Raw genomic sequence first — 70064 nt, forward strand, 5'->3', positions numbered from 1 at the left:
CACACGGCTGCTAGCAGGCGGGTTTCAGTTCTGGGTCCCAGGTTAAAAAAAGAATATTGAAGAGACCGCCTTCTGCAGAACACAAACGACAGTAGCACCTTCCCCAGCAGGCTTAGCAGCCGGACCGCCGCCACGTGCTGAATGTTGGCCGTGCGCCTGGTCCTGGACCAAAGCAGGACCTATGGTCTTATTTGATCTTTAAAGCAACTCCTTTGCAGATGAAAAATCTGAGTTGAGCAAGATTAAGTAATGAGATGGCTATATCTTAATCTGTATAAATTTTCCTGGGTAGGGGAGGGAAGAGATTCCCCGGGGAACCTTCTGCTTTCCCTGCTGACGGGGCCCCCTGGACCACAGCAGCCCTGGCTGCTGGAACTGGAGAAGCAGGCTGGGAGAGCTGCACTATATGTGGGGCATCTGTATGAATCTTTCTCATCAAGAGCGACGACTCAATTCACTTGAGAATAACACCGGTTTCCATCTAAAGGTTTCAGTGATGCGCCAGGTACAGCTCGTGAGAGGTAGGAAGTTGAATGCTCTCGAATCAGGAATGTGAGCTCCCAGGTGGCCCTCAGCTGCATCCACTTCGCCCTTACCCTTGACTGCAAACTGGTGGTTTTGATGGCTTGAGATGCCAAACTTCGTTCGGACCCCTGGCCCCTATGGATGGCTTTGTGGCTCGTTAGGGAATTGGGTCCTTTCTTACAGTTTGCCAGGAGCATGATAGCAATAGATGAGCTCCCCCCAGGGCAGTCCCCTGGTCTAGCTGGTAGTGGGACCCTGCAGTGAGTATGGGGTGCTTGAATTAAAGCCTTCTGCTGGTCATATGGACTGTTTGCAGCTGAGGTGAGAAGGCTGAGTATCCTAGACAAGCTTATCCCACCTATTATTACATAGTCCTATGCACTTACGAATACGCAGAAAAAGCTAACATATAGGAAAAATGCAAATATCTACTCATACATAGAAAATATATTTAAAAACCCCCCACAAACTATCTATATAAAACACTGCTTTTAATAGAACAACACCAGTTCATCCAGGAGTCAGGGGTGCAAGGTTAACAAGCATCAAATGTAACCGGTATGTGGCTTGAGCACGAGGGCTTGTCAGCCCCCAGCCATATCCTGGGGCCCGGACCCAACGGGGACTTAAAAATCTCAAGGTCAGAGTTGGTTCGGGGTCACATGCTCGTGAGGTCTCTGAAGACGACATGGGCTGCATTACGTCCAGCGGCTCCCATGACGCCCCCTCCTGGAAGCCAGTCACCAGGGAACCTAAGCTGTGCTCACAACCCTGCCCAGGGAGCCCGCAGGGCCAGAGCTAACAGAGAAGCTGAGCGTCGGTGCCCACGGGCCGCTGCTCAGACTGTGGGCATCAGAAGCCCTAGGACGACTATTAAGACAGATTCCGGGCTCGCCTCCAGGCTTCTTCCCCCAGAGCTCTGGGCAGGGGGCCCAGCGAGCAGTCCAAGCAAGGGCCCCCCTCAGTCTGGAAGTCAATGTGCTGGGTGGTGAAACTGACTCAGGGTGCGAGGGGGACGCTGTGGGGGTACAGACCTCTCTGGGACGTGTCCATAAGGAATGGCAGCCTTGGCGAGGTCTGTTAAGCTTGGCATAGAGGCCGGGAAGAATTTTTAAATTGGGAAACGCAACGTTACCAACGTTACCAGCCCGTATTGGTCTAAACTCTGGAGGGGGGATTCAGGGACATGGGTCTCTCTCAGCCCAAAGTCGGCATTTGGAGAGCCGCCTCTGCGACCTATTCTCAGGCCTCGTGAGGAGGAGGTGTGAGCTACCCCGAGGGTGGAGGGTGCAGCCAGCTGGCAGAGGCCCCGGCTGCTCCTCGTTTCCTGAGCGCTAAGAAGCCTGGGTATGGGGGATGACTTGTTCTCGTTCTCGTGGGACTTCCCTGCTCTCCCTCCTCTCCGCCTGCCTGCCGCACTGCCGATCCCAGCCACACAGGGAAGGGGGTCCCGGGGCACTCACCCGGGTGGGCACCACTTCCGCAGAGATACAGGCCTCGGAGGGGACCGCGGTAGCTGGAGTGCGGGGGCTCAGGGCGGGCGAAGTAGAGCTGGTCCAGGGTCATGGCACAGTGGAAGATGTTCTGCGGGAGGCGGGGCCGCAGTGGTTAACATAGGAGTGTTAGGAGTTTTACAGCCTTTGCGAGTTTCTCCCCCTCCTCCCCTCCCAGGAAGGTTCTTCTCCTTCCAGCATATTTTCTTGGATTCTTATGAAGCAGAAAGTGGAGGGGAAGAGAGAGAACAGGTGCATGTCCTTGGGCTGCGGATGGAGTTTTCCAGAGGCACTTTTCAGGAGGAAAGAAAGGTGAGGAGCATCTTCAGAGTGGGAAGGAACTGAAAGGGGAAAGAAGAGGGAGATTTTAAGGGTTTTGCTGAGGTCAATAAATCCTCCTCATTGTGTTTGAAAAATGGAGGATTTGACTTATTTTGGTAGCCTTGGCCAAGAGCCTGGGCCCCCGGGGGTTCATGTCCCAGCAGAGTCACTGTAGATGGCAGACAAGGGGCAGGGGACTCGAGCTCAGTTCTGCTCCCCTGGCCTGGGTCCAAGCAGCCAGGACGTGGGGAGCAAGGGCCAGGGGGAAGGTCAGACTCAAGGGACAGGTCTGGACAAGAAGACTGACACCTGCTGGATGTCACCACAGGGATGTCCTTCCGGCTAACCCTCCCAGCATGTCTCAAGCTGACCTCATCCTCCCCTGCTGAGTCTGCTCTCTCCCACCTTCCCCACCTTGGAGGGCGGCATCACCTTCCCTGCCTGGGCCTCCAGGTGGACCCTTCCCGTCACCTCTGCCCTGACCTCTGCATGCACAAGGTACCGAGACTCCTCAGTTCTGCCTGCCCCATGCCTCCCATATCCCTCTGCTCCATTCAGTCCCCACTGCCTGGTCTCCTGAGCTCTATTCCTGGACCAGCGCTGTCCAATAAAAACATACCATGAGGGGCGCCTGGGTGGCTCAGCCGTTAAGCGTCTGCCTTCGGCTCAGGTCGTGATCTCAGGGTCCTGGGATCGAGCCCCACATCGGGCTCCCTGCTCGGTGGGAAGCCTGCTTCTCCCTCTCCCACTCCCCCTGCTTGTGTTCCCTCTCTCGCTGTGTCTCTCTCTGTCAAATAAATAAATAAAAATCTTTAAAAAAAAAAAAACATACCATGAACCACATATGCAATTTTTATTTTCTAGGAGCCACATTAAAATTTAAAAAGAAACAGGTGAAATGAACGTCAATAATATATTTTATTTAACCTAATAGATCCAAAACATTATCATTTCAACATGTGATCAGTATAAAAATTATTAATGAGATGTGTTCCATTTTTTTTTTATCCTAAGCCTCTGAAGGTTGGTGGGCAGGTGGCATGTGCAGCCCACCTCCGTTTGGCCTCACCCCACAGGAGCCACCAAGAGCCACATGAAGCTGGTGGCTGCCATATGGACCTGGCCTCCTAGCTGGTCCCTCTGTCCCCAGTGTCAGCGAGGTTTTGACAAATCAGAGAGGCAAGTCCAAGGACGTGCTGCCTTAAGAGGGGAGCTCCCTCTGAAGAAAGCCAGATGGGAGAGGTGGCCATGGATGTCCAGACAGCGGGGGCCATGGACCTGGTGACTTGCTTATCAGGCACTGTCTCTCCTGTCTGATCTCCTCACTCTTCCCCACTCCCTAGGTCAGACTACTTCTCTGTCCCCTTCCACTGTGGTCTCTGCGCCATCCTCCCTTCCCGATACAGGCTGGGTGTGGAGGGACGAGAGAAAGCTGAGTGGGCATGCCAGGGGGTGGGGGTGCAGGGAGAAGAATGTGACGAGGGACCCCCCGGTCTTGTACTCACCCCTCCAGGAAGCCTGAAGATTCTCTCCAAATCAGGTAGTGTGAGGACGTCCCTGCCCATCACGGAGCCCTTGGAGCCAGGAGCGTAGGCCTTGATGCAATCGAACACTGGGTACCAAACAGCAGAGAAACGAGATGGTGTGAGGAGGAAGAAGATGAGGCGCTAGGATTGTACAACTTGGCCAATTTATGAAAATTCATTAAACTACACACTTAAAATGGGCTTATTTTATCATATGCAAATCATATCTCAATAAGCAAAAAATAAGAACAGTCCATGGGCAAGTAAATAATTCATTACAAAGGCCTGTGGGTCTACCCCACTTTCCCACCTGCTCACCCCAACCCTAACCACGAAGTTACTTGTCTCCCATGAATATGCAAAGCTTTCTTCATTTCCTCGCTTTGCTCAAGTTGTCTCTTTGCTTGGAATGCCCACTGCTGCCTGGCCAACTCCTATTCATCCTTTTAAACCCAGCTCAAATGTCCCTTCCTTTGGAAAGCTCTCCTTGTCTCTCTGGCAAATAGCTTCCACCTTTGATTCACATAGTACGTTGTATTGTAAGATTGGTTTCCCCCAAACCATGACTGGACTGTGAGCAACTTAAGGAGAGGAACTGTGTCTTTTAGGCTTTCTTTGCCCAGCGCCTGGCCCCAGCAGGCATTCACTGTGTTGACTCAGGTTCCGTTCGGTACCGGTCGGTACTTCTCTTCCTCTGGGACAGGACTTACCAGGTGTTAATCCTGAATGGGGCAATCAGGAGGGGAGGGGTCCCAGCTGTCACTGCGGAGACAGGACGGGCTGCCCTCTTTACCTTTGTCTGCATATGCGTTTCTCTCCTGCTCATCCCTCACCCTGCCTCCAGCCAGTGTGTAGGGCGGGTACTGAGTGAAGAGGGAGACGCCATGGCAGCCGGGGGGGAGCCAGGGTGGGGTCCAGCGAGGAAGGGATGCAGAGTTCAATCAGAGGCCTGCCGCAGTGGGGAGGAGAGAGGGTCAGGTGTGAAGAGAAGCAGCCGCCCCAAGGGAAGGGGCTGGGAGTGGCTCCGAGGTGACAGGGACTGGAGGAAGGCAGGCCTGGGGCAAGATGAGGGGGTGTCTGCAAGGCTGTGGCGGTTGCTGGCCCGCACGGGCTCCGTGGCCCCTGGGACGGCCCAGACCACCCCGAGGAGCTCCCAGCCTCGGATGCACAGCCCCCACTCTCAGGTCCCACGTAGCCTCCCTCGACCTGCGTGCCTGTCCCCACCTGCCTCCACCACCCCCTGCGCTGTGACGGGCCCAGCAGACAGCACACACGGGGGAAGGGGCCAGGCCCAGGGCAGCAGCCGTCAGGCGGCCAATTTCAGCCCAGGTTACCCCGTCTGCACACCTTGCCCTGAGCAGCCTGTGCAAACCAGAGCTGCTGGGGCTGCAGCCACCCGCCAGAGCCCCGACGGTCTCCCGCCCCTCCCCTGCTTACAATGCCGTGTCTACTCGGAGCACACTGCCCTCCAATCTCCAAATATGACCACCTTCGAGGCCGCGTGAAACGCCCTCTCTCCCCGCATCCCTCACTTGCGATGTGTCCTCGGAACCTGGATGTCCACTAGGCATCTCCAGAGTCACTTGTCCAAACCCGAATGCCTAAAGCCTGCTCCTCCCCCCACACACCAGGTTCCCCTTTTTTATAAAGACAAACACCTTCTTCCAGTGGCACTTCTTTTGCTCACACCCTACTTCCTGTCAGCAGCAAATGCGGGCAGCTTCACCTTCAAATACCCAGTTATCTGGCCACTTCTCGTCACTTCCGCCATCCCCACCTTGGTCCAGGCCACCGTCTTCTGTCCCTTGGATTCTGCAGTAGTCACCAATTGCAACAGATGCCTTTTTTCCTCCCAACAGTAGCCAGAGTGGTCTTTCCAAAATGGAAGTCAGGCTTGGCACAAACTTTCCAGAAGTAAAAGCCAGGAGTGGCTGACAGGGCCCAGCTGCAGCTCTGGGACCCTCCCCACCTCCCCTTGCTCCCAGGTTCTCTTTCTCCAGCCTCTCTGGCTACATCCCTGTGCCTCCAACACAGTAGTCCACTCCTGCCCCAGGGCCTTTGCACGTGACTTGCCCTCTGCCTGGATGTTCTTCCTCAGATATTTATAAGACCTTTATTCTCATTTCCTATGGGTCTCAGCTCAAACACCATGCTGTCAGAGATGCCTTTCTTTCCTGACCTCCTTATGAAGACTAGTGAACCATCTGCTCCTCTGACCTATTTTTCTCCATACTATCAGTGCATGTTTGTTGATTGTCTTGCCTTCCACCATAGAAGGTCAGTGAACTGAGGGCAGAAGCCATGTTGACTTTGCTTGCTGCTCTGTGCCCAGGTCCCTGGACTAAGCCTGGCACAGAGTAGAAGCTCCTCCAAAATATTTATGAATGAATAAATGGACATTGCCTTCTAGCCTTCTCCCAGGGCGCACATCCTCTTTACACCATGCTATAAGAATTTGTGTGCCTGCCCTGTGATAAGCTTTGTGTCTGTTTCAGGCCCCTGCCTGACCCCAACTCCCCTAACCCACACTCAATAGAGAGTCCCCCACAGAACAGGTTTTCAACAAGCTTTGGGGGACAATTGACAGTATGGAAAGATACTTGCTCCTGAAACATCCCTGCCTGTCTCCGAAGGATGGAGATTCAGCTGGGCTGGGAGGTCGGAAATGCTTTTAGAAGTTTTGCATGAAGGTGGCTTATCAGAGACAAGAGAATATGGAGCAGGGAGATCGGGTGAGTGTGTGCCCTCTGATGGGCTGCTGAGTCAGAGAGACCTCTTCTCTCCCAGAAAGCATTTTCTCCAGCTCTTCCGAAATGCCAGTGCTGTTCTCTCTGCAATCCTTTGCCCCTTCTGCTAATCTGTGACACTTGGCTGCACCGCATCCTACTCTTTACTCTTCACCTGCCCTGGCCCACAGACTTATCGCCTGGGATGAACTTCCTCTCCTTAGAACGTAAGTATGGATGGATTTAGGTAGATCCTAAGACACTGTGACTGTTAAGTACCAGGAGGAAGAGGCAATCCCCTCTGTGTCTAGATAGTCACCCACCCTTTCCCCAGCCCGTGTGTGTAGGAGTGTCCCAGGGGACACAAAGCCCAGGGCCGTCCACGGCATCTTCGAAGGCCTGGTGGAGGAGGAGTGTGTCTTCACAGTTCAGGTGGATGGAGCACTGGTGATGGGGCAGTGGCTGGCCGCCGGGAGCACTGGGGGCCACCAGGAAGTCAGGCAGCCTGTCGACAGCCACTGAGGGACCAAAGAGGAGGGCGAGGGCCCAAAGGCCTTGGTCCTCGGCTTCCAGGATCCTCCTTCTCTGCCCATCACCCTGCTCACCCAAGTGGTGGATTGGAAAGAAAAAGTATGGGGGGGGGCAGGGTGGAGGCGAGGGAGTAGAGATGATGATATAAGTCAGTTTTTCCAAAACTGGGAGATTTCTCACTCAGATAATGGCAAAGAGACAGCTTTGCAATCTGTGTGCCTCTTACCGTTGATCTTGGTAACAGGTGACTTGGTGTCCAGCTGGGAGATCCTCTCCATGAACTCCTTAGGAAGCCATTCCTGGAAGAAGGTTCCATGAAAAGGCCTGGGGATGGCCGAGGCCCCAAGGGGGCTGCCTTCTTCCTTTGCTCAGGATGGTCCCTCAACCTCCACTGCCAGGAATCCTTTCTATCCTTCAGAGCTCAGCCAAAGCACATCTTCTGTGAAGGCCTCCTGGATCCCCCCTGCCCCCAGCTCATCACTAACCACTTCTTCCTTCGAACTCTGCTGGAGCAAATGTAAGTGGTCCACACCAACTCCAACTTTGGATGTGGCCAGTGGGCTGAAGGCCCCTTTCCTCCTCCAGTCTGTAAGCTCTTGAAAGTCTTGATTATCTCAGAATTATCTCGACAAGATGCTTTTGAACTGATGTTTGTTGAATTTTCTTAGTGGAATCACCCAGAAAAAGTGGTGCCTTGTCCCCCCAAATAGTCCCAAGAATTGTTGGAAGATCCATACTCATATACATATTATCATATGTTTTGGTGACAGGGAAGGTGCGATCAGTTGCCACAATTGCCCCCAATCCTCACCCCTCCCTGTATCCACACACCTTTGTAACCTCTTCCCACTGTGACTCTGGGCTTGGGACAAGGTGAACGCTAGCAAGTAGGATGCAAACAGAATCCTGAAAAACACCTGCATGAGTGAGTTTGCTCACTTTTGCCCTCTGCCAGATTGGAGAACATGCCTCACTTATCATCTGGAGGATGAAAGACACATAGAGCAGAGCTGGTCAACCTGGTCATTCCAGCAGAAACGGTCTTGGACCAGCCACAGCCAGCCCGCCTGGGCACATGAGCGAGGCCAGCCAAGATAGCAGGGCCCACTAGTTGACCCACAGCTGATGGAAGGTGCCTGAGCAAGCCCAGACCAGCTGAACTCAGCCAAGTTCAACTGAATTCTCCAGTTCTGAGTACTAAGTCAGTACTTCTTATTAAATGCCCAGAGGCTGTGTGGTTGTTTCACGCGGCCCTGATACGGCCATAGATAACGGACACAGACGGTGGAACCAGAGTTGGTTAGAGCAGCGAATCAGGTGGTAGGAAAACTCTGGATTAAAAGTCAGACCTGGGCTCTAACTCTGGTTCTGCCAATTGCCAGCTGCATGGCCTAAGTCACCTCATTCCCCTGGACTTTTCTCCCCACGTGTGAGGCTTCTTCCCTGTTTGCTACGTGCCTGTTAGGTAAGGGAGAGAAGGACTGGCTTCCCCTAGTGCAGAGAGAGCGGGCACTTGCATCTCTCGTCCTCATGCAGTCCTGGCGCCCTTGACCAACACCCCCGCCCCCCCACCTTGGCAGACACCTTGCCTCCAGCCCCCAGGCCTCACCTGTGGCGTCAGCTTCAGGAAGCTGGCTGTGGGGATGTGTGGGACAGCACCACTCTGCTCCTCAGCTCCGAGCCATCTTGCGGCACGACTCCTTGGATGCGCCCTTCACTGCTCACCAGCACTTTAGCCACTGTCTAGAGCCCACCAGAGCAAGACCCCGGAAACGCCCAAGGAAGGAAAATACAGGTTGGATCTTGGGGGATCTCCACTGTCTGTGCTGCTCCTGGGTGCTCACAGCTTCCACATCTGAATCCACCCTGCTGGGCTCTGCGGCAATGTGGTGAAGCCTCAGCCCACCCACTCCAACGCAAAGGCTCGGCTTGAATGGGGGCTAGGGGCCAGAGCATTCAAAGGGGGGTGGTCAGAAGAACTGGGACCTGGATGACAGCTGCTCAGCCATTAACAGGCTGCACAAACTTAGCCCCTTGATTCCAAAGCCCCACTTTGTGCATTGGTAAAATGAGGAACCCTCTGAATTTGACATTTGGTTCCATACTGGGATCCCCGCAAATAATCGGGGTGGGGGGAAATTCACCTTTTCAGTGAAGATGCTTGCTCCGTGTGCGGTGGCTGAGCTTGAGATGGCATCAGAGAGGGCACCCATGCCACCCTGGACATAGCCCCAGGCCACCTGCATCCCCTCCAGGCCCCCCATCACGTGATGGAGAAGCACATACCTGAGGACAGACCATTGGGGTCAGTGGTTGGAGGTGCGGTTTAACTCCCCAGAGCTCTAGGTGCAAACAGTCTTTTCTTTCTGGTACCTTTAGCCTCTCCCTGTCCCCGTGCTGCCTTTCCCATCAGCCTTTAAATGGCCTCTAGGCTCCTGTAAGGGCTTTTGCCTCACACCCTACAGTCTCTCCCCATGCAAACATGTCTGCGGGCAGAGCTTTAGCACCAACCACGCGGCGGCGATGCCCAAACCCGCAGCCCTAACTCTCTCCTGAGTGTCAGCTACCCCAGAGATCCCCACTTGTGTGGGGTTTTTTGGCTGGCAGCTGAAACCCATCTCTTTCCCCATTCCCCAACCTGTTTTTCCTTCATTCTCCCCATCCTAGTGATGGCAGCTTCCGTTTCCCACAGAAAGCTGAGGGCCAGTCGTGCAAGTCGCACCCATGCCTCACCACCTCCATGCCATCAGGCGCCATCAACCCTGCCTCCCAAAGAACTTTCCAGTTCCCCCTCCCTGAGGCCTCTTTCCTGGGCCAGGCCTCTCCTCCCTTCCTTCAACTCCTGCAGTGGTGTCCTCCTAGTTGGACCACCTTCTCCCACTCTTTCTTCCCTGAAGACCTGGAGCCCCATCACAAACTTAGCCAAGTCCTGCCACTTCTCTCCTTGGATGCCTTTGCTGGCTCAGCATCGCTCTCAGGGGCATGGCCAGTTTCCGGACACGCCTCCAGGGCTCCAGCCTCATCCCTCACCAAGCTCCCCCTCTCAGCCTGCACTCCTGCCAAAGCAAACCTCCACATGGTCCTGGCTCAGCCCCCAGCGTTTGCACGGGCTGATCCGGCAGCCTAGAAGCCCCTTCCTCCCTTGTGTCTGTTTAGCTAATTCCTCCTGTCCTGAGAGTCTCAGATTAAACATCTCTTCTTCATGGAGGCCTCCTCTGACCCTGGACAGCGTTGCTTCCCTGCCCCACCCCCACCCCAATCCTCACAGAACTCCACTATTGTCATTTGCTCTGTGTCTACCCCTCCTAGGAGGGTCTCAGTGCCCTTCATGCCCTGGCCCTGCACCTGGCACAGTAAGGGCTCCATCAATATTCACTGGAGGAATTAATGAAGAAACAAATTACTTAAAGGCGCACTTCACACACTGGGCAGTAGCTACGCCTCCCAGAGAGCCACAGAAAAAAGGACAGGAGGCCCCAGTGGAAGATCCAAACTAGCTGGTGGATCATAGAGTTGGCCAAGGTAGGGCAACCATTGCCAACCCCCCTTTTCCATGGCCCTGGGGAATTCGGAGCTGGCTTAGTGTGTGCTGAAAAACCCCTTCCAAGGGTGGTTCTCATCCTTTGAGAGGAAAGCCACATTGACACCTTCTAGCTGCATCTTCTGATGCACTGGAAATGGCCCAACACTTGGCAGCATCCTCTATCCCAAGACACAAGCGCACGCACACGCACACCCTCCATTCCTGCTCCTACGAGGGGCTCATTAAGTCACACCACAGGTACAGACTTCACTGGGTCTTGCTGCCCCCTCTTGGCTCGGCTGCCAACATGCCCCCCTCACAAAGGGAAAGGCAGTGCCCCCCCCCCACCGCCATGAAGGCATCTGTGCGTGTGTGTCCTGGGACCCCAGGGAAAGGATCTGTGGGGGACAGAGGGGCAATGGAACTTTGTGGGAGGAGAAGAGATAGAAAGAGGGGAGAGAGAGAAGAGGGGTAGAAGGGAGAGAGAAAAAAAGGAGGAAGAGGCGGAGGAGGAGAAAGAGAGCTGTTCATGTTGAGCTATCACAGTGGGAGAGAGGCTTTTCTCGCTGGAGCATTAGGGAGAAGTGGCTAAGAAGGAAGATTTTGGAGGGTCAGCTGGGAATCAGCTCTGCCACCACTAGCTGTGTGACTTGGGGCAAGACCTGTCCCTACTCTGAACCATGGCTCTCAGGTGTGGCTTTGAGGGTTCGATGAGTGCCTGGCTTCGTGCCTAGCTCACTGGGAGAGCTTGGTGGGAGACAGCTATTAGCACTTTTGTTGGGAGATTCACTCCGCTCCTGCTGCACCCTACCCCCCTACCCCGCACTCACCCACTCCCCGGAGTGTGGGGACTTGTCATGGCTCCAATCACAGCATCCGTGGCCAGAGTGGCTTTTAGAGGCTCGGACTCAAACCACTGATCCAGCACCTGGGACAGCAAAATGGCAGGGAGAAGGGCATAGGGGCCCCGGGGAGAGAGTCCCCTTCACTGTGGGGTCCAGCCTGAGGCTGGGGAGCCCCTCACCTTTGTAATTGGAGCTGTGAGGACTCATACTGGGGCAGCTGGGCTTCCAGCACATGACCTGAAAGAGAAGACCCATAAAACATAAATTGAGACAGGAAAGAAGGAGTCATTCCAATCTGCGGTATCTCTGTTCTTATTTCTTTATCTGTAAAATGGGAGTCATATTTCATATCCCCAAGAGCTCCTATAAGTTCTCTGGGAAGCTACAATAGTAGTTGCTATAAGTAGCCACAATAAGCTACTATTTCATATCCCCCAGAGCTATATAAGGAATAAATGACACATGTAAAGTGTTTGCAAGTTCATAGGCACTGAATACGTTTTAGGGGTTGGAATTATTTTTGGAAAAATGTTAACTTGTACCTTAGTCCCTTACTTTGAACTCTGTAAGGCCCATCCCCTGGGAGGTAGCCAGCTAGGCGGGTCCACAGCTCTGAAGCTGATTCACACTATCTCAGAGAGTAACTGGGCAGTAAGGCCCCGAGGGCATGGATCGTGATCTCTAGCAACTTTAGCCCCAGTGCCTGGCTTAGTGTCTGGCACATAGCACTTGCTTAATAAATTTTAACGCATGAAGCTTCTTGGACTGGTCCCCTGAGAGGCCATGTCTACTTCTGGCATTTGTGATAGATTCTACTGGTTCTGATCCTTCACTCCTCCCCATAGCCACACACTTCTTCCAAGCAACTCTGCAGTGCCTCCCACTATAGCTGGGATGACCTGCCCTGCTCCTTGAGTCTGGGCTCACCCACGTGATTTGCTTTGGCCAATGGGATGTTTACAGATGGGAGGCAAACAGATGCTTGAAACTGGCCCACACATCGCGCTATGCTTCTGCCATTGACGTAAGATGGCCATGCCTGGGCCAGCCTGCTGCTTCCAGGAAGAGGGTGGGAAGCACCTGGAGCACAGCTAGCCTGGCTGATGTGCCCCAGCCATAAACGCACCTGTGGACCAGACCAGACTGGACTGTGCAGACACGTGAGAAATAGAGGTTTATTTTTACATGCTACTTGAGTTTTGTAGCTGTTACACAGCAATTTTGTAGCCATAGCTAACTCATTCAGCACTTTTCTAGAATGCAGAAGCTAACCTGGTCTTCATATCCTGGAGGAATGGCAGAAAATAGCAGCATGCTTGGTGAAATGTCCCTTCTCATACCCATGGCAGACATCACTAATTCATCACAGAATTTTTTCTTGCTGAGCCCAAATCTAGCATCCTTCCGGTATGGGGGCATCTCTTCAAACTCTCTTGGCCCCTCTCTCTTATTCTAGCCAAGACTATGGTGACAAGCTCCATGCAGGCTTCAATCAGCTTCACACGGTAAAACCCGGCAGCATCTCACCTCAGATCTGTAGGATGTGCCTCATCATTTCTTCCCCGGGGTGTCCCTGGCACCATGACAGGACACCCACAGGAACCCACTGGGCACCCATGAATGCACTGCCCAGAAGTTAATGCTCCAGGTGGGAGTTAAACCCCACGGGGCACTCTTTGACCAGTGGGGGACAGAACCTGATGGATAAATGTTTCCCCTTTTTTCTCTTGGGAACGGTCCTGACGTGCACTTCCTAAGGCCCCCAGGGTGGTCCTCCTAGGACCCAGCACCTGTCACCTGTGGTAGTAGCCAGCACAGTAGCACACCTGGGACTGACCCTTCCTCTTTCCAGTTTCACTCCCCCTTTCCTTGGGGTCACCCATCAAAATGAACTACGTGCATACAAGGCTTCACCTCAGGCTCTATTTCTAGGGCCGCCAGGCTAATATCTGCTCAGCAGAGTGCTCTGGGCAGCCCCTATTCATGGACGGCAGTTGGCGGGCTTATGAAGGCTCAAGCTCATGGCCAATCATCAAGAAAATGGGCTCAACATCCTGAACGTCACTCATCATGCCTGATGCCTGCACTTTGGACTTACCTGCCTGCAGCAGGGGCTTGAGCGTGGAGAGCGACTGGAGCCTTTGCAGCAGGGAACCCCTCTGGAAGGCCTCATGTCCACGGGGACTGCGTCCAGCAGAGGGTCTATGGCTAATGCCAACCGATTCATGAACGCTTCATATTTGGGAAAGGCCTGGAACAGAGAGCTCTGAGTCAAGGCCCCATTTCTTAGCATCCCACGAGGACATTGCCCCCACGCTCTGACCTCCATCCCATCCCTACATGGCCTGCGGCTCCTAGCCAAGCCTCCGTGGCTCCTCAGGCCTCACGCCCAGCCTTGGCTCAGCTCGGCCATGGAAAATTACTCCCAGTTCCAGGCCTGTGAGCTGACGTCAGCACTAGGGGAGGCCAGAGAGATCTTAAGCAGATGAGCCACCAGGGTGGTGGCAGGGACAAGGGGTTATGCTGGCTGAGACCAGCTGTCAGCCACAGAAAACTGGCAAATATCCTAGCATGTGGTCTCTGTGATAAACCAGAAAGCCACTTAAAGTTTCTTCTCTTGGTCCTGTCTTTCCACATATTACTGGTGGAAGTAAGATCTCTTCCCCTGTATTGCAGCATGATGACTGTTCTTTCCTGGTCGTCTGCAAATCTATGTCCTCTTGACATACACAGAAACAGAAGCCTACATCCCTTCACTCAACAAGCCCCAATAACAGAATCCATTTCTTTTCTCTTTTCTCCTTTATTTTTTTCTCTTTCTTTCTTTCTTTCTTTCTCTTTTTCTTTTTCTCTCTCTCTTTCTTTCTTCTTTCTTTCTTTTTCTTTTCTTTCTTTCTTTCTCTTTCCCTTCCTTCCTTCCTTCCTTCCTTCCTTCCTTCCTTCCTTCCTTCCTTCCTTCTCTTTCAGAATCCATTTCAATAGTGTGGTTAGAACACACCCTTCCTTCGCTGGGTGGGCGACAGGAGCATGGATGGATGCCTGTGCCACGGGCAGCCCTATCTTGATCCCCAGCTCCCAGCTTTCAATTTTTGGTTCATCTATACTAATGAATATATCCATAGAATTTTAATAAGGTTGCATAAAAAAAAGTTCTGCACTGAAGTATGTTTGAGAAGTCTTGATAAAAATGACCTTAAACAGCCTACAGTAGGCCCTCCATGTGGCAACGTGAGAAGACAAGACCAGAAAAGGGTTTCCTTACTTTCCACAATGGGATGTGGCCCCTGCCTCCTCCTATGGTCACTAGCATGCCAGCCACTGTCCACCAGGCCCAGCAACGTGGCCTTGTCCTGAATCCTCTCCAGTGCACCTGGGCAGTTCAGGGTTTTGAGGAGAGGGTGGAGGCCCTGGCCCCCAACCCACTGCACAGAAAAGAGGCCGTTTCAAGAAGCAAGCTCCCCAGGTGATTCTGATCATCAGCCGGCTTTAGAAGCCACTGATTGAGGAGAGATACTGTGGGGCCGTGGTTCTCTGGGTTTTACCCAACACTAGATTACAAAAAGCAATGGGATAGGAGTTCATGCTGTGCCTTCAGCTTGTATTTAGGCTTGGTACAAAAATATGTCCCTTCAAAGAATCTATATCTGCAAAACCAGTCACATCAGGTCCGTAACATTATTCAATGGCTCATATACATGAAGCTACCCAACAAATTCCTTATAATGCAATCCCAAGAAAAAAAATGTGCATTCTCCATCAGATGTATGTCTTCCTTCCACCAGACCTGCATGCTCTCATGGACAATTTCTTGCCTTGGGCTGCCAGGGGATTGATGCCAAGTCAAATGAATATTTATTACAATTCTCTTATCCTAAATACTTGATCCAGTTCATTCTATCCTTAATTGTCTTTGATCCTCCCTTCATCGTTCTTTTTGGCTTCACGGGCTTTAACATTGATAACCACCTGGAGTTCTTTCCAAAAGCAAGAAAGATGGAAAACACATATAGTATAAGTACATACCAGTGGATTCCCTTTTGAAATTCAGCTGGCTGAGACCACCTGAACAGTGGCCTCATACTGAACACACACAGGTTTGAGGGTGTCCAGTGTCCACTGGTCTTTTTTTTAAAGATTTTATTTATTTCAGAAAGAGAGAGAGAGAGCGAGTGAGAGAGAAAGCACAAACTGGGGTAGGGGCAGAGGGAGAGGGAGAAGCAGACTCCCCGCTAAGCTGGGAGCCTGATGTGGAGCTCGATCCCAGGACCCTGGGATCATGACCTGGGCTGAAGGCAGCCGCTTAACCCACTGAGCCACCCAGGTGCCTCCAGTGTCCACTGGTCTTAATCAGTGTTCTCCATCCCCTTCTCTTCGAAGTGCCTGAGATCAGAGGCTACCTCAGACTGGAGCCCTCCTAGGGCAGGTGGAATGGCCTGTCCAAGGCCTCATGGTCTTTGGACAACATGTTCTAGGATGACTCTAACCAGGCCCAATTCCTTTCAAGAGCCACCTACATGCTGGCGAGGGAGAAGGAGATCTGTTGCCGGTCCCTTTCCCTACCTGGGCATCTTTCCGTGAGAACTGGGCAATCTGCTTCTGGTTTTCCTCAATGTCTGTGGCCAGAAGAAGGGAACTGGGCACCTTGCTCCCCATACCCTCTTCCAGCATTGGGGTAAAGGAGTAGGGGTTTCAAAGACGAAGCTTCAGCCCGTATTTCTGCAGAACATAGATAGCATAGCAACATTTTAAGGGGTCTGTGTCCTCTGCCCTTGACCCTTCTCTGATTGTGTTTGCAACCATTTAGGTACCTGCATACAGTTCCTCAAGGCAGGCGGTGCTGCTTCTTATTTTTTAATGTAAGTGTATAAAAAGCGCTCTTGCCCAGGCATCCTTTGGCAGGCCACATCACACCACACCACACCACACCACACCATGCCACGCCATGCCACGTCATACCACACCATCTACACCCCACCCTGCCACACCATACCATACCACACTACACCATGCCACACCATGCTACCCTGATCACCTCACAACAACTGTAAGTATATCATCCTCATTGTACGAATACAACAGAGGCTCAGTGCAGGGAAGTAAGTTGTCAAAGGTCACCTTAGGAGGTGGATCTAGGTTTCAAAACCACATCTCTGTGACTCCAAAGCTCTGACCCTCAGCACTAGTCTATAACTACCCCCACTTCAGAAATAAATAATTAAAATGTAGAAGGACACAATAACGTAATGGTTATGTGAAAATCCATACTTAGAAGATAGATAAATTATTCACATCAAAAAATTTTATTTACTTTGCAGACTCATTTACTCCAGGGTCACTTTAAATGGAAGTTCCCTCGATGTATTTAAAATATGATTTGATTTACAAATATTTGACTGGCAAACAGAACTTTCCAAGAGCACAGCTACTTCTTCGATGGAGGTACAGATAAAACAAAAGGGGCCTGTGCTAGCCCCACAGATAAGACCTACTCTTCCCACTAGAGACATCTTTCCCGAAACCACTCCACTGAGGTATGACTGACATACTGAAAGCTGTACACATTGAACGTGTTTAGCCTGATGAATCTGGCATCTAGAGCTTCTTTCCCAGCTCCCTCCCCTCTGTGACAGCTCTGCTCCCGTTATCACCTGAGCAGCAAGGCCTCCCTTACACACCCAGCACTTGTGCCCCCTCAGCCTGCTTTCTTTGTCTCTGAAACACTCACTGCCACCTGGCTAATTGCATACTTAGTTTCCCCGTCTCCCCTGGGGTAGACCGTGAGCTCTGTGGGCTCAGGGGCATAGTCCCTTTGCTCAGCACCTGGATGTACTGCAATCAATACGCATTCTGTTGACTGAACAAATGAACGCCATGTTGCAGACAGGGGACGTGTCCAGAGACAGAAACGAGATCTGTGAGGAGAAGTTCTGGAAAACACAAGGAAACCAAAAAAGCCTCTCCAACAATTACAGCTGAAGTTTCCCCAAGCCAGAGATATTCCAGATGGCGGGATTGCCATGGGTGGAGCATACTGTGGAGGTGAATCCGAACAGTGGTAGGGGTTTGGGCTGGGAGGCTTCCAGGGTTCTTTCTCACACCAAGATGGGGAAAGCTGGAGGAAGTTCCAGCCTGGTTTCCTTCAGGTTAGTAAACTCTTCCTCACCCAGGAAGTATCCTAAGTTTCTCCTCTTCCTTCCCCCTCATCCTGTCCATTACCAAGTCTCACTGGCCCAGTCTCTCCAGAAGTTGTATGCTTCTCTCCATCTCCACTGCCCCTCATCCCAAGCTGCCATCTTGTGAACCACTGCAGCCACTGCCTTGCCCGTCTCCCTGAGACCACAGCTGCTTCCGCCACATTCCACGCCACCCAACATGTGGACTGACCTTTCCTGAAGTTACAAACCCCACCCCTCCACTTCCTCTGCCCATGGCACTCCAGGATAAAATGCAGTCCTTCCTTCACAGCCTACAAGGCCCTATCTCAGTTGGCCCCCCAGCCCCTCTCATATACCATCTGCTGCCCCTCTGCCCATCCCTCATCTGCTTTCTTCCACCTTGGGCCCGACCATCTTTACTTCCCTCTGCTCAGGTGACCACAAGGCTGCTAACTTCTTAACATCTGCATGTCAGCTCAAATGTCACCTCCTCAGGAAAGCTGTCCTGGTTGGGCAGTCCAGGCTGGACCTCTGGTCCCTCACTATCATATTGCCTTGTTTTCTTTCTTTGGGGGTAACACTTCCTCTACCTGAAGTCCTCTTACTAAGAGCAGAAGCCTTGCCTCCCTCCCTCACCATGGTATCCCCAAGGGCTTCTCCCAGTGCGGGACACAGGGCAGGGCCTCAGAAGCATTTACTGAATGAATGAATCAATAACCCACCCCAAATAAGGGACCTAAGAGTTGCTTCAAGTATAACTAACTGAATATGAGTAATTTTTTGTCTGATTCCAGGACTTTCTCATAAATTGGACCTTTGTCATCCTTGGTGGTTTTAATTATGTGGTGTCAGAATAGAAAGAGGGATGTTAAATCACCATTAGATTTGTTTACACCATGCAGTTCTCCTCTTATAAAAACAGAACCCTTCTTCTGATTCCCCCATGAGAGTTCTCAGCATGCACAGCCACGCTGGGTGGAAATTGCTAGGAAGGGACAAGGTGTATACGAGGGACCAGAGGTAAGAGAGATTCAAAAGGTGTGGCGCCCGGCCCCACCACCGTCCTGCAGAGTCAGCAGTCAGATCAAGGTCCCTCAGGGTCCCATCAGTTTCCAAGGTTGTTCTGATAGACCTGAAAGTTTGAGAGCCCTGCCCTAGGTTTCCGGGAATAAAGCAGGAGCACAGTGATCTGGCTGAGACCCAGAAGATGATTAGTGAGGGAGGGAAGGGGTTGCCACTTGAATGGGGTCAAGGCTGGCTCAGGGAGAGCTGGACGAGGCAGCTGCTTGCTGACGTGGGAGACAAGACCCCATCAGGGCAGAACTCTGCCCTCTCAGCCTGGAGTCCACTACTTAATGTGGGGCCACTTTTAAAGCAAACCTGTGATCTAGTGGACAGAACCAGGAGGTGATCCAGTCTGATGCTCTCGTTGACAGCTGTGGAAACTAAGACCCAGAAGACAGACCCCATGGAGGCCCCATGTGGGTGGGGGAAACCATCCTCTGGCTCAAGGATGGGAAGAGGGGCAGTGGCACCAAAGGAAAGACTCACACTTTGGGTGAGAGCTTGGTCTCACTGGGGACAGGCCCCTAGTGGCCAGACCTGACAGGCAGTAGCCAGCTACAGGGCCCCGGGGAGGCCTTTCTGGAGCTTGAGTTTCTCAACTGCTGCATGGGAGTAATAATGCTGACAGTTGTGCGGCACTGACCATGGCCCAGACAAACCTATTAACCACAATAGCCTTATGAGGTGGGTACTATTACCATCCTCATCTTGCAGATGAGGAAGATGAGGCGCCATGAGGCAGCTAATAAAACCATCAAGCAGGGATTCAAAACCAGCCTGTTAGGTCCCAGAGCTGTAAGCTCAGCCCCGTCCTCTGCGCAGGCCGGGCTGCAAGGGGAGCTCCTGTCTGTGACCTGGTCCACGGCAAACCGCAACGTGCTGGGACGCGCGAGGCTGAGCAGGACTGCTCTGGGATGCCTGTGCTAGCACACGGGAGCCCAAGAACGGGGAGGAGGAGGCAGGGGGACCTGGTTCAAGTTCTCTGTCACTTCCTAGTGTGTGAGCCTAACTTCACAGAACCTTGGTTCCCTCGTCATCGAACGGGCCGCTAACATTCTTGTCTCACAGGTGAAGACCAATATCTAGAGTGTTAGAACTTGTAGCCCAAGTTGTAGCACTGGTAAAATAACTGCTCTTTACCGTTGTTTGGAGATAGAACATTCCCAGAGTTCAGCTGTCTTCCTATAGATGCTGTCCAGCTTGTCAGTGTCTTGTTAGAGAAGGTGCTCCATACCCCACAGGGGGTTAGTTCTGTGTGTCACGAAGCAGGACTGTTTTCTCCCTTGATTTGAGCACCATGCTCCTATTAATGCAACCCAAGGTCAGAGATCAAAGCATATACTCAATTCAGTGGGGGGTTTCCTAGTTAAAGGAGCCCTATGACAGAAACCATTTTCAAAGGAGTAACTTTTTTTTTTAAGATTTTATTTATTTATTTGAGAGAGAGAGAGACAGTGAGTGAGAGAGAGAGCACACATGAGCAGGAGCAGAGGGAGAGGGAGAAGCAGACTCTCCTGCTGAGCAGGGAGCCCGACGTCGGGCTCGAACCCAGGACCCTGGGATCATGACCTGAGCCGAAGGCAGACACTTAACTGACTGAGCCACCCAGGCGCCCCTCAAATGAGTAACTTATTTTTATAAAATGAATAGTCATGTGAAATTTTCTGTTCTGTGATCCTGAGTTTTGTAAGTTAGATTTTTCAAAAGGAGGGTCTACCCACAGCCCCCACCCCTAGCCACGTCTGCCACCATGTATAATTGGTGCATTTGCAAGCTGTCTTCAGCTATAGTCTGGCATGGACTGAAGACTGGAGACCCTTGCCCAGGCCTTGGCTAGACTTCATCAAGTCCTGCCTATGGGTGGCTCACTCGTGCTCTCTCTCAGTCTCTCTCTCTTTCTCTCTCAGGAGGCAACAGTGATTGGATGTCTTATTAACTTCAAACTTTCAATTTAGAGCAAAGTTGGTGCTAAAATGCTCACAGTTTCTCATACGGATGACACACAGGACCCTTTTCTCTGAGTGGAGGTGACAGAGGCACCAAGCGGGGAGAAACTGAGTGGGCTCCAGGAATGTGGTCACCAAGCTTCCGAAAGAGGCAGTGGGGGTGACAGGAATCTGAAAGGACAGGGGCAGAGTTGGGCCAGCCTGTGGACTGAGGTTAAGCTGACTAGAAGTTAACAAGGGGCACTGAGCGTTCTCGGGACTCCCTAAAGCAGCCCAGGAGTCAGAGGAGGTGAAAGTCCCTGGGCGCCAAATTTCTGCTCAAGCTGCCTACAGTGGTAGTAGGATCTAAAGTTTAATGAGGGCAGAAATCAGGCTTTTGTCAGAGGCCCAAGGCTTCAAGGCAGGTCCCTAGCGAGGGCCAGGCGAGACGCCAGGAAGTGATGGGGCCGGGCAGAGCTGGAACCCCAGTCACATGCAAGGCACCAGCCAGGGCTGCATGTAGGAACATGGGCCTCATGTTGACAAGGCTTGTCTTCCAAAGACGCCCAATTTTTATGTGAAATTTTCCATTTTTAAGACACTGGGTAGGCCAGACAAAACCCAACTGTGGGAATGCACTGAGGAGAGCATGTGGGGTAGACAAACCCTTGGATGGAAGAGAGAACCCAGGTGCAGGGAACCATGTGGGCGCAAAATAGGGAGACTTCACCCCAGGTTAGGAAGCTGGAACTGCCCCCTCCCCCACCTTTGGGCCATGGGGGAGCTCTACCTTCAGCTCCAGGTCGGTGTAAATCTGTGGCCTCAGCAGGCTGAGGAGGTAGGACGCTCGGGAGAACTTAAACCCTGAAACGGAATCTGGTGAAGAGGGTCACCGGCGGTCACCGACAGTCATGCCCCGCCACCCCATCACCTCTCAGGGCTTACGTGGGATGATCTCCTCTGGGACAGCTGCACCCCCACCACAGGGCGTCTCTCGAGGACTGCTGTGTTCACCCCCAGTCTCTGCAGGCACGCTGCCTGGGGGGCACACAGGGCCCTCCTTTCATCCCGGGGGCCGACCTGCCAGCTCAGGGGCCTCGCTACAGGGCCGCCCCCTGGCTCATGCTGTTCCTGCCTCTGGAATGCCATTCCCTTGCTTCCTCCGTAAATTCCCACTTGCCCAGATGTCTCGTAAGATGCAACATGACTGCTCCTGCCCCTCCACGTCCCAGGGGCGACCTTCCCTCCTGCATGGCCTGGTGGCTGTGTCAAGTCCTACTGCACCGTGCCCAGCCCTGCCTGGGGTGCCCAGCTCCTCCGGGGGGACGAGCCTCATGCCTCCCCACAAGCACCGAGAGGCAGGGGCGCCTGGGGTGCTCTGTCAGTGAAGCGGCTGCCTTTGGCTCAGGTCACGGTCCTGGGGTCCTGGGATCGAGTCCTGCGTCGGGCTCCCTGCTCAGCGGGAAGCCCACTTCTCCCTCTGTGGGCCGCTCCCCCTGCTTGTGCTCATTCTCTCTTTCTGTCAAATAAATAAAATCTTTGACAAGTAAATAAAGTTCACTTGCCAGACACTGTTTAATCCAGCCCACAACCCTAGAGGTGGCCACTATGACTCTCCCCATTTCACAGATGAGGAAACGGAGGCCCAAGGTTAATGGCTTGCCTCAGGCTCACGGAGCTCCTGAGTAGAGGTGTTGGGAATTGAACCTAGATGGTCTGGACCGAGATCTATACTCCTGACCCATCCCAGCGAGGAAGAAAACAGCAGCCCTGGCACTGGGGCGCGGCCTGGCCCTCAGAGGTACGCTGTGCTGTTCTCGCATTAGGCACGAGCAGCCTCACAGAATGGTCTGAGACCACTGCAAATGGGATAGAGCAAGACCACTTCACAGTTTTGCCTGAGTACAAACATGGGCTCTGAGTCACCCACAAAATACCCTCCACCTCCTCTCGCAGCCAAAATAAGTGGCCACTACTTCCTTACCAGTCACCCTCTCCTGTTCCTGGCCCCCCTCCCCAATAGATAAGATTTATCAAGATGCCCAGTTACAGGGGGTGTTCCTGCTTTCTGACGGTATCCAATCTAGAGCAAACCCTACTTCCTTAGACTGTCCCCCCAGTCATCCAACCAGAGCTCAAATCCTAGAACAGGTTCTTCCAACCCCCTCCTTCCTGAGCCACCTCACGTCCCCCTGCTCCCCGGTCCCCCACAGCCGGTCACCCCCTGACTCCGCAAACTGCAGGTCTGTGCCCGGGGGGGCCTGGGTCTTGGGCCGAAGGTGCGGACACCAGCCTCCCCTGGGCTGAGTCCCCGTCTGCGAGGCTTTGTGTGGCAGGTCCTCGAAGCACATCATCTGTTCGCTCCGCAGCAGCTCTGTGAGTGGGTGTTTTTATTCTCATCTTACCATGGCTCAGAGAGCCTCAATGACTTGCCTTGACCTTCACAGATAGAAAGTGGCAGAGCTGGAGGACAAACCCATGTTTATAATTACATAAAATCAATGTTTTAAATTACTGATCAGTTGAGTTATATAATGCTCCCTATAAAATGTTCAAGTAAAACTACTATGTCAGGGAAAGTGTTTAGATTTAACACTAGTCTCATAGCCCTCCCTCCCTGAAGTGCTGAGTCGTCCTGTATGGATATCCTAAAGCTGCCACTGCTTCAGGGAGATGTTCCAAGTTTGTCTTGTGAACACCCTCTAGCACACATGGTGGCCTCGGAGGGGTACCGGGACCAGAGTTTGAGAAGCACAGCCTCAGGGTACCCCTGGCCTGGCTCAACTTTGGACAGAGGAGCCAGTGGTGGTGGGGGCAGGGCCCTGCCTCCCCTGCTGGACTGGCTTCCTCGCTGTCGCCGGGGTACACTTGGGGCTGTGTAGCTGCTGGGTACTTCAGCCTAGACCCAGCTGGGGAGCACGGGGCCACCCGTAATCTGTAGTCGGAGGGCCCCACCTGGCCCCAGCTTCCCAGGCTCTAACACGTCCCTCTGGCTATGCCACTTATGTATTTTCTCATCTCGTCACCATCTTGCTTCTGAATGTCCCCTGACTCTCCCAAAGTTGTGGGGGAAATGCACGTTAGGGGAAGGAGAGGAAGGGGAGCCCCTGATAGCCTCCTTAACTACTGCGGACACCCATTTGTCAGCCGTGGGTCAGTGCCAGGGAGAGACCAGCCGGCCCCCACTCTCTCCTGGCCAGCACCCTGCGGCTTCTTGAATTCCAGCTGACAGCCACGTGTGCAGGGGCTGGGGCAGCGGGGGAGGCACTCACAGCCACCAGCCCGTTGTGTCCTGCAATGAGACAAGGGGGAGGAGGAAAGCAGCAGTGGTCAGCGGGCAGACAGACACACTCCCTGGGGAATATGGTCACCCATCCCTGTCCCCATGCTTGTGAAGATCCCGGGGAGGTAGCCGAAAGTACCACCTGTACCTGGATGTTGTAATAGCGTCTAGCTTGATGCCATAAATCACCTGGTCTGTGGGGAGTCAGAAAACCCTGGTTCTTGCCCTAGCTTGAGAAAAGTCCTGTCACCCTGGCCTGGCCAGTGGCTCCAGGCTGGAGTGAGGGACGAGGAGAAACCCACAGTCATCAGACCAAAGCTATCTCATGAAGCCTTGCGTTGCTGGGCTTCTGTCCCTTGGGGAGGAGCAGGTGACTGGTGGAGAGCACGTCAGTTTCCTGGGCAGGAACAGAAGGGAAGCGTGGCTGCTACGCTGGCGCTGGACCCCCTCGCTGGCTTGGAATCACCATCCAGGTGCATGCTGGGCATGCGGACGGCTGCCGTGACACGCGGCTTCTTCTGCTCAAGTGTGGTCCACTCTAGTGCCCCAGAGGCTTTAGTCCCATGGCTTTGTCTTTGTCAATCACCAATATTCCCCAAATAAGAACAGTTCAAAATGAATTAAACACGTACAGCTTCAACATGTGCTAAAGGAGTGCCGGCTGATTGGGTGAATTTATCTATCATATATATATATATGTGTGTGTGTGTGTGTATATATATAATGTGTATATATATATATATATATATGTATGTATATATTTCTTTTCAAAAATCTTAAGAGGGCTGCCCCTGGGTTGGGAGCCCTAAACCTGACTTGGGATTCCAGGTTCCCCAGCAGGCCCACTGCTGGCAAGTGCGTCTCCTGCTCCGAGAAGCTTCAGGATCATCTAAGAACCTGTATGAACGATGATTCACAACCCCTCCCCAGAGTCGGCTCGGCAGGGTGGAGGCAGGGACTCGGGATGGATTTCTCACAAGGCCCCGGGGTGGTTCTGCTGCAGGTGGTCAAGCACGGCCAGGGGCCGGGAGTGTCTCCTCTTGCCTCACTCTCAGGATAGTGTAGCTGCTTATGGAGAAGCCCTTGTTGGGCGGAGAGCAGGCCTGGGTTGTTTTCAGGTAGTGGGGACAGGTCTTGTCTGGAACACTTGGCACGCGTTTCTCCTTGGTGACAGAAGGTCACTCTGAGTCTTCAAAGATGTCAGCAGAAGACTATGTTCTCGGAGCACCAACCTGAACCCAGTGTTCGTGCAAATAAAATGTTCAGCCATTAATTTGACAAACATCCATAAATAGGAGGCAGTGATGACCCACATGACGGATTTCTTCATGGCTGAGCTGACTTTGTTTTACATTTTCCATACAGAGACACCCAGAATTTTAGAGGTCACTGAGCCAACTTCTCTTCCATTAAAGGAATCTCTGAAATAGTGTTTTTCAACCTTCTTTGACCACGAGCCACATGAAGTACGTCTTACCCTGTGACCTGGCCTGCACCCCACATACAAATGTATCCACAGAAACAAAAGTTTCATGAACTCATATTAACTCACCATGTGATAAGCATGTGATGATCTATTTGATTATATTTCATTTAAAAAGACGGGTTAATATACTATTTTTATGTACTTTTGAAAAGTTTCTTAAGGTTTAAAAGCTTTGCTGGATGGGATTCACGAGCGAGTTGCAGCCCACAGTTTGGAAAGGCCTCCTCTCAAATATATACATCAAATTAAAGGCCGACTGTCCTGGGCTCAACCTGGCTCCTGCTATTTACAGGACGTGGCCCTCAGAGAGTCATTCTGACCGGCCATGAGCTTCAGGCTTCTTGCAGTGTTGGAGCGAGAATAACCAATAATATATGTAAAGCACCTGACCCTCAGCAGACTCACGATAAATGGTAGCTATTTGTCTCTTAAATAGTGCTGATCATAAATCTTGGAAAACTAATAAAGGCTTCCAGGCAACTGGGTCCAGTTCAATCATCACATGAGCCCACAAATGCACAAACAGACCTCAAATGACAAAGGTCAAGATTCCAACAGCCCAGGACCCTCGGCGCTCCACCACTCCAACCCTAGTCCTGCCTGAGCCCTCCTGGGGCTGCTGGTGACCTCTCCTTTCCCCCTGAGGGGGTCTGAAGCTGCAGACTCTGATCATCTCCAGCCTGACTCCAGGGATCCTCAGCTAGCCAGGCATGTGGGGCTCTCGAGAGAAGCCGCACTCTGAACACGGGTTCTCAAGTGTGGCTTGCAGCCGCCTGCACCAGACCCGCTCCAAATTCTGGTTGGAGGCGCGGACTTCCCCTCAATCCTAATCACCAGGGATAGGGCCCAGGAACTGCATTTTAACAAGCTCCTTGGGTCATTTTTAGGCATATTTAGTCAAGGCACTAATTAGGGTTCGTCTTCAAAGCGGCCCCCAGATACTCGTGTGACCTCAGGGAGCAGAGCTAACCCTTCTCTCAGAAGATGCCACTCTGTCCCTCACTTGATTCCCAAATGCCCTTAATTAAACCGGGCTGCCCTGAATGCTCAGCAATTGAAGAAACAACATCAAGGAAAAACTCACACCTGAGACTCACACACGTGTGGGCAAGTCACCCACGCCTCTGGTGACCTGGAGTCAACCCTCTGTGCCAGGAGACAGCAGGGATGTGCTGTCACCAAGGCCAGAAAAGCGGGGGTGGGCGTGGGGCATGACACCTTCCCAATCAGTGAAGCCTGGAGCTGGCTTCCCCCGGCCAGGATGTTTGTGACGCTCGTCAAACACCGCCATTATTAAAATTTAGATTATTATAAACTTACCGTGAAATAAATTATATTAAAAACAAAGGCAATAAATACTCAAAACTTGTCACTTCCTCATTGTTTTTCCACAGTTTACCATGACCTATGCTCCTGCAGTTCTTCACCTCTGAGCAGCCGTCAGCGGCTGAGCCTCTCTCCCAAGTGCACGCACAGGCCCCTCGTGGTGGCAACTTGAAAAAGGCCGTGGTGGGAGTACTTGAACCACGGAAGCCAGCCAACAGCACCCCTCAGGGCTTGGCCGTATTACTCTGTGGACGGTTCCGTGTGAGAAAGTGATGGAGAATACACGAGCGATGCAGATGAAACCCGACCGTGCACTGTGTCTGCCGCTGTTCCGCGGCAAATGGCACAAAACCTCGAGAGGATCTTCTCCCAGTGCGGGAGAAATGGCACCTGACGGAGCAAAGTCTCTCCCGTCACTGGAGGAGTGAAGTTCAGGTGTGACTGTTGCTTCCGTCGGTTCTACTCTCTAAAGTCAGTGCAAATGGCAAACCACGTTCCCTTCCGAGCCGGCCTGATCGGTCGGGAGTAAGCACAGGTTTGCTGCTAAGTTTAGCAAAAATCACAGAAATTTGGTGAGAGCCAACTGGCTACCTGGAATTTAGAGTATCGTGTATCTTCCTTGTAAACGTGTGTGCTATACTTCCTCTATTTCAGCATTTATCATAAGCTTCCGTATATATGTCCGCACACATTTTCCCTGGAGGGGCGACTACAACATTTCCTGGCCACGACTGCTCTCGGAGCATACAAGAATGAAGAGCTGGCAGGACAGGATGCAGCTTTAAAACGGTGATGAGCATCTTCTTTCGATCCTGCCATTGTCTGTCTGTCTAAACCCAGTGGGAGAGAATACCAGAAGTTGAAATTTGGGGCCCCCTGGGAGTATGAATGGAAGGCTCTGAGCAAAGACAACCTGGTCCGGACCCTGTGGCCTCCCCAGGGAATACGCGGCGGAATCGGACACCCTGCAGCCTGGGCGTCAGCAAAGTGCAGTAGGACCGACCCTCTGTGCCCCAGACAGGCAAGACAACGGGGGCTGTCACCCTCCGCAGACATGCACTAGGATCTCTGCAACTCATTTCTATTTTTTCCTAACTCCCAGTTTCCTTGGGGGAATGGGTAGTCCTAGTGGTGAGGTGGTGGTGACCAGAACTCAGGGCACTCGGGGTGGCTGGATTTCATGGGTCTTTTATGGCAAGCTCTTTCTTTCCAACCCCTGCGTACCATCTGCTTTCCAAGAGTGGTGGCAACTAGCTAATTTTGCAGGAGATACATGGAAACTCCTGAGCTCACCTATTCCTCCCTGGTCATTCTAGAAGGGTAGACCTGAGCCTAGAGAGGGCAAGAATCTGCCCCAGACCACGAGCAAGTTGATGGCAGCCCCACAACCTCGGTGCCTGCTCACAGACCAAGCGGACTTTCCACCACCGCCCCTGCTCTGGCCCAAACCCCGGCCAGCCTGTGCCCAGAGCAGAGGGAGGTGGGGGGCTTGGGGATGCCCCCCCTCAGCCCCGGGGGCTCTGAGCAGGGCTGCCCTCCCCGGCCCTCAGCTCTGGCACAGCCCGTTTACCTGCTCCTATCACCACGGCACCGTACTCAGGCTTTAGGCATCCCCTGGCTTCCCAGTGAGCTCGTCTCCAAGCCGGGCAGGGAGAGGCACCCAAGGCCCTGCCGAAACCTGGGCCACTTGCAGCCATTTCTGCCCAGCAGTAGGCCAGGAATTTGCCTACAATCAGCTTTTGTGCAGCCCAGGTGGGGGGAGGGTCAGGGAGCAAACAGGAAGAGAGGAGAAGCTGCAGTCCAGCTGCCGTACTTGGCTTTGGGCCATGAGGACATGCAGCTCACGAGTCCACACAGGGCAGTCTCAGGAGGCCGCCCGTTCACCGTGCAGAAGTCGGGTCCCCTCCAGGCCACAGAGGAGAGCTACTGTGCTGGTCACTCTAGGGCTCCCACGTGTGAGGTGCTGTGCTCACGGAGGCCCCAAAACTCCCATTTCATGGACGAGGGGCACTGAGGCTTGGAGAAGGGGCGGCGGAGGTCATGCAGCCAGTGAGCAGGTTGGTGGGGCCCCCTCCCCAGCACTGTCCTGCTCCTCATTAAGGAGTTTACTGTCCAGGGTGTGCTGGGGAGCGAATCCTGGAGGAGATACTGGTCAGACTCTGCCCTAGCTCCCCATCTTTCCGCCTGCAGGATGGTGAGTGGCTCTACACCCCACAGGGTCGCCTTGACCAGGACCTCAGCAAAACTATGGGGGCGGGGGGGGACATCTGTCGCTGCAGTCTCTGGAGAGCTGCGTGCTCCCTCCCAGACCCTGAAACACCTTGCACTCAGAAGAGGCTGCCGCGGGAGCCTGCAAGGGCTGGGGAGTTTGGGGTTCGCCTTCTTCTTTTGACAGCCTGGACATCCCTCTTGTCTTTGGCACCTTTCCAATTTCCCCAGAATCCTCAAGGATTAAAGATCACATCCGCAAATATCTTCAGCTAACACACTTTCTTGCTATGCTTTGGACTGCCTGGAATTAGGAACTCCTTTGTTCTCTGCCCATTAGCTAGCAGGCCATTCCTCTTGTTAGAGGAAAAAAGCACCCAAGAGTTGAGTTTCTGTACTGCCATGACATCTGTCCATATTCTAGAAACCCGCTATTAGAAATGCACCTTAAAATTGGGAGAGTATGCAGGGAAGGTGCGTCTGAGCAGGAGAGCCTTCCGCGATCCTTCTACTCATGAAGGAGACACCCCTCCGCACGTCAGGTTTACACTGTGTGTGAAACTATGCTGGAGTCTGATGCACGATGCTCGCCCCAGTGTTACAATATTGAAAAATTCGGGGGATTGGTTCAACTAGACATGTCGACATCATGCAGCACTAAAAATTAAGGGACAACAGTAGGTGACAGAAGCGGGTACCCTAAGCAACAGTGGGCATCTAGACTTACTTTCCCCCGCTTTGTGCTCTCCTGTGTTTTCCACAACTGATGTTAAATTTCCATTCGTAAAGTCAAGATATTAAGGAGGCATGTGGTCCCAGGCACCTCAGGTGACTGTCCCTCACTGCCACGTCTGAGGACATTAGTGTGAGGTGTGGTTCTGCCCCCCCTTCACCCCCACCAGCTGTTTCCTTAACAGAAAAGAGTCTTTGCGTGAATTTTGGCTCAAGCCTGAAGACATGGAAGGGCCGGCTGCTGTCAGCCGGTCAGAAACGCTGCCTGGGTGCCTCCTGCTGCACGGCGCTTCTCTCCTCCCCACGGCAGACGCTCCCCAGTCCCAGGGCTCGGGTGCCCTGACCTGCGGTGGGAGCTTCTAGGTGACAGGAGAGGGGCCGTCCCCCTGAGGCAGCGGTTCTCAACCCAGGGCACACAGGGATCGGCTGGGGAGTTTTTATAAACCTCTGCCTGGGATTCGGAGGACCAAGGGACACGGATCTCTGAGGTGGGGCTGAGGCAGGAGTCGGGACGGAGCAGGGTGCGGATGGACCAGGACTTCTACGCACCAGGAAGAGCCCAGGAGCCCAGGCACGTTTGGCTTGAACAACAGTGACCACAATCAACATTTATTGAGCACCTGCCGCGTGCCGGGCAGCCCTCACAACCACCCCGAGAGGTAGGTGCTATCCCTCCGAACGCGGGGGAAACGGGTGTAGAATGTCGGAAACCCGCCCAGAGCTGCAGAGAGGAAGTGGCCCACCCAGCCAAGGCAGCACCTTGCATTTGGGGAGGGAAACGGCTTCCCGAGGAAGCTCGTTCTCCACTCCAAGGAAAGCATAAAGGAGGTATCTTCAGACACCCGCAGGCCCCGGGGACTTCCTGTCTCCTGGGGATCAAGGCAGACGCAGCTCTGAAAGCAGGTGCCCCAGTTCTAACCTCACAGCCACTGTTGTTTTAAGGAGACCAAGGGACCCCCCCTGGCCTCCCTCCTCCCCCAAAGAGAAGGATTTGGGGGTTTGGAACCTGGAGGAGAGCCTAGTCTAGGTGGTTTCTTTAAGAGAGCCGGGGGGCTGTCCTACCCTTAGCGGCTGCTCTGCAGGGGGCCGGGGTGCATAGCCAGACTGTGGCGCCCTGGCCTAGAGCAAGGGGAGGTGGGAGGTCTCCCACAGGCGCCGGGCCAGCTCGCCGGCCTGCTGCACCAGCACGTCTGTGGGGATGACCGACAGGTGGAGGGCCAGCAGCTCGTGGCACTTGACGGCCTCGGCGGGGTGGCCCTTGCTGTAGTAGCGCAGGAGCTTCCTGGAGGAAGGGGGGTGGGATTCAGGAGCGGGGCCCCAGCAGCCCTCCCAGATGGCAGGTGCCCCTCCCGGCACGGCACGGACACTGTCACCTTGCGAGGCCCCAGCACCTGGCCAACCACACGAGGCTCGGCCCTGGGCCACGCGGTCCACCCCTTTGGGTTCCCAGCCCTGCGTGGGGCCTGCCGACGGCCGTGTCCAGGCCACGGGAAGCCACAGAACCGGCAGGGAAGCCGAGGGCCCGGCACGGACGCTGGCAGGTGCTGCCCACAGTGTGGCAGCCAGAGACGGGCATAAACCCGGGCGTGCTCCCACCCGCCCCCCTCACTGAACACGGGGCTGGGCAGCAAAGAGCTTCCACCGAGGGCTTCTTGGGGGGCGTTCCTGGAGCAGGAGCTGCTCCCCACGGGGAAGTGGCACTTGCGGGGCACCCACTGTTCCCAGCAGCCTTGTGAATCGGGGTCACCTGTAGTAGTCTCCTCCCAGCACGCCGATGGAGGCCGAGTCATCTGAGAGGACGGGCACCTCTATTATCTGGAGTTTGTACCCCTGCGGAAGAGGAAGAAGGTCTTACAGGGGGAGGTGGTGGCGTGGTGGAGAGAACACGAGCCTGAGTCAGACGCCATGTTCAAGGCCTGGCTCAGCCCCGCGCGCTGGGTGCTTGCTGCTTGGACCTCTTTTTACCTCGTTTTCTCAACTGTGAAGTGGAACTAACAGTAACCTCCCAGCGAACACTGGAGGTGATGTATATAAAGCTCTGAGTGTCCTGCCCGGTACACATGTGGTAGTTCTCACTCCCATCAGTGCATGGACCTGGCTCAGGGACCCGCACGAGCTCAAGAGGGCTGCCAGGAGGGCGACCCTGGGAGGTGGCATGCAGGGTCTTGAAGGGCTAGGCATTATCAAAAGGTCCAAGTCTCTGCTGTGAAAGCGACCACAATCTCCAGGGCAGGGTAAGAAGGAGAAGGGAGATGTCCGGGTGGCTCAGTCGGTTAAACGTCTGCCTTCGGCTCAGGTCATGATCCCGGGGTCCTGGGATCGAGTCCCGCATCGGGCTCCCTGCTCAGTGGGGAGTCTGCTTCTCCCTCTGCCCACCCCCCCATTCATGCTCTCTCTAACAAATAAATAAAATCTTAAAAAAAAAAAAAAAGGAAAAGGAGGAGAGGGAAGTAAGATGCTCTGGGCAGCCACTGTGCATCGGGCACGGTCATGGGGCTCGTCTCCATGCTCATGTGGGCACCGTGGGGCCCGTCCTGCGGGCGAGGAGGTACACTCAACATGCTAGGCGGCTGCCCAAGACGGCACAGGGCAGGCAGCCTCCACAGCTGGCTCTGCCCCCCACAGCCCTACTGCAGTCTGTCACTCCGTCGGGCCAGCCACACACACAAAGCCCTGCCTCTCCCTAGAAGCTAAGGTAAAGGTCGTACACACATCCTAGGCTCAGAGCGCAGACGGGAGCCTGTCGGCCAGGAGAGCTGAGCCTGGGTTCTGGCTTCTTCATTTATGACCTTGGTGGCCCTGGGCACGGAGTTTGATCTCCAGGCATCAGTGTCTCTATCTGTAAAATGGGGCCAATGATCCCTGCCCCAACCATGGCACAGGCTGGGAGGACGGGAGGTTGGGACCCAGGAAGCAGCCTGTACTCTGGAAGGTGCTGGCCATTGCTCTCGGGGCAGAGTGAAGGAGGGCTGCTGCCAGGGAGAGGGCAGGGCCCGGTGGGGGTGGAGGGGGCGTGAGGGGCAGAAGGAATGGACAGAGAGCTGGAACACGGACTCAAAGTGACAAGTGAGGAGAAAACAAAGAGAAACAGGAAAGAAAGAGGAGAGAGAGAGAAACAGGCAGCGAGCTCCCATGACCTGTGCTTACACTGGAGTAACAGTGAGGTCTAGAGCGAGAAGTACCGGGCCAGGAGGCCGTACTGTCCTCTTCACCTTGCGCAGGTTGCTACACGGCTCTGAACCTCGGTTTATCGGCCTCTACAATGGGAACGACAGCGTGCCGTGCTCTGTAAGCGCAGCTGGCGACGCGGAAGCAAGTGTGAGCAGCCGTTCTCGAGGGGCATGCGTCCATGTGTTCGCGTGCGACCTGGACACCGCCTTGAGTGACAGCACGAGTCGTTCAGACAGCTGCTGGAGGGGTCACAAAGCGCCCCTGAACACGGGACCCCCGAGGTCTGGGTGCCCACGGCTGTGCCTCCCTGTCAGCTCCACTAGGGACGAGAAGAGATGAGAGACAGACAGATTGAACACAGTGCAGAAGAAAGGGGTCCCGGAGTGAGCAGAGAGGAAAGCATTTTGGGACGGTCCTGCCCTGGGACCTGGCCGCACCCACCATCTCGTTCTCGAACCACAGGAAGTAGGAGAAGCAGAAGTCGCCCTCCCGGAACAGCAGCGTGCTGTAGCCCTTCTGCAAGTATCTGCGCGCCAGCCGGATCAGACACCAGACCTGGGGACAGGCGGAGAGCGTGCTCGTGGCGGCCCCGATGGCCTCCCCAGGGCCCGCGGCGTCGGCCCTCTCCCCACAGGGGGCCCAAGGCTCAGGCTCCCGGCTCTGGAAGAAAAGCACTCGGAGGAGGAGCTCCCGGAAGGCCGGCGGCTGCTCCAGCTCACCTGTTTCCTGAGTGCCGGGCATGGCCTGGGTCAGAGCGGGAGCTCAAAAGTAAATCATTATCGAGTGGGTGGGTGGACTACCCCTCCTCAGTTACTGTGACAATAAAATACACGTAAAAACCCTTCACGTAACTTGACTATGCACAGAGGCCATAAATTAGTAAACTGATCATTCAGCCCAGAAAACAGCCAAGGACGTTGTTAGTTAACACAATACGAAACAAGGGTGTGGCCACCTGGAAACCCGACCTGCTGTCCAGGGCCACTCGCTCACCGGTCCCCGCCAGGGGCGTAGGCTCTATGCCAGGAAGGTGCTGTGGGGCGTGTGAGCACAGAGGACCCTGAGCCAGGCATGCGCTCTCTCCAGGGCTGAAGTCCCAACCAGGGCTCACCAAGAGGTCCAACAGAAACACAGGGACCGAGGGACAATGTGCCTTGGATCCCCTCGGGGACATTCTCTTGCCTAATCCAAGGGCTTCCTTGCTGCCTGTGACCTGCCCGAGGGAGGAGAGCAGGGGCAGCCTGACTCCTCCATTCTCCAGGGCTGGAAAAGGCCTGATGAGCTCTCGCACCAAAAACCTTAGCGGAAGGCTTACATGATTCACGGCAAACCTGACTACAGCGTAATGTCTAATTACATCTGCAAGCAAATACGTGGATTTGCTGTATTTTCAGGAAAGCAATTTGACAACGTGTATCGATAACCTTAAAAACATTCCTCCCATTTGACTTAGTAATTCCATTTCTGGGAATCCATATTGAGAAAATAATCAGAGATGAGGACAAAGATGGATGCACAAAGGTGTGTGCTGCAGAATTATTTATGACCGCGAAAGCCTGGGAACAATCTAACTGTTCAACATTGGGGAAATGGCTAAGGAAATTATGTTACATCCACATGATGGACTATTGTGGACTTGTTAAAAATCATGTTTATAAAGAATTAATGACATGAGGAAATGCATCAGATAGAAAGCGAAAACGTGGGTAAACACAATTGCATCTACAGAATGATCCAAGATTATGACCAATGGCAAAACCTGCACAGAAAAACAATGCAAAGAAATGCAGCCAGAGAACCCCTAACAATCTCCGGAAAGATGGCTGGAGAGGCTGGTACCAGCAACTGCTCCATGAATTCTGTCGATCTTCTGTGCCACGTACCGTGCTGAGTATTTAACCCGCAGCATCTCACGTGTCTGTAATTGTTGCCCCCCGTGTACATCAACAGTATCACCAGCTTCTTTCACAGATGAGCACACAGACACTCTGACTAAGTAATGCCCTGGGGCCACACGGCCAGGGAAAGGCAGAGCCCACCCCGCCTTTTGTCACCCTCTTGATTTTAACTATTAGCGTGTACTTTAGATGAATCTAACAGACGTTTATACTAGACTACCTACCACATGTATAGTATATAAATATACACATACTAGTTTGCCATGAAACAGTCTATTAAAGAGAATATAAGAACCCCCAGTGAATGTTTCTTTAGTACAAACCACCTAGTGTTAAATCCTGTATCCAAACTGAATGACCTTGTGTTTCTTCTTTCCATTTGAGTTCATTCAACAAATACTTATTGGGATTTATTTATGCCAAGCACAATGTTAGGCCCTGGCCGTTTCCCCCTCTGACCTCACTGCCCAGACGTGCTCCTTCAGGCACATTAGAACACACCCAGGAAGGTGCCCCCGACATCGACTGAGGCTCATGTGGCCCCGGGTGCCAGGACCCTAGAGTGACGAGGCCCAGCTGCTATCCTTAGGAGCCTGCAGACCAGCTGTGTGCAGACACTGACAGAAGAGTACAGTAGGGTTAAGGTGGGGTGTGCTCAAGGTCTCAGGGGAGCCCCAAGGGTGGGGGGCATCAGTCTTTCCTGGACAGGGGTCAGGCCAGCACGTCTCATCTGACGGGGGTGAAGAGGACCCAGGCCGAGCAATGGTTACCTTGGTTCTGATGAAGGTGGCCAGTGGCCCCCTGCCCAGCTCCGACGAAATCCTTTTACTGCTGCTGAGGGAAGGGGCCACCATCTGGCCGGTCGTGCGGTCCACATAGATGAAATGCACCAAGCCTGGGAAGTCTTCTAGGTAGGTGAAGGTCGGAGTTAAGGTGCTCACAAAGCCAGGGACCAGGGAGAGTGCTACTCTGTCCTCCACCTAGGCTTCCGGCAAGGCTAAGCAGTGGAGTCTGGAGGCCAGGCCTGCCATGCCCACCTCTCCCCACAGCTGCCATGTCAGCCAACCTCCTAGGGTCCCCGTTTTCCCAGGCCTCTTTACCTCTGAACCCCCAACCGGGTGAAATTCTCCTATGCAAGTACAACGGATCCCTGGACACTGGCACATCTAACCTGGGGAGTTCTAGACCCAACAGGAATAGCGAATGTTCTTTTTTCATCATTTTCATGAGGGAAGAGTTTAAATCACATACGTGGTGAGGCTGGTGTGAGAGCAGAGCTACCTACCTACGGATGAGCCTAGCTGACCGCCCAGCCCACACACCTCGGCGTGGTTTTGTTTCTCTCTCCACACTTCACCTTCTGAAGCTGGAAGGTTCCCACTGGAAAGGGAACAGCCAACATGGCAGGGTGGTGGCTGGTGGCTAAAGGGGGCCTCTGTCATCCCTTTCACCTGCATACTGAGACCTTAATACAGGAAAAGCTGCTTTATATAAAGTTCCAGAGGAAATCAGTATTCGATAAAACTAGTATTCCATAATGAAAGGGTCAAACAGGTCTTGGGTAGGGTTTTTTAAGGAGGAATAAACATTTTTGGTGCAGGCCTTCTCAGAGCCTTCATGTTCCACTGTGTACTGTGACATCTAAGGAGGACACAGCCTCTCTAACCTACCTGACCCCAGGACCCCTGCCCCTCCTGGAATAGCTGTTACCACTTTGCTGGCTGGACACTGTCAACATAATCCCCAAAGCTTTTATGAAGTCACTGAGGGACAGCTGGGATTTGTGAAATTTCAGTCCTGGAGCATTCCTACAGACAAGACACCCATGACCGTATCTCCTATTCTTCAGAGAAAAGATGCTGAGGTGGTGGAATATATCTGCTCCTTCCCAAAAGCCCAGAGTCCTGCAGAGTGGGCAGGTGTGGGGGACATACAGACACGAGGGACTCGGGCATGAGGATATGACACCATGGTGACGTTCCTCCTACTCTTCACCAACAAGAAGTCCTTCCAGTCCATCAGCTTCTCTCTGCCGGGGAAGCAGGGGGAGGCGGGTGGGGTGCGGTGCCTCAGCTCCCGCTCCGGCTAGCGGGGGCCGCACCCATACTTACTGCATGATGGCCTGCACCTGGCCCTGCAGCTGCTGGGGCAGATGGGGGCCCCCCCGGCCTGGAGCTGTGGTCAGGAAGCTGAGACGGTAGATGGCACAAAGCTGCCGCTTCACCTTCCCACACGCCTGGAGCAGCCTGGCATCAGGAGAGGAGAGCATGACAGCGGGAAGGGCCCTGGAGGGGGGCTGTCCGCATGTGCGCTGGGGACACACACACCTAGGACCCACTTCATCCCATGGGTCACCTCCTGACTGGTGACAGACACAGCTGCTGAAGCACACCCCTGCCCTCAGAGACACCGGAGGCAGCTCCCCGGGTTGCCCCCAGTGTGGTGCGCGGTACTTGGGTGGAAGCTCCTGGAATCTCGCCCCACCCCCATGGTTTATTTTATGGAGAAATGAGAGGAAGAGCACCCTTCAGGGCTGAGGCTGGGCGGGAACCTGAGCCCTCTGCCCCACGTTAAGTCCTCAAGGCCCTCTCCTCCACCTGCAGCCCCTCTGCCTCCCAGCCTCCCTCCGGCGTCTGCGGGCCGGACTCTGCTCTCCGGGAAGCCCCTCGCCCTCCTGAGCGCCTTCCTGAGCATCCTCTCCCTCCTGGCCTGGAGGAACCTGCCCCTCTGTCCAAATGACTCCCCCCATCCTCAGAGCCCACCACTCACTCCCAGGACGATCCAGGTTCACTCCTGGAGAAAGCCTTGCTCTTGAATTCCAGCCACGTGCTCTGTAGGACAGGGTACAGGTTGGCTTCACGCTGATGGCCCCACGGTGAGGTCCAGAGGAGACCCTTGCGATATCGGGCTCAGTGAGGGACCCACACCTCTCGCCCGCTTGAGTATTTAGGCTCAGGACGCAGCTGCCCTCACACAGTCAAGCTGGCTCTCTGGCAGGCCCCCCCAGCTCTCCGCACCCCGCCATACACACCGTTCTCTTCAGTCAGCGGTTCTTTAAAGAGCAGTTTCTGTGCAGCAAGCACGGGGCTCACTGCTGAGCTCGCAAAGACGTGTAAACTAATGCTGTCGGAGGGACAGGCGAGGGCCCCAAACAGGAGGACGTGGAGCAGGCACCGGGGTGCTGAGGTGCGGCCCTAGCGAGCTCCTTAAAGGGGGACTTTACATCCGACCCCCACGCTCACCGTGATGGCCCGAGGCACTCCTCGCTCTGCCTCCTCCAACCCTTCTTCTCATTTTCAGACGCACGTGTGGCGGCCACAGTGAATCTCGGGTCCTCAGACGACCCAAGCGCCACCAGCTGCTTCCCCTGGGTGACCTACCCCTCCTGAACTCCTTGGAGGCCCCCGGAAGAGACTGTGCATTTCTACCGTCTAGGCCCCTCCAGCCTCATCTCCGACCTGGGCTGTGAGGGGTGCCGGGCGGAGGCTGCTGGCCTTCATGGTGGCGTAGAGTCAGGCTCTGCTCCTGCCACTCGCCCGCCCAGTAATCTGAGCCCCGGCTTCCTCACATAAAACACGGGAATTCGAATTCATGTTCTGCCAAACTCACGTCAAAATGCTCTGAACATACTGCTAAATTTCTGTTATCACTTCGTGATGCGGGAAACAAGGCTCACGGGCCCGCGGTGGGGCCACTCCCCGAGTGTGGACAGAACAGACCCTGCCACCCCGGCCCTGCTTCTCCCAGAGGCCGCTAGATCTGGCGACTGAGCCTCACCTGAATCTCTTGTCCCCCGCGATTCTTGACAAACTTATCCATCCTCTGCCGCAGGTCGCCCATGAAGGGGTGGGACCGCAGGGTGCTCCCGGCCTCCTGCCCCTCCTTCAGCTTCTTCTCCAGTAGGGAAAACCCGTCCAGCAGCTGGTACAGGACGAGGGCCAGGGGGGTGCTGGGGCCCTAAGGGAAGAAGCGCAGGGCAGGATGAACAGGGGCAGCCTGCGGGAAGGCGTCCAGGCTGGGGCACTGCTAAGGGAGGTGGGGGTCGCTCCTACCTTGGTCAGGAGCACCATGTTGATGCCCGGCCACAGGGGCAGGCAGTAGGCGGTGTGGGGCACCATGGGGCAGTGGCTCTCCTTCACGTTGGCATCTAGGAAAACCCTTCTGGGGCCGGAAGCGACTGGGGAGGGAGGCACCAGTGTCTGGAGGGTGTCTTCAGCTATCTGCGGAGAAGAAGAGCTGTCCGTGGGAGGGCTGGGGTGGGGGAGCCGCCTGGCCTCTGCCTCATGCACCCACCCATGGTTGCCCATTCGCTGTCTCCCCTGTGAACCATGGGAGTAAACACTTCAGCTCCACGAAATCCAGTTCTTCAATTCCTGCGCTGTGTTACCACGGCCCCAGCAGCTCCCCTGCCTCCTCGGAGCCATTCTACCCGGAGTCAGGACTGGGTGGCAAGCAGGGGCCGTGAGGAACAGGAACTGGGGTGGGTGGTAGAAAAGAGACTTAAAGGGCAGAAAGGTCGGGGGTGGGGGGAGCTCTGTCCCGGGCCTTCACTCGGACAAAGGCATGTCAATAATGCTGTCATTCTACCCACCCTGAGAACATCCGGACCGCTGGTCCCATGGGGGAAACTGAGGCGTGGAAGGACTAAATGAGCAAGACTCTAGCCTTACTAAATAAGTAAGAAGGGCTTTAGTGGGAAAAAGTAGAGAATTGAGGAAATCACCAGAGATGCCACGAGACCTTCTCTATCAGGATGGCACTGCACTGTGAGAACAGCCAAAAAACTAGCAACAACGTACTAGCTGTTGTGCGGATCTGCTAAATAAGTAATGGAGGCACGTGACGGACTCTTATTCCTTACACACTAGCGCGGAGTAAATGGAAAAATGCTTAAGGAAAACAGTGTAATGAAGGACATCAGGATACAAATTTGGTAAAAGAAAAAAATACATGTAATGTATAAATATACATACATATACGAACGTAAAATCAGAGAGAAGACAGAAACACCCCAAAATCTTAATAGTAGTTAACATCTGGGGGAAGGATTAAGAGTGACTGAGTGATTTTTATTCCTTTTCATACTTTTGTATTTCCTAATTTTTCTACAATGAATATACTTACGTTCTAATTTAAAAAGTCATCACAAATTAAGTCGGACTTTCAGTCCCAACAACAGTGAGGAGGGTGGGAAAGTTGAGGTCACCCTTCGCCCACCACCCACCCTCCTGGCCCTGGCCTCTGGGACGAGCTCTGTCCCCCGCACTGACCAGCCCTGAGGTGGCAGCAGGAGGGCCGGCCCTGTGCGGAGTTACGGGGAGCAGACACCTCAGAGTCCCCAGTGTCCACCGCAGCGTCTCAGATCAGCTGGTGCCCGGTGGACCTTCCCTCCCCCAGGAGAAACTCACCTGGACCTGGGGAGCATCCGTGGGTGGGGTGCCCCCATCCAGCCAGATGGTGCTACCTACAGGACACAGGCGATAAGATAACATAAATAACGTGAAAACGTGAACAACGGCTCAGCAGTGTGTCAGAAGGGGAGGGTGGGGCAGAGTACCTGGCAGGGGCGAGGGTACTTAGTAGGGGCTGGAGCAGCACTGCCCTGCTCATCTGACCCCGAGCTGGAAGTGCAGGGTGCGCTCTGCAGTCGCGGGCTGGAGCAGCCTGGGCAAGAGAAGCTCCCCGCAAGGCCAGCTGCTGGGTGCAGGCTCCTGAGGATGTACCTGGCAGTGGCGGGGGGGGGGGCATGCCCCTCCTTGGCCCCCTGAATCCCCTCCTTGATTCCACCTTCTCACTCCTTCAGGTCCCTCCCTGTCTACCACGGTGCCTCTCTCCCAGAAGGCAGCACACTTATTCAATCAGTAAACTTACTGAGCACATACTATGCACAGGGAATTGAGCGGCTTTCCTTTCCCAGCAGAGCTCACAGAAACTTACTGAACCCACTACATATTTGAAATATTACATGTTTGTAATAATATTGTTCTCCCTTATATTTCATTGCAAATAGCCATCATTTGTAATCACGTTTCTCTAGGGAAGCCCGTTGATAGATACATTCTGAACACCTGATTTACAAATGAATGAGTACAACTCAAGCCATTCGTAAGCGGTGAGTTCCAGGCACTGGGAAATGGCATTATTTACAGCTCTGAGGCATAAAAACTAACCACTGAGAAAGAGGCCAGGAGGAGGACTGTGATGAATGAGGGAAGGGAGCAGTAAGAAGAAAAAGGCGCTTTGGTGATCACCCCAAAGCAGTGTCTCTTGATGTGTTCTGGGCTCACGGAGAGCTTAGGGACCAGAGGACAGCCACGGACCCCGGGGCCCAGAGGAATGTGTAAGTCTACAGGAGCTGGTGTGGGATCTCAGGGGTCCCAGGCTCCTCGAAACCCATCCACGGACTTCAAGTTAGGAACATCTAACCCACTGGTTTTCAACTGCGGCTGCACGTGAGACCTTTTGAAAATCTTGATGCCCAGGTCACATCCCAGATCCATGAAGTCCCAATCTCTGGCACAGGCAGGCCCGGCTTCGGGAGTTTTTAAAGATCCCTCGGTAAGCCCACCATGCAGCAGGGCTGAGAGCCACCGCGCTAACCTAGATCTGCGCCTAGGGCTGGCTCCACGCTGATGCTCACTGGCCTCACAGGGCGAGTTTCTAGAAGTATTCATACCTGGGTCCCAGCCCACAGACTAGCTTCACTGGTCTGGCTGAAGCGGCCTGGCTGGTTCTCACGTGCAGCCAGGGTTGAGAACCAGTGGCTTAAGGACACCACACAGTAAATTCCTTTCAAAACTCAGTCCCTGAGAAGTGTCTTCTCCTGAACCCCTGGCCTTCCTCTATTAGGTGATGTGAGCCATACGATCCTTCCTTCTCCCCAAGAGCTGCAGAGGTAAATGTGATGCCCATTCAGAGGGACTACAACAGTATGGATTTTGGCTTATCTTTTTTTTCAGCAGTGTTGTCTATTGTCTTGTTAGCAACATTTTGATTATTTTTCGTTTCTTTTTATTGTTTACCCACCCACATCATCTGGAAAAACAGGTAAGGTATAGAAATAGAATATGTACCTTTTAAACCATTATACTTGAAATCAAATGATTATTACTTAATTTTAGTTACGGATTAATTGATTTAAAAAAAAAGGCAGAGAATACACCTATGGGAGATGACTTTTTAAATGAAATCAGCTTGTCACACAGCTTTAGGAACCATCTGAGTAGCCGAGCTTTCATTCAGGCTGGAGCTGGTGAGAGTGGGGGGGCAGAGGAGGACCTGCGGGCAGCATCCTGTGCTCGAGCCCCCTCCTCCGGCTCCTCCCCAGGCCTCACCTGAGCTGTGCTCCTCGGGGGAAGGAGCTGGTGTGAAGTACTCCTCAGGGAGGGAGAAGCTGTCCGTCTCCTGGGAGGGAGAAGAGGGCATCTTGGGCCGAGGGCTGGGAGAGCGTCTCCTAAGGGCTCAACCCTGGGCCCCGCTCCCCTCCACACACGGTTGCTGCAGAACTCCTCCTGGCCCGAGCTGTGGAAGCAGGGCCCCAGGCCTGCTGCACGGGGATGCTCTGGCTGCTCCATGGCTTCCGCGGGGAAGGCTGCCATCAGCAAGGGAGACCTAGTTAGAGCTCCTCCTCTGCTCACTCCTCCCCGCCTCCCCAGGGAGCCCAGCACTTCTGCCCACAGCCCCCCACCCCCTGCGCCCCCCGCCACCACGCAGCCCTGGGGGGGTGTCCTCACTTTCCACCCAGGTTTCAACTCTAGGTGGCCTAGTCTTTCTCCAGAACCGCTGAAATTCCCGAAATTCCAACACACAGGCAACCAAGCCGCCGCCAATAACGGGGACGGGGTGGGCAAGGATGGTGGCTAGCACCTACCGAGCGCCCCAGGCACCGCTGGCCTCTAGGGAAACTGTCCCCTCTACTCCTCCAAACAACCCTTGTCCCATTGCACAGATAAGGGAACCGAGGCCTAGAGCGGCAGGGACTCCAAACATCTGCCCTTCTCACGGACTAAACCACATGCATTCTAGAATTCCCGTTCCGTCTGAACACAGCAGGAAGCCAAAAGCCTGCCCAGAACTGTGATGCAGAAACACAGCCTCCCCAGGTGGCCTGCCCAGCACCCTGCAGGCTGGGTTTTGGAACTGCCCGGGGAGCTGGCCCAAGACCTGAGGGTCGTCATCCTCCACTGTGCTCTCGCTGGGGTAGCGATCCTGGACCAGGAGGATGAGGGCGAGGAGGTCAGCTGGGCGCAGGGAACTGGCACTGTGGCTGCGGAGAGAGCAGCCGGCTGTCAGTGCACGCTGGCGCCCCCTGCAGGTAACAGCGGGCGAGGGGTAGGCAGGTTAAGGGAGTTGGGAGCAGGGTCCCTGCTCTCAAGGGATTTATGAACGTGTCAGCTGGCTTCATTCTTCTTGGAGAAAGGCAAGGTACAAATAAAATTAATCAGTTCATTAATTTTTAAAATAAAACTTGGTGTATTAAAGAAAAAAAAAACCCACCAATGAGAAACCACTGGGGACCAGTCACAGCCTATGGGGAAGTTCTAGAATTCAGATTCGGAGACAGTGTTCCAGAAAGACCTAATTCAGAGGAGGGAATGAACTGAGAGCGTCAAGAACTGAAGAGTTGAGGAGGCTTCAGGGAAGAGACGGGTCTTGAAGATCTTCTTGGCTGGGGAGGTGGTGCTTTTCAGGTAGAGGGAATAAGGGACCGGGGGTGGGGGGGGAGGCAGGGGTCTGGGCCGCCGCCTGCTGGGACCAGGGCTCACCTGGAGTAGAAGGCCAGCAGCTTGGAGTGTACAAGCAGGAAGGCGTGCAGGGCCTCCTCGCCGGCCCTCTCGGGGCTGGAGTTCACAGCCTGGATGACGTGCCGCTCCAGGGCCTCTATGCACAGCTCACAGAGCTGAGGGTGAATCAACCGCTCCACAGCCTGGCGGGCAGGGAAAGGAAGCCGTGTTACCGACCACCCTCCCCTGCTCCAGGTCCTGGCTGGTGGGTATATTCACTCAGTCCATGCTGAACGCATGTTACGTGCCAGACACTTGGGAACAGGGCGACTTGGGCCAGCCTTCCTGGGGCTTATGGTCTGGTCACTGGACTCTAGTGGGTGAGACAGACAATATGCAAGGAAAGAGACAAGAGAAATGCCAACTCTAAGTGTTGTGTAGGAAACACGTGGTACCGACTTGGGTAGGGTGTCCAAGGAATATGTCCTTGAGGAAGTCACCTCTAAATTGATATCTAAAGAACAAGAAATCCTGTTAGAGAGAGTAGAGGGGGAGAATGCTGCAAGCCAAGAAAAGAGCATATGCAAAGGCCCTGAGCTGGGAAGAGAGTTTACAGCGGTGCTGTCCAATGGATCTATAAGGTAAGCCCTATGCATAATTTAAAATTTGCTAGTAACTACATTTAGAAAGTAAAAAGAAATAGGTGAAATTAATTTTAATGATTTATTTTACCCAATATACCTAAAATCTTATCATTTCAACATATAATATAAAAGCATTATTAACGGGATGTTTGACACTCTTTTTTTGTACTAAGTCACCAAAATCCAGTGTATATTCTACATGTACAGCATAACTCAATTTGGACAAACTAGATTTCAAATGCTCAATAGCCAAATGTAGCTAATGACTACCGAACTGCACAGAATTAAATATCCAGTGCTCCTGAACTGCAAAGAAGTCCTGGGAGGCCAGGGCGCAGTGAGTAAGGGCAGAGGGGCATGAGGTGAGGCTGGGGCGAGTCCTGCAGCGGCAGGTCATACAGGGCCTGGTCGGTTCTGGAGGGAGTGTGGATTTTAAGTTAACTGCATTAGACCACCTCCTACAAGAAGCCTTTTCTGATGTCTCAGAAAGAGCTGGTAACACCATCCCTCGTGCCACCATGGATTCAGATGGGAAACCCAATAAGGCAGCACCCAGGATGCTTTATTTTGTTTTCAGGCGTATACGTACGGCTGATTTCCTCTCAAGGGCAGCGACGGTATCCTTACTCATCTCTGTTCCCGGGGCCTGGCACACCTCTTAGCATACAATAGGTACTACACATTTATCAGAAGAGGGAGGGAGCGGGGTGCGAAAACAAATCCTTTAGATCTATTTTCCAGTCCACTAACTCTCTTTCTACTTATGTCTCATCTACTATTTAAACCATCCTTGAGGTTTTTATTTTAACAATTATGTTTTTATTTCTTAAATACCTATATGGGTTCTCGTTTAGCTTTTATGTCTTTAAATATTTCAGAGTTATTTTATGTTCTGGACCTAATAATTCCAGTATATCAAGCTCCTTGGGATCTAAATCTATTGGTGACTGGTTTTCCTCTCACTTGTGGTGGCTCATGTCCTTGTGCGTCTGTCAGTTCTGAGCTCCTATTTGTTTGCTCCGAACCTGTCCTCTAAAGCAGTAGCTTTCAAAGTGCAGTTCCTGGACTCACATAATCAGCTTCACCAGCAAACTTGTCAGAAATGCAAATTCTAGAATCCCCAGACCACCCCCACCCATGAGAAAAGTGAGGCCTGGCAACCCTTATCTTACAAGCCCTCCAGATGATTCGGATGTACCCTGAGGGTGAGAACCGCCACTCAGGAGGAAATCTGTGTTTGTCTCTACAGGGAACCAGCAGTGGTACCCGCAGCGACCACCTGAGCTCCTCAGGCCGGGCCTTGGCGCGGGGATCTCGGGCTCAGCCCCCAGCTGCTGAGGGCCTAATTAAGGCTCTGATTGCACTCAGGCCTTCCTGCCTTTAGTGCTGCTTATTTTTCACTACTGTCCATGCTAGTTTCAGCTCAATATAATTGGGGGGGGGGGGCGATCAGAATTGAGGGAGCTATCTTCAGAATTTCCATAATTTACTGTGAGCCCCAAACTGCATTAAAAAGCCTGTTTTACCTAGGATCTCACTGTTTTATTGTAGGGAGCCCCATCAGAGTATCGAACCCACCAAGAGGCCACAAAGAGCAACCTTCTAAAGATAAGAGTCTGAGGGTCTATGACCTCACTCACGACGCGGGGGGTGGTGTGTGTGTGTCAAAACTTGGCCTTAAAGCTCCTCAGCCCTCTGACCTGTCACTCCTGTGGCCCGAGGCCTCCCGCGCCCAGTAGTCACCTCCACAGCGAAGCACTGCTCCTGCTCCCGCAGGCGGCCATACGTCCACAGCAGGCTCTGGAAGTGCTCCCACACCTGGATGCGCCGCTCAAGGTCCGGGGGCCGCAGCCTGGGGGCAGAGCAGGACAGACCCTGAGAAAGCTGCCTGTCCCCACTTTCAACCAAAGGAGCAGAGTTACCGTCAGGGCTGGGCGAGCTCGTGTGACTTGAGGCGACAAGCAGGAGAGCCCTCTGAGCACAGAAGGGCTGGTCCAGGCTGCGCCCTGGCCGCGGAGGGGGACTGTCACAGAACCAGGAGGTAGGCGCCTGAGCAAACACTTCACCTCTCAGTTTCCTTCATACACGGACATACGACACGAGGTCAGCTAGAGAGTCTCCAGAAAGGAGCCAGGGGCAGGGTACGAGTGAGCAGCTTCACAGAGGCCGGCCACCTGCTGCGCGGCCTGACAGGGTGCTTGGCAAAGGACCCAAAGGGGACCGAGACGAGGACTCACTCCTTTCGGATGAGCTGGCCATCCACGGTGACCAGCCCGAAGTGCACCTCGAACAGGTACTTGAGCACGCACAGCTTCTGCCGCAGGTCACCCTCGCCCTCCGTGTGGTCTCCATTGATGGCAATGAACAGGCATTCTCCAAACTGTAGGCGGAGGGGGCTGGTGTGAGCCAGCCCCAGGGGACCCCTCACCTGGCCTGATCCCGGAGGAGATCGAGGGGAGGCCTAGGTCCCAGGGGATTTTGATAGGGCGGTTTCTGCTTTCTAAAGGAGTCTGAAGTTCAAGGTAAGGGCGAGGCATGTGGACAGACTGCCCACGGCACCGAGGGAAGAGGAACATGGGCTCAGGGGTTACACACTCACCAGGTGAAGGACGTACAGATAGTTGCCATTTTCCGTTGAGAAGCACGTGTATGTATCTGAGAGCTTCTCCAGCATGGTCATGGAGGAGATGATGACTGGGGCCAGGAGGGTGCTGAGCTGGTCCTCCATGGGAGGAAGCTGCAAGAGGGGAAGAAAGTAACAGCACTTGGAGTGCCAGACCCTGGCGACAAAGGAATGGACAAAACCCAGGCCTTGCTAGCAAGGGCGTCCGTAGTTTTAGACCTGCCTGGAAGGTACCACCGCCCTGACAGGAAGGAGGCAGGAGGAGACTGCCCCCAGCACCTGGGTGCTAGTGAGAAAAGGCTGGGAGGGGTCAGCCAGCTACCTGTGCCGTTCTGCCTCTGAATCCAGAAGGAAACATTAAGGACTTAGGCCCCATCTCCACAGTGGAACGTGTGGAGCATTTAATGGAGCACTGACCGACTCTAAGGAAGTTCTCTACGTGTCCTAAAGTCCATGCTTTTTGTTGCAGTTAGGTCTACCTCCGGGGAATGTATCCTAAGGACAATGATCAGGGACAGGGCAGAGATGCGCACAAAGATGCTCACTACAGCATAATGTACAGCAGCAAGCAACTGTAAAAACCTGAAATGCTCTGCACCAGCGAAACAGTTAATAACAGCTCAGCTAAATGACGGAAGAAGGTAAAGCCACCTCAAATAGGGGACTGTTTCAATGACATGGAAGATTCTTCTGATACGTTAATAAAAATTGTTGTGAGTGGTATTTTAAAACGCATAGAAAAAACCAAGTATTGAAAACATATTAAGAAAGTCAATGCAACGCTGCTAAAGTTATTCCTTCTGGCTGAGAGAGTATGAGACTTCCCGCACTTTTTATGCTTCTGTAGTGCCCCCATTTCCATAACAAGCCAGCCTTCACTTTTAGGAGCTCTTCCTCCAACCATTCTCTCCGCCCTCCAAAATCAGGAACAAAACAAACAGAACCAAAGAGAAACTGGACAAATTTGCTGGCACCACTCAAACCCTCCTCAATGGAAGGGGAAAAGAGAACAGCTGATCTTCCCTACGCTGATCTTGGAAGACTTGACTGCAATATGGAGAAAGCCAAATCCCGACTTTGAGCTTGTGAAATCTGAAAGGAGAGGAGTCAGACCTTGCCTTGAAAAGAAAAACAGGCAACCAACCAGGGGCAACGTGCAGCATTTACAACAGGAGCGAGATGCAGTGCTGTGGTGAGGATTTCCTTCCAACTTCCTCAGCGCTCAGGAGCCGAGGTGGGTCCAGCTTTAGCAGTGGTTCCTGCCCACCCCCCTGGGCCCAGTTCAGATGGCCCCTCTCCTGACCATCTCAGCCACCCTGCCCCGTCACTCCTTACCTCACACCGTTTAACTTCCTTGGCACATTTAACATTCCCTGAACTCATGTGTTTATTTCCACCCTGTTCACTGTCCTTCCTCCTCCCTCTGCAGCCCTAAGTTCCGTGACAGCAGATCATGTTGTTATGGTCACTGCTTCACCCACTGCTTCACGCATAGTAGGTTCTCAGTTAATATTCACTGAATGAATATCCCTCCACAGAGGCAAACGTTTGTTGAACTGCTCATGTGCCACAATTTTCTTGAACTGTCACAAACAGATTATGTTAACAGAAAGTCACTTAAAAATCTAGATTGTGTACAACAACTTGTTTTTTAAGTAGTGGCTTTTTCTGCAGGTGTAGCGAGATTTTTTTTTTAAAGGTTGGGAATATGAAAATATTTGGCATAGGCAGAGTGTAAAGGAATTACTATTACTTGGAATTATAAAGTGGTACATTATCTTTGAGTGGCTTTTGAATCAATGTTTCTATTTATAGGAAATTATCCTAAGGAAATAATGAGATGTGGGATCAAATTCAAGCATAAATGTTCCCTACAGCAATAATTTTAGCAAACTAGAAACAATATACATGTCCAGTATGGGAAAAATGGTCAGATAAGTGGTACATTTATTTATACACTGGAATATAATGCTTCCATTAAGATTTATGCTTTTGAGAATATTTAACAAAAAAGAATAATGCTTTTGATATAATGGCAAGTGGAAAAACAGAAAATAGAACTGTAAATGTGGTATGATCCCAACTACATATAAAAGATAAAGACCCAAAGGAAATATATAGAAGAGCTAATGGCTCTGGTACTAGAATTATGGGTCATTTAAAAACGATTTCTCTATATTTCCCAATTTCCTACAATTAATTCATGTTATTTATAGAATCGGGGAAAAAAATAAGTGTTGTGTACATAAAAATAAAACTTTAAAGACATTTTTTCTTTAGTCACTTAGGAACTGAAAAATCAGGATTTTGTTCCTTTATAAGGCTTTCAATAAAGAAGATAAACACCATCAGATAACTTGCTTCTTTTGCTTGTTTTATTCATTCATTCACCAATATCCTGAGTGCCTTTCTGTCAATATTATGGCAGGTTCTGGGGATACAGAGGTCTACTGATTGTTGGCTTCTTCAACTGACCTGATCGAAATAGAAGTTTAAGAACAAAAATATTAAAACTTTATGTATTGGGGTGCGTGGGTGGCTCAGTCAGTTAAGCATTCGACTCATTTTCAGCTCAGGTCATGATCTCGGGGTCCCGAGACTGAGCCCTGTGTTGGGCTCTGCGCTCAGCAGGGAGGCTGCCTGAGATTCTCTCCCTCTCGCTCTCCTTCTGCCCCTCTCCCCGCTTGCACTCTCTCTCTAAAATAAATCATCTTTAAAAAAGAAAAAAAGAACTATATGTATTGACTGCTAAAAATAAAAAAGCCTCATAGACAGACTTATTTTTTAGCTTAAAGAAAACCACTAGAATGTCATGATCTCTGCTGATATCTTTATTCCTAAAGACTGTGACAAGAATATTGGTGATGTTGGGTGGATTAAGCTGCTCATGCAGAACTGGCTCAGCTGGTGATCACGCCCAGTAGAGCGAGAAGGGGCTGGCAGGCCACCTGTCAGGGCTGTGGCAGAAATGCCAGAACTCTCTCTACTGCTTTCCCTGCAGAAATGTTGAATCCAAAATTCATCTGGAGAAAATTTTCAAAATAAATCACTCCTTTCAAACACAGAGTAGAAATTATGAGTGAAAATGACAACTATCTCCGAGCTGTAATATTTCAGGGTCACTCTGGATGTCCATACGCAAAAGATAAACCTTCATCCATACTTTACATCATATACAAAAATTCAAAGGGGATCATTAGACCTAATATAAAAGCGGAAACTATGAAACGTCCGGAAGAAGATATAGGGAAAACTCTGTGATCTAGGGTTGGACAAAGATTTCTTAGATATGACACCAAAAGCGTGATTCCCTAAAAGCAAAAAATGGATACACTGGAGTTATCAAAATGAAAAACTTCTGCTCTTTACAAAATACCGGTTAACGGATGTGAAGACAACACACAGACTGGAAGAAAATATTTGCAAAACACTTACCGAATAAAGGACTTGCATCCAAACTACATAACTCTCTCAAAACTCAGTAAGAATCCTAAGAAATCACCTACCCAACAAAAAGATGGGCAAAATGTGAACCGACTTCAATGAAAAAAGACACAGAGGGCAAATAAGCACATGAAATGATGTCAAAATCATCAGCCAATAGGACATGAAAATTATAAGACAATGAGATTCCGAGAGACACTTATTAGAATGGCTAAAATTAAAAAGACCACAGCAAGTGTTAGCGAGGGTATGGAAGGGGAAGTCTCCTACATGCGTAGTGGGCTGGATACGCTACAACCCCTCTGGCCAAGTCTGGCAGTTGCTTACAAAGTTTAGCATATACCTCCACGATCTAGCCCTTCTAGCCCAGCTATTGACCCAAGAAAAGTGAAAGGCGACGTTCATACAAAGACCTGCACATGAATGTTCATATCTGCTTTATTGGGAAGAGTGAATAATGGGCCACAGTTACCATTAACAGGGGCATGGATACACCAACCACGGCGCGCCGATACCACAGACGACCTCCCGCCCAGCAGGGACAAGGAACACGCTACTGCTACCTGCTGCAACATGGATCAATCTCAAAATTATGCTGAAATAGAAGCCAGACCAAAACCACTTTGAGTGTATACTGTATGACTTCATTTACCTAAAAGCCTAAAAAATACAAAGTCCTCTATTGTGACAGAAAGCAGACTGGTGATTGCCCAGGTTGGGGAGGGTGGGGGAGGGGTCACAAACTTTCGGGATGACAAATGTATTTTATTGATTGTGACAGAATCACAGGTGTGTGTGTGCGCGCGTGCACACGGGTATCTCAAATCGTACCCTTTGAGAATGTTCAGTGTACAGTATGTCCACTATACCTTAATGTAGCCGTTTAAAAAAATTGACGTGTTAAGCTTATGCTAAACTTTTTAGGGAGAGAAAACGAGGACACCAAATTTCTCTGTTGTGGGATTTAAACTCTACCTCCTCCTCCTGCTCTCATTTAGCCTGATGAGTCCTGGTGGAGTAGGGGTGAGCTCACTAACTCAAGAGCATCAAGAGGCCAACCTCTGAGGATGAGCAGCTGGGTGCGCAGGGCTCTGGACCGCACGCACCACCCTGTTAGTTCCTGGCTGGGCCAGGAGCGGGTGGGCAGGTTCTCCCTGTGCTGTTGTTCCCTCCCAAACCCCTCCTGCCCTGCACTTACCTCTTCTCCCTCAAACCCGAACTTCAGCCGCAGACTCTCGGCAAACTCCTCGTCTGTCCAGTAGAAGAGGACCTCTGCACCTTCTGTGGCCACTAAGACGCACTTCATCTGCCAGGGAGAAGCAAGGTCAAGGTCACCTTCCAGCCCCTTTATCCGGAAGCTCAGCCTGAGTAACGAAGAGGATCATAACCCCAGCAAACACCTACTGAGCCCTCACAGGGCACCGGGCTCCAGGACAGGGGCCTTCCTGCTATTATTTCGTCACACCCTCACAACCAGCTGAGGAGGTAGGGATCTTTAGTTACTCCCACTTTCTAGAGCAGGACTTAGCACAGCTTGGAGCTCCTGGGATCTAAACCCAGGCCTAAGGCTGGGGCTCTTGCCTCTGTGTTTTCCAGCGCCTCTTGCCAGATCGTCAGACTCATCATGGGCCCACCTACACCGAGCATACGGAAGGACCCCACTCCTGATCTGGACAGAGGATCAACTGCCCAAGAGGGGCAGGCAGGATGGTGGCTCATGGCCCTCAGTGCCTGGTCTAGGTGGAGGGAGGCTAATGCACCTCTCTCCAGGCAGTTCAGAAACGTGTTTCTCCTCGAGGCAAAAAGAGCTCCAGAAGACAAGCTTCAAAGCCCCTGGGAGTGGGTTCAGCATGACATATCGTCATTCACGAGTTCCTTCTGCTCTGGGTGGAAACAAGCTGCCTAACCTTGTCCACAGTTCACGCTCACACTTTTTTGGCTTCCTCAGCCACATCCCCCTGGATCTTTGGCCCTCCCAAACTGCCTTCCCCACCACCCACACATGCACCTTCTGTGCCACATATTTTAATGCCTGATTATACAAAATGTGTCTCATTATTCATCAGTGGGGAGAGTCTTAGCCCAGAGCATCCCACACTGTGCCTTTCATTCCCCGGGGGGTGGGTGGGGGGCAGCAAGACACTGATCCTCTCAACCCGGGGGCAGCCTGACCAAGCCAGGTGAGGTCCAAATTCTCAGGTCAGCTGCTTGCAGATGAGAAAACCCCAGGCAGGGGCTTCACATCTCTTGTACCTCAGTGCGCCACACGGACAAGATCGCGTTGTACGTGTGCCGAGACATGATAATGACCAGAAAACTCTGCTCTGACTGCCCCCTGAGGGGATGTCCAGTTTCAAACAGGATCACAGCATCTTAAGGCCTCGGACTCAGTGACACTCTTCGGGATCCCCTAGGCGCCCAGCTTGGTGGCACTTACTGAATTCCTCCCCAATCTCCGGGGGAGGGGAGTTTATCAACTCTAACTCCGAGCACCTGGCCTCAAGGTGGTTCCTCGACAGTGAACAAAGAATGCAGCCTATTCCCATGGAATTGCTCAACACCAGGCAGAGATGGGGAGAGCAAACGAGTGTGAAGCAAAGGCTGCTGGCTGAGGGCAGGTGATGTGGAAGAGGCGGCTCTGGGACTCCCAGGTGAGTGTGACAAAGACAGGGGCTCGAGGGGCAGGCCTGATGGGAAGGGAGCGTGTGTGCGGGGCAATGGTGGGCTACAGCATGGAGGGTGGTCAGCAGCGGACAGCCCTCTGTAGGCTGGGAAGGCTGTGGGGAGTGACGTGCTGGGCGCAGGTGGGTGAGGTCAAGGATCCTGGTGTGAGGTAATGGGGGCCCACTCCTTGGGCGGAGGCCAGGAGAGGAAGGGGCCGATGCAAGAGGTGTAGCTTAGGGCAGTAGGCCTTGATGACGGCCCGGAGGCAGGGGAGGAAGGAGCAAACAGGCAAAGGTGACATGAGCAGGCAGAGCTGGGGCAGGGGGTAGGGGGGACAGGGAAGGCTCAGTCCGCTGCCTGCCCTGGTGTGTGCCGCCCGTTGCCCCAGAGCAGCCCCAGAGTGGGTGCCGCCCGCCTCCGCTCCGCCCCCAGGGCAGGCAGGATCATCCACCTTGGCAAGGAGCACCGCGGAGCCCGCACACAGCCGGAGGTTCACAAGGCCGCAGGAGGCACACTCGACGACCAGCTCACGGAGAGCAGCACGGCATCTCGGGTCCTGCAAATGCTTAACACAGAGAGGTCATGAGGGCAAGCAGAGCCTCTCATCTGACTGCTGTCCATTTCTGGGAGCACCAGCTGACGAAGGACTCAGCGGTCACACGTCTCCCTCCGGCCCTTAGGCCGCCTGCTCAGAACATACACCCCACAGCCAGGAGGCGCGGGTGCCCTGTATCCCTACCCCCGCACTCCCCGCACCACGAACCCGCCAGCACAGTCCTTTCCACGTAGCAGCGGCCCACAAACATTAATTCCCACCTCCTGTTTCCTTCCGGGCACTCTCATCTTACCGTGGGTCACTCAGAGCCCTGGTGTGGTCAGCAAACCCGCCCTGAGCAGCCCCAACGGGCTTGCTAGGAGTGACTGGGGAGACAGCACAGCGCACCCCAGACCCACAGGGAAGCAGGCCCAGAAGGGAGGGGACATCCTGGGACGATGAAGGAAACCAAAAAAGGCACCAGAGACCTGGTTCTAGTTTCGACTTGGCCAAGGCAACTCTCTAGTCTCAAACCCCTGCTCTACCTCCCTACAGGGTTATAGGGAAAAACAGAATAACCAGGCGGGAAGCACTTAGCAAACTCTGCTTTCTTACACAGAAGTGGGCTCACTTTCCCTTGTTATTTCCCAGCTTCCCTTTGTCAAATAACAGGGTGAACCATACTGGCTCCAGAATCATTCACATTTTGATGATAAAAGGCAGGAATAACATAAAGCTGTAACCTAACTCGGAAACCAAACGTCGTAAGCAAGTAAGAGGCAAGAAAGGATAGTGAGGGGCTCAGCATCTTTTGCAGCGTAACTGAGACTAGCTACGTCACCGGCATGACCGGCCTTAATGACCTATTCCCGGAAAAGTGGAAATGCTTTGCAGTGGACATTAGGTTCTACTGTTGTTGGAACGCGACCCTTGCCGGCGGTGTCATTTTGTGATTTCCCTGTTCTATCCTGCTCTCAAGAGGCCCCACAGGCCTCACTGAAGCTCCAGATGGCGCGGGGCCAACCTGGGGAAAACCCCCGGCCCCATTTTCACCACCTGCCCCAGCGAACGCCCTCAGGCCGCCGCGCCGGCCTCCCAGCAGCTCTGTTTCGGGGCGCTCGGCTCCGTCCGGGCCCCGGCCTTGCCCCTGCTGGGCTGGACGGCCCGGGAGAGAGAATCCGCGGGGCGCCCGCCCCACGGCGCCTTCCTGTGTGCCCCGCACTCCAGTTTACGCAGCACCCCAAGCCCCCGCGAAGCTCACAGCTACCCTGGGAAGAAGGCCCGGCTGGGGGCGCCCGCCCCATTCCGTGGCTGCAGAAACCTAGGCTCCGAGAGGTGAGGCGTCAGGCCCCGGGCCAGACGGGCGGGGTCTGTGCGGCCGAGGTGGGGCCCGCCCCCACTTCCGGGAGGGCCGCGCGGGGGTTGGGGAGCCAGGAAGCCCCGCCACCCACAGAGGGGCCGCGCGGGGCGGCGCTCGGACGAAAGGCGAGGCCCACGTACCGGCTCGCCGCCCTACACCGCCCAGCAGCCCGGGCCTCGCGGGCGCGCTTCCGGGTGCGACCACGTGACCTCTCGCGTCACCGCCCCGCCCGGAGGAGGGGCTGGAAGGGCGTGCGGGCTCCGAGGGTTCGAGTCCGTCCCCCGCCCGGCGTCGCCTCTGCCCGCGGGGCCCTTCGCTCCGCTCGGCCTCCCGGCCCGGCGAGCCGGGGCTCTTCCCGTTCCGCGGCCGCATTCCTCCTGTCGTCGAGGAGCGCGCGGAGGCCTGCGGAGTTGGGGGGTGCTGCCCGCAGCCGTCAGGGGCACCTGCTGCGTCCGCCGCTGGGCTTGCCCCTCCGCTGGCTGTAGCTCTAGTGATTCCCCACCGAGACACTAGGGACATGTCCCTTTTCGCCCCGCTTCACACAGGGGAAAGCAAGGCCCAGAAAGAAGAAATAATTTTGCAGAGGGCCCGAGTTAGGATCAGAGCCCAGGTCTCCTGGCTCCCCCCGCGCGGCTCTTTCCCACCCTCTGGCTTTACCTACTGAACCGCAGTTCCCGAACGAGAGCTGCCCTCCGTGACTGTTTTCCGTGGCCTGGGGAGAAGACAGCCCGCACAAGGGCCCGCTTGGCCCCACTGTGCTAACGCTGGAATTTCGTTATAAAGGTTCTCAGTCCATTTGGGAGGCGGGGTGCACATGAGGGGCTTTGTTTAGAACCCGTGTTTTCAAGATTTTCTTAAATTGTGTATTTGGAGTGGCTGAAGTGCGGGGTTGCTGATGAAGATCATGGAAGGGAGTAAATCCCCTCCCAGGTCACCCCTCAGTGCCTTGGTGCTCCCTGGGGGCTTTGGGAGCAGCTCAGCGGAGGATGAGTTGTGGGAACTGGTGGGGCCCAGCAGATTGCACACCCCCTGGGGAAAGGCAGGGACCAGGAATTAATGCCCCCACCACCTGCAGACAAAGCGAGCATCACTACCCCCCCCCCAACTGTTCCCTCCCTCCCTCCCCGCTCACCTTAGGGTCCGCACCTTCCAACTCCCCAACTGCTGCACATAGCCGCTGCGGGCATCGCTCTCTGCAGCCCACAGCTGAGCTTGGTCTGGCTGTGCGCTCTTCATCCTGCTATTTTTCACTCCCCTTGTTTCTCTCCTATGTCAGACTCTTCATAAGCATGAATTTCAGTGGTTGAATAAATTCCATCAAGTGGATATGCTGCCCTTCTTCTCTCTGACTGCTAGTAGTTTCCAGTTCCCACCAGCAATGTAGGAGGGTCCCAAATCTCCACATCTGTGCCAACACTTGTTATCGTCTGTTTTTATTTAGCCATCCTAGTGGGTGTGAAGTGGTATCTCCTGATTTCCATTTGTGTTTTCCTGATGACTAATGGTGTTCAGCATCTGTTCATGTGCATTTTGGCCATTTGTATATCTTCTTTCAAGAAATGGCCATTCAATTCCTTTGCCCATTTTAAAATTGTCTTTCTATTATCAAATGGTAAATTCTTTATACTGGATACAAGTCCCTTAGTAGATCTATGATTTGCAAATTTTTTTCCTATTATGTGGGGTTTTTTGGTTTGTTTGTTTATTTTTGCTTTCTAAATGGTATCACTTCTGGCACAAATGTTTTCAATTTTGATTTAATCCAATATACCCATTTGTAATGCTTTTGTGTCAACGTAAGTTTTTATTTTACTTGGGTAAATATTTAGGCGTAGGATGGCGGGGCTGTATGATAAGTAACTGTATGGTATGGGCTGTATGGTAAAGTGCCTGCACTATTTTACACACCCCTGGCAGCACTGAGAGTTTTCACTGCTCTGTAGCCTCCTTAACACTTGACATTGTCCTTTTATAATTTTAGCCATTTTACTAGGTATGTTGTAGTATCCCACCCACTGGGTTTGAATTTCCATTTTCCTAATGACTAATGACGTTGAACTTCTTTTCATGTGTTTATATGCCGTGTGTATAGTGTTCAAATCACTTTCCCATTTTAAAATCGGATTGTTTTTTCTTATTATTACTTATATGATTTCTTTATATATTTGGACACAAATTCTTTATCAGATATTTTTTCCTTTTTTTTTTTTTTTTTGCCAGCCTGTGGCTTTGTCTTTTCATTTTCTTTACAATGACTTTTGAAGAACAGAAGTTTCTGTGCTTTTTCTGCCACTGCCCAAAACATCTTTGCCTAAACCAAGGTCACAAAGATTTCCTCCTGTTTTCTTCCAGCAGTTTCATAGTTTGTTTTGCACTTAAGTCTGTGATCCATTTCAAGTTGATTTTTGTAGAAAGTGTGAGAGAAATGTTCAGGTTCATTTTTTGGTGTATAGATATCCAATTTTTCTAGCACCATTTGTTGAAAAAATATCCTTTCTTCATTGAATTACTTTGACACATTTGTCTCAAATAAATTGACTATAAATATGTGGATCTATTTCTGGATTTTTCCATTCTGTTCAGTAAATTTAGAAGGATTCAGGTCACATAAGGATTTTATTAATTTTCTCAAACAGCTTTTGGTTTCAACAATTTTCATTGGTTTTTCTGTTTTTTATTTCACCAATTTCTACCCTATTTACTATTTCCTTTCTTCTGTTTACTTTGGATTTAATTTGTTCTTTTTTTAGTTTCCTAGGGTAGAAACTGACCCATTGATTTGAGACCTTTTGTCTCAAACAAGGGAGTTTGCTGCTATAAATTTCCCCCAAGGTACTCTTTTATCAGCATCCACAACTTTTGATATGTTGTATTTTCATTTTCAGTGAGTTCAAAATGCTTTCTAATTTTTCCTTTGATTACTTTTTTGGCCCATGGATTATTTGGAAGTGTGGTATTAAGTTTCCAGCTATTTGATGGTTTTCCAGATATCTTTCTGTAATTGGTGTCTATTTCAATTCCATTTGGCCAGAGAATATGCTTTGTATGACTTGAGTCCTTTTAATTTATTGATGGCCTAGGATACGATCAATCTTGGTGAAAGTTCCAGGTGTACTTGAAAATAATATATATATTTTTTTGTTGGGTTGAGTGATCTACAAATGTCAATTAAGCCAAGTTGGTTGATAGCTACATTTAAGTCTTCTCTCTCCTTAATGATTTTCTGTGTACTTATTCTATCAAATATTGAGATAGTGATATTGAATTCTCTAACTATAATTTTGATTTTGTCTAGTTCTCCTCATGGTTCTGCCAGGTTTTGCTTCATATCTTTTGAAGCTCTATTATTTGATGCATATACATTATGATTGTTAACGTTCTCTTAATGAATTAGCACCTATATCATTATAAAATTACCTTTTAATCTTTGACCCTATTCATTGCACTAAATCTACTTTGTTTGAGAACAATGAAACCACTACAGCTTTATTTTGATTAGTTCACATGGCATGTGGAAGAGTTCAGGACATGCAACCCCAAAATATGCCACTTTGGTATCTTGATTATTGTGAGCCAAAGGCATTTGAAACACAGCAGGTGCAAGAAGGGCATGCTGACCTTCCCTTTTCTTTCTGCATGCAGGAGATGAAACTCCCATGGGAAAGATGCCCTCCCCTTTCCAGGAGGAAAGGAATTTTCTTCTCATCAGAGAAAGGGAGTCTAGGCAGAGAGAAATCTGTACAAATAGACTGGGTTAAAATAACTCCTTTCTGTAGTCTCTGCGTACGGTTTAGTTACTTTTCCACATTTGCCACTCTTTCTTCAACCTAGTATATAAGCACTTAGGCCTGGCCAGTTCTTCGGATCTTCGTTCTTGGGGGAGCTCCCCTGGACATGTTAAAAATTATTAAATAAAAATCTCTGTGCTTTTCTCCTGCGACTCTGCTTTACAGCAGCCTCAGCCGGAAACCCTGAGAGGGTAGAGGAGACATTTTACCTCTTCTGCACATGTAATCTTCCCTCCTTTACTCTTAACCTACTTGTGTCTTCCTATGTAAAACACATTTTTTTGTAGGCAGCATATAGTTGGGTCTGATTTTTTTATCCAGACTGACAGTCTCTGCCAGATGGAATTGTGATTGTGTGTGAAGAACGACTCACGTGTAATGTGATTATTACTATGGTTTAAAGTCTATCAGTCATTATCTTGCTATTTGTTTTGCATTTGTCCCATCTTTGTTCCTTTTTTTCCCCTCTTTTTATGCCTTTAAAAACATTCATTGAGTACTTTTATGATTCCATTTTATCTCCTTTATTGGCTTCAGGACCAGGACTTGGGTGGGGAGAATGAGATACTCGCCTTGATTGCAGAATTTAAAGGGATGTCAAAAAACTTGGTAATCAATTTAATGCTACTTTAATTAGTGTTTTTAAAAGTCAAAACTAATGCAAAAATCCATGATGAACAAAATATCAAAGTTTTAAATATAAACACTATCAGTATTTCTGATTTTTCTTTTGGCCTCAGGCTCCAGTATAGCTCAACATAACGTTATTACTGACTGTGGGTCATAGTTTTCTGCTTTATATGTGTACACAAAATACATATATATGCATATATATATTTGATTAAATGTCATTTTAGAATTTATGCATCAAATTTCATTTAGGTGAAATTTGTTAATTGTATTTCCTAAATTTTCTATACTCTCTGATTTGGTCTGCCTTTTCTCTCATTTTCTGATAGAAAGGTGTTTAGAATCTCCTATTACGATTGTGAATTTATCTTTTCCCCTTTTATTTCTGTGAGGCTTTGCTTTAAAGATAGGGTTTGTCATTAGGTGCATGCAAATTTAGAATTTTTACTGTTAAAAATTCTTTATGAAACGTCCCTCTCCATTATTAACAGTGCTTTTTGTTTTACAAAAGTATTTATTGTCTTATATCAACATTACCTTTTGTTGCATGGCATATCTTTTTTTAACCCTTTTACCTTTTATTTTATTTTATTTTTTTATTATTATGTTATGTTAATCACCATACATTACATCATTAGTTTTTGATGTAGTGTTCCATGATTCATTGTTTGCGTATAACACCCAGTGCTCCATGCAGAACGTGCCCTCCTTAATACCCATCACCAGGCTAACCCATCCCCCCACCCCCCTCCCCTCTAGAACCCTCAGTTTGTTTCTCAGAGTCCATAGTCTCTCATGGTTCGTCTCCCCCTCCAATTTCCCCCCCTTCATCCTTCCACTCCTGCTATCTTCTTCTTTTTTTTTTTTTAACATATAATGTATTATTTGTTTCAGAGGTACAGGTCTGTGATTCATCAGTCTCACACAATTCACAGAGCTCACCATAGCACATACCCTCCCCAATGTCTATCACCCAGGCACCCTTACCTTTTATTTTAGATGTTTCTTTTTAAATGGCATTTAGTTGGTCTTTGTGTCTTTTTATGTCATCCGATAATCTTTGTCTTTTAATTGGAGCATTCTATTTACATTTTATAACATTACAAATAAATTTGTGTTCAAATCAATCAACTTAATATTCTCTTTCTATTCGTCCCACCTGTTCTTTGTTATCTTTCTTTTCTTGCTTGCTTTCTTTTAGATCAATTATTTTTTATTTTGATTCCACTCTCCCCCCTGCCCCCATTCACTCAGAAATAATACACTCTTTTAATATTCTTTTAGTGGTTACCCTAGAGACTAAAACATGCATCCTTGACTTATCAAAGTTTAATATAAATTGGTATTTTACCTCTTCCTTGAAAATGGAAGGATGTTAGAATACTTTCTATTTGTCTGCTTTTAAAATGTATGCTACTGTAATGCATTTTTAATTCTCTCTACGAGACATTATTATTACTGTTTTATATTTATTTAGATTTTCCCATATATTTACCATTTATGTTGCTCTTCATTCTTTCCTGCATCTCCCTTAGCATTATTTTGATTACTCATTCTTTGTGCTTTCTGCCCCCCATCTTTCCTTTCATTGCCCCTCCAATTTCCTCACCCCTCCACTGCCCAGCCCACCTATAAATAGTTGACTTCCAGGATATCAGGTGTACACATGATAAAATTCTACTGTGTTACATTTCAGATGCTGCTGTAGCAATCCCATGTACAAGTCTCAAAGTTCAATTTAATTTCTCAAAAGTGAGGTCAACTTTTTTTTTCTTTTAAAAACCTAATAACAAGGTGAGTATACTTTGGGGCATGCTTCATTTATATTAAATTTGCACTAAATCGCTGCTTGGAAGAAATTTGGTTGGAAGGAGTCAAGTCATTAACTCAAAGAAAAATCATGACCTTACCTCTAGAAACAAAAATCGTCAAATTTGTGTTGTCTGTGTTAAATTTCATGTGCATGCGTCCTGAAAGGCAAGTTGCATTTATGTAGAAACAGTGACAAAAAATTTAAGGCTAACTTTGAAACCTATCAAAAAGGTATATCTAAGTCTGTATGTATGTGTGTGTGTGTGTGTGTGTGTGTGTGTGTGTATTTATGAACCATCTGACACAGGCTCAGACAGTGGGGAGATTCAGGTGACCCTAGAGCTCACTTATTCCAAAGCCCTCATTTTCCAGATGAAGACTCTGAGCTCCAGAGAGGCTCAGTGACTTGTTTAGCATCACAAAGTGGATGGAGAGTCAGGACAAGAATCAAGGTCTCTGGACAGAGCAGCCTCCTTCAATTCCCTGAAAGTATAGTTTTCTGCTCCCCTCAGGTGGATTCAACCAGTGAAATAGTGTTATCTCCAGGTACGGGTACCCATGTAACCATGGCCTCTAGGATTCTCTAGTGATCCCTTAAGCCACTTTGCTATTTGAGGTTTTAAATTAGATTTCTGATGTGTCTGGTAGAGACTCAGTGTCCAGTACTAGATGCATCCTAACTGGATAGCAGTGGAACAACACAAAGACTGTTTTCTGCTAAAATTCAGCCAAGTACCAGGAGTGGTGGGACTTAAGGGAAAGGAAAGAGGCAGAATAAAGCTCCTTTAGGTCATTCTGAAGTAAGTAAAAAAAAATCCTTTGAATTTAGATATTACCACACACGGTCTGTTTGTAATACTCACTTGATGTGAAATTAACTAGAGAGACCTAATATCATTGATACATTTTCTGGTCTCCTAGCTGTCCATCAAAGTTTTGTGCTCCTTTTTCATGAATGTCTTAGTCTGTTTAGGCTGCTATAATAAAAATGCCATAGACAGAATAGCTTATAAACAACAGAAATTTATTCCTCACAGTTCTGGAGGCTGAGAAGTCCGAGATCGTGGTTCCAGCAGCTTCAGTGTCTGATGAGAGTCCACTTTCTTGTTCATAAGAACCTTTGGATGTGTCCTCATATGGGGGAAGAGGCCAAGGAGCCCTCTGCAGGCTCTTTCATAATCCCATTCATGAAGGGATCGTGCTCTGCCCTCACGATCTCATCACTCCCAAAGGACCCACCTCCAAATACTATCAAATTGGGAATCCACATATAGGGTTAGGTTTCAACATATGAATTTGGGGGGGATCAAAGACATTCCATTTATAGCAATGAAATATAATTGTTGAGAAGTGACTGTCCAGCCACGAACTTCATTTCTGAAACCCCTGCATCTAGATGGGACCATGTGACTGACTTATGGCCAGTGGAATTGAGTGGAAGGAATTCATGCCAATTCTAGGTGAGGCCCCTAAACTACCACATGTGGTTCTGCACACTCACTCTCTCCTTGTCTGCTGGCTGCATGTGGATGCCCATAGCAAACTTGGAGGCCAAATGCTGAAATGGCAGACCGCCTACCAGTCTGGGTCCCTGAAGGGCTACAGGGAATGGAACCACTGCTCACCCCACTACCACCAACTGAACTTCGCATGACCTGTTAGCAAAAAAAACGTCCATTACATTAGGCCATTGAGATTCTGGGGTTTATCTGTTATTGCAGTTAACAGTTACTTTAACATAGTCAATGACATCTAACTTGAACAATAACATTTAATTTCCACTTAGAGTACTGGAGGCCAAGCTTGTGGGGAAGAGGAAAGAGGGAGAAGGCAGCACATCACGAGATCAACACGAGGCCCCACCATGTGTTAGTTCATTGGGTCAAAGTGTAGTGTGGACAACAGTGACCCCCCCTCCCCCCCAGAACACCCTGAGAACAGAAAGTTAGAGTATTCACATTTTATTACTTACAGAATGTTACCTCAAATATAAACTACCTCATGGGCCCTAACTCTCTGCAATCGCCAAGCTCATATAAACCTTACTATAATCTGATTTTGGAAGCAAATATTAACACCTGTTCAAATCCCCTGCAGAGAAGAGACTTTCCCTGGGAGGTGTTCCTGTACTCATTTTGCCAACTTCCAGATGAATAAAGCTTAGGTTTCTTTTTGCTTCTTCCAAAAATATAATTTATTACATAACATTTACAACTGAAAAAGGATCCTAGGATATTTTCATGAATAATAATTAGAAGAGTAAAGTTCATGCTGTGGGCTGTAAAGAAGGGCCCCCTTTTCTCTGCTGGGTGTATAGGACAGTGGGATTTATTCATGAGCCAGTCATTTGGAACTTGGTCAACTCCTCCCGAATGCTTCCAGGGCTCCCCGGGGGGCTGCTCTGGTGTTTGGAAGGAAGTGGGTGTCAAAGCAGTTGGTTTCTTGTATTTTGGCTTTCTTGTTTTAGAGTGATCTTTGCAAAATACCGCCCCTCCGGCAATTGTTAATGGATTTATTATTTAGTCTGGAAGACAAAGAGAAACTTCCAAATCTCTTAGTGGTGGGACAGGGGGAGCAGTGTCGTCAGAAGCAGTGCATGCTTGGGTGCCGCCTGGCTCTCTGGGACTTGGAAATATCAAGAATCATCACCTGTGGTGGGTGGTGGTGGTAGGAGTGGTCCTTTAAATTATTCTACAGAAGAATACAGGGGAGGAGCGGCCAAGAGGGTCACTGGTGGGCCCGAGGGGAGGCTGGATTCCAAATGTTACAGCCAAGGTTGGTCGGTCACAGCACTACTCACGACTCATCAGAACCGCTAGTCTACTTTATTGCCAGAGGTATCCACCTGGTTCATCTCTGCTTCTGCAGAGTTCAAACACTGCCCTTTTGTTTTCAGAAATAAAGCCACTCTCAGTGGATTTCCAAGGCGGATCCAGCAGCTGCAACCCTCCCAAACATGGGCCTGAGGCGCATGCGTGGAGCACACCTGCCGACGTGGGGCGTGGCCAGGACCATTCCATCCGCTCAGCAGTTCACAGCCCTGCTGGGTCCTTCCCCGCCCCACCTCAGGAGGCCTCCTCAGCTCCTGGTGCTCAGGGCCACGCGGGCCTTTCACATAGAATCCACCAACAACCTCTGCCATTTGGGAGGGTGCAGGCTTGGGCCCATCTGCCTGGGGACTGCCCAACTGCTGGGGAGGGGATGGGGCTACCAGGGTGAGTGGGCAATGGGGAATTGTAGTTCTGGGCGTCCCAGGCCTTAGTCTCATTGTAGCCCAGTTCTGGAATTTTCAAGCTTTTCTCCACCCGGAGATAAGCTAATATCCCACAGTTGCAGCTTTTTCAGGGCACTAGAAGAATTGAGACTTTTTCTTCAAGTAACAATGAGAATTTGTTCTGAGCCTTTGTGATAAGAAAAGAGAAAGAAAATCATTCCTAGAGGCAGGAAGAACAGAAAATCATCTCAACAAAAGGCACAGACTTCTCATTATACCTTATTATGCTTTCAAATAAGCATTTCTGCAAGCCCATTCTTCAGTTTAAAGTAAAGTGGCTCTAAAGTCTTAGATGATCTCGGCCATCTCTTGTCTTAGGAGGAAAAATCTATGTGGGAAGCTGGTGGATGAACTCTTTTGTCCCAGGGCCCAGCCTGTGCCGTTGTGAGACTGAGTTTTGCCACAGGCTGTCTTTTGCAGGGAGTGTGATAGGGGAATCCCTTATAGGAAGTGATCCCTACTGATTTAGTAATTATCCCCCATCCCAAAATGGAAAAGCTGGGACAGATGCCCTGTACTGAAATTCCTAAAGAATGTGATGTTATCATGAGTTTCTCAGTATCCTTTGAATAATGCAAATACTTCTTCCATGAGACAGTTGCAAAGTTAGAAGTGCAGGACCCCAAAGATAAATTTCAGTGATTCCCTCCTCCCTTTTTATTAACTAAAAAAACCAAAAAACAAAACTTAAACCTCTTGGGAGCATTTAATACACAGAGAGATAAAAGAAGCAGAAATGGCCTATCTTCTGCAGGCTTGGAAGCTTAGTGAAGAATCAACACTTACTTACAGAAGTGGCAGGTAAGGGGGTGAGGCTGTGAAGTGCGCAACCACTGGGCTTGGTGGTTAAAGGAACAGGCACTGGATTAGTCTGCATTCAGCCACCCACTGCCCTGGGTTGCCCTGGGCAAGCTATGAACCCTCTCCACGCCTCACAGGAAGGTAGGGATAAAACCAGTGACTCCTTCATGGGGCTACCTACCCGAAGCAAACTGGCCAGGGCCAGGCCCTCGGGGACCGCTGCTTACTTGTGTTCTCATCCGGGGCCTGCAGCTCTGCCTGCATCTGTCTAGAGAGATTTTGCTATCTGCACACATTTTTTAAAGTTTGGGGAGACAACTTGTCTCTCTTTTCCTCTCTCTCCCTCACTTGGGCTGTCCTCTGCCACTTCTTTCCCTGCTTTCTACCCCAGTCTGGGCACTTCTCGCTCCTCCCCTCACAGAGCTGAGGCTTCAGCAGGAGATGTCGGCCTCCCAAGGAGGCCGCCTGGGTAGCCTTGAACGTGGCGGTGCCGGAGTCCGCGGCCCTCTCTCCATCCGCCTCCAGGCTGAGCATGCCCACTGACCAGGTCCCGCCCATTCCTAATGCCCCCCCCCGCCCCTTTTTGCTGGCTGTAGCACACACCTCCAGACCCGCTGACCAACACGGCAAAACCAAGTCCACTCTCTTACTCAAGCATAGCGCGAGCCTGTTGGCTTCCCTCTCCCCAATTCCCTGTTCCCTTTTCTCCGTGCTGAGTCTCCCAGACTTCCTCCCTTGTCTCATCTTCCTCCGGTGTCTCACCTCAGACCCGGCCCTGCCCTTAGCCCCTGCCATTCGTGTCCTTTATCCTGAGAAAGAAAATCAAACCCACAGGAAAGTTATTTCAGTGGCAGCTTATTTGCATCTTGCCCCTTGAATCCTACGGGTTGATCATGACCTTTAAATCAGTCCACTTCTCCCTGCCCGGCTCAGGGGCTTCCCACCCACCACCCCACAGTTCCCCCATCAGACCTCAGTTTCCAGATTCCCCCTCCTCTCAGGGAGTGCTCGGAAGGCTTTGTTCTGGGCTCACACTGGCTGGTCTGGGATAGCGCGGACCTGGTGGACTCTCAGGACCGGATTAGATTTCTGCCTAGTAAATGGCATTTGAGGCACCCAGCTCCCGGGGAGGAAGCGGAACGGTGAGCTTCAGTTGTGTCTTACACTGGTGGCGTGGATTTACACCTTTTTTTTTATGGTTTTGGTCAAACAAACCATTAAGGGCTTGACCTACAAGCCCTTAAGATTCCTTCAGATTTGATGCAGGTCTAATTATTTGCTTATTCAGTTGGGGTGTGTGTGTGTGTGTGTGTGTGTCTGCGTTCGGTGGCTCAGTGTGCTTTCTCTTTGTGCTGAAACTCTCTCCCTCCCAGCCACATGATGGATGATGATTACTTTTTGTGGTGCCTAATACATTGTTCTCCACTCCATGAATATTGTTACCTGACTCCCATTCCAACCCAAGGGGAATCTGGATTCACAGAGGAATAGAACCCTCTTACAAAATCTGGAGTATGATTGCAATTTTACTTTTGAAGCACCCGTTTCCCAGAGGAATAGCCGGTGATTGATGCCACTGTCAGAAACCCAGATGCACACACTCATACATCAGCAGGGAAATGACATAAACAGCTCCCCCAGCGGGCCGGCGCTGACCCACTCACTTGCTCCCCAGGGAGAAGAGAGGTGATAGGAAACTGGGGCAACAACGGGGAACAGACAAGGAGAGGAGTTAGAAGAGGACTGGGCTCCTGAAGGCCCACCTGGTGGTTTCCTTCCTCATCTTGTGCCGAGGGCAGCGGTCACAGGTTAAGGTCCATGGTGACATTGCTCCGTGACCCGGATCATGGAGAGCTCTTTCATCTGTCCTGGGAGTGCGCCACCAGCTTCTTTTCATGGTGCGTGCACATGGATACATACGGCTCTACAGACATACCTTCATCCTTATATAGCTACACGTGATGTCTACATTTTCCTTTGGGCTGGATGTGGCCTACCTAGGCGAAGCTCATGCTATGGCATTTGTCTTTTTGGAGAGCAAGTCTGTGCTGATTCCAGAAGGATGGGGCAGCAGAGACTGGTTTGTTGCTAAGAAGATGTCTGAAAAATCAGGATACTATTAGGGCAGGAGAGTGAAAAGCAGTCCAGCAGGCCTGCTGGTGACTTGTGGGTGTGAGGGTGGTTTATCGGTAGCGACAGGCCAAAGCGTTGACATTCTTGACCACGTAAAAGCCCATGGTGACTGGAGGGATGACCAATGTCCGGCCGGCCCGCAGGGGGCGGGGCTTCAGTTCAGGGAGGGTCCCATCATCCACCATCACTAAGGGCTGGCCGTTCAGCTGCACTGACCTACAGTGAAGACAAATAGCGTGGGACTTGTTATTGCATCATCACAGCAAAGCCTGGGCAGCCCCGGATTGCCTGCCAGCCTGTCTGATACCGGCCCAGCGATCCCTTACTGACGCTTGCTATGCCCAAGCTCTCACCCCCACGTTTTACTTTTAAAAACTCATTAAAAAACTCCAGCAACGCTCTAAGAAAGAAATTGCCATTATCCACTTTTACCTAGAGTCGCTAAGTGACTGGTCCAAGGTCATCCAGCTTGTAGGTCTGGGAGCCAGGATTTAAACACAGGTTGTCTAGTTCCAGAGACACATCATTTAGACAAGTGAAAAGTCTGTGATACAGAAGCTGAAAAGTGTATTACACCTATTTTTTAATTTTTTATTTTATTTTTTAAAAGGTTTTTATTTATTTATTTATTTGACAGAGAGAGATACAGCGAGAGAGGAAACACAAGCAGGGGGAGTGGGAGAGGGAGAAGCAGGCTTCCCGCTGAGCAGGGAGCCCGATGCAGGGCTCGATCCCAGGACCTTGGGATCATGACCCGAGCCGAAGACAGATGCTTAACGACTGAGTCACCCAGGCGCCCCTATTTTTTTAAATCATAATGGCAGTTCAGTTTGACTTTATACCTAAATAATTGTTTTCTGAAGAGTGATGCACAGGCTTAAGATGATTTCAGAAGTCTTCCATTTAAAAGATCTCTTTATTTGAGAGATTAGAGAATTAACATCATGTTACTTGTCTAGGCTTGTTCTGAAGGAGGAGAGAGACACTTAATGACTCTCCTTTTTCTGAGAATGAGTTTTCAAATCTTTTGTTTTATTTTAGGGAGAGAGAGAGTGTGCAAGCGGTGGGGGAGGGGCAGAGGGAGAGGGAGAGAGAGACTCTTATGCGGGCTCCACACCCAGTGTGGAGCCCAATGCGGGGCTCGATCTCATGACTCTGAGATCATGATCAAGAGTTGGATGCTCAACTGACTAAGCCACCCAACTGCCCCACATATCTAATATTTAACAGATGTTTCTGTTTCAGCAACACAATGGAGTAGGTGATAAAGTAGGCATTTTTTAAATTCCAATTCACCCACTCTGTTTGCTTTTCTTCTTCCTGTGTACCAGCCGTCTTCAATCCTGAGAAGAGGGCCACATACAGAGTACACTTAGGAGAAATGGAAGTAGCTCATCAGCCATCCTTGGCCTGTGGTACAGAATCCAAAGAACTTCCCAGCTGTTCCTGACCTGGAGTGACTTGTACAGCCATGTATCCAGATTGAAGCTCAGTTTTCTGGGTCAGAAGAAAAGGCCAGAGCCAGACCACCAGCTGGAAATAAGGCTGTGAGTCACCCTCAGAAAATCAATGTTGTATAGTTTTGGGGTCTTGCCCAACCTCCAGTGTGATAACAGTGCAGTGATATTATCTGAGCTGTAAAGAGAATGAAATGTTAGAAACTGATAGAGGTATTTGTTTCATGTTACTTCTGTGCTATGAATGATAGACAGGTTTAGAGAGATAATCAGACCTACGCCCAGCAGAGCAGTGAATTCCCAGAGATAAGTGTGTTGTGAATTGCTCCCAGCAGAGGACAAGGCAGAGGCAGGTCCAGGCCTCATCCCACATGGATAAGTTTGGGTCTGGTCCAGATCTCACAGGCCAGAGGGGCAGCCGCCCTCCTTTGTTGGTGTGATTGAGGAATGAGTGAGCCGGGGACTCCTGTATGGAGAGTTAGACCTGCCTCTGGAAAAATGCAGAAGTAGGAGAATTGAGATCTGGTAAGTGTTGACCTCATCAAATCTGCAAGGAGCTTTTGCTCCAAATTTAAATGACTATCTCTGGTGAAGAGAGCCTATTCCCTGGAATGGGAGGTGGCATGAGGAGAAGGGGTCCAGCTGCAAAAAAAAACCAGAACAGGTCTTCACAGTGTACTTTCATTATTTTGTTTCAGGTGGTGTGAATATCCAACAACCAGACATACGCACCCTCAAATACAAGTTCAATGATACTAATTAATCTTTCCAACGAATCCTCAGTTGATATCTATATTGTTATTCTGGAACAGGGCCCATTCTGATTTCCTTTTTGGTTATTTGTAAAAAGCTAACCCAAGTGTAGATGGAACCGGTGAGCATGGTTGAGATTCTGGACTGATCTCTAATTCCAGGAGCCCAGTCACTGTCTCGCTAGACAGTCACCCCACTTCCAGAGGCTTTTTCACCTGTGCAATTGCTATAGGCTGCAGGGCCAGAGACGTGAAGTACAAAGTATGAGGCCCTCTAACAGTATAATGAGTCCCGTAAGTAGGGGATGGTGTTTTGTTATTCTTTTCACCAAAGCTACGGGTAAACTTACCGGTCCTTGTACTTGACTGCTCTTGGGACTGACAAGTTTAATGGCTCCTTCTTAAAGCCCTCTCTTCCCTTGGCTCTCATGGTACCTCTGTCTCTCACTGTCTCTCTCTTGCCCCCACTCTCCTTCTCCTTCATTTATGCATGTGGTTGCCTCTTGAGGGGGACTGTTCACTTCTACCTGCCTCTCAGATGGTGGGGTTCTTGGCGCTTTGTCTTTGAACCTCTTCTCCCACACTCCATACTCCTGCTGAGTGCTATTACCCACACCCAAGACTTTGATTGCTATCCATGTCAATACTCCCCAAACCTAGCCTAGATCCTTCTTCTAACTAATGT

The 70064-nt window shown here is 51.2% G+C and overlaps 3 protein-coding genes across 11 annotated transcripts in view; all 3 read right to left on the reverse strand.

The window, feature by feature from the left end:
* Positions 1-1183: 1183 nt before the first annotated feature.
* PYROXD2 (pyridine nucleotide-disulphide oxidoreductase domain 2) lies at positions 1184-29726 on the reverse strand. Its single transcript, XM_032432435.1, is given in 21 exon segments — positions 1184-1254; positions 1989-2109; positions 3845-3951; positions 4659-4764; positions 4766-4835; positions 6968-7109; positions 7349-7421; positions 8732-8757; positions 8760-8865; positions 9267-9408; positions 11476-11573; positions 11670-11695; positions 11698-11727; positions 13589-13660; positions 13663-13741; positions 16051-16206; positions 21426-21499; positions 21581-21616; positions 21619-21673; positions 23908-23927; positions 28301-29726. Coding segments are annotated over 21 exon segments (1737 nt in total). The 5' UTR covers positions 28428-29726.
* Positions 29727-30181: 455 nt separating this feature from the next.
* Positions 30182-54934, reverse strand: HPS1 (HPS1 biogenesis of lysosomal organelles complex 3 subunit 1). Of its 7 annotated transcripts, none has more exons than XM_032432464.1 (20): positions 54873-54934; positions 53289-53402; positions 51372-51479; positions 46706-46843; positions 46344-46486; positions 45850-45958; positions 43505-43665; positions 42903-43005; positions 42232-42330; positions 42074-42143; positions 40148-40203; positions 38792-38959; positions 38517-38696; positions 37509-37570; positions 36851-36985; positions 36703-36768; positions 35510-35654; positions 33283-33396; positions 31418-31500; positions 30790-30952 (listed from the first exon to the last, which is right to left on the reverse strand). In XM_032432464.1, exons 3-20 carry the CDS (start codon positions 51477-51479, stop codon positions 30790-30792), a joined length of 2103 nt encoding a protein of 700 aa, XP_032288355.1. In that variant the 5' UTR covers positions 53289-53402; positions 54873-54934. The 7 variants fall into 7 exon arrangements, 4 of the variants coding, with proteins under 4 accessions (XP_032288357.1, XP_032288359.1, XP_032288355.1 ...); XM_032432465.1 differs by lacking the exon at positions 54873-54934 and adding an exon at positions 54640-54861; XM_032432466.1 differs by lacking the exon at positions 54873-54934 and having other exon boundaries at positions 30182-30952; positions 53289-54861.
* Positions 54935-67220: 12286 nt separating this feature from the next.
* HPSE2 (heparanase 2 (inactive)) overlaps positions 67221-70064 on the reverse strand; it is a 662760-nt gene continuing 659916 nt past the window's right edge. For all 3 annotated transcript variants that reach the window (XM_032432603.1, XM_032432602.1, XM_032432601.1), the window contains one exon: positions 67221-67386. In XM_032432603.1, the coding sequence (XP_032288494.1) occupies positions 67221-67386 (166 nt within the window). The remainder of the gene's footprint in view (positions 67387-70064) is intronic.

This window comes from Phoca vitulina, unplaced genomic scaffold (genome assembly GCF_004348235.1).
Source record: "Phoca vitulina isolate PV1807 unplaced genomic scaffold, GSC_HSeal_1.0 scaffold48, whole genome shotgun sequence".
NCBI classification, from domain to species: domain Eukaryota; kingdom Metazoa; phylum Chordata; class Mammalia; order Carnivora; family Phocidae; genus Phoca; species Phoca vitulina.

What these genes read in the sequence shown, in the direction of transcription:
- HPS1 (XM_032432466.1), bottom strand. Translation starts at nt 51,479, where the DNA reads ATGAAGTGCGTCTTAGTGGCCACAGAAGGTGCAGAGGTCCTCTTCTAC. An exon ending in GCGGGGGACAAGAGATTCAG is followed by an intron (nt 37,571 to 38,516) that starts GTGAGGCTCAGT and finishes CCTGTCCTACAG; the next exon opens with AGCACGTGGCTGGAATTCAA. An exon ending in CCACCTTCATCAGAACCAAG is followed by an intron (nt 33,397 to 35,509) that starts GTAACCATTGCT and finishes GCCTGTCCCCAG; the next exon opens with GTCTGGTGTCTGATCCGGCT.